Source organism: Bactrocera tryoni, chromosome 5 (genome assembly GCF_016617805.1).
Source record: "Bactrocera tryoni isolate S06 chromosome 5, CSIRO_BtryS06_freeze2, whole genome shotgun sequence".
Classification (NCBI taxonomy): domain Eukaryota; kingdom Metazoa; phylum Arthropoda; class Insecta; order Diptera; family Tephritidae; genus Bactrocera; species Bactrocera tryoni.
Window position 1 is genome coordinate 34,259,900 of NC_052503.1, and position 72,089 is coordinate 34,331,988.

Genomic DNA, 72,089 nt, shown 5'->3' on the forward strand with positions numbered 1-72,089 from the left:
CACTGAGCTAATCAGGCAAATACGGAGGTTGCGGCACGATATTGGTCGAAAATTTGGCGAAAAACTCACGTACAATCAGTACAGTATGCGGCGGTACATTATCGTAATGCAAAAACCAAGAATTGGAGGCCCATAATTTCGTTCCCTTTTTACGAATAGCTTTGCTCAAACGACACATAACACTCAAATACTACTCTTTGTTGACAACTTGGCCGGTCGGAAGGAATTCGGAGTGAATCACATCTCGATAAACGCAGAAAACTACTAACATAACCTTGATTTTCGACCTGCTTTGACGTGGTTTTTTCGGCTTCGGCTCACCTTTGCCACGGTATTCGGGCGATTGATCATCTGGTTCCGGGTCGTAAGCATAGATCCCAAACTCATCGTGCTTTCACTTCTATTCAATCCAAATGATCTTTCGAAATGATTTTCACTGATCCTTCCGATATTCCAACTATTCTATTCTAATTCACTAGCGATGAAAAAGTATCACTTGCGACAATATCGAGCGAAAACGGTTATTGTCAAATCACGGTTAGCCGACGAAATATTTTGTATTATGTGCTTGCTGGTGGAAAAGTCGCCTCAAGAGAAGCTTCTAAAATGCTCAGTGTTTTCGACTAATACCCCGATGTTGTGCAAGTTTATGTTAAAATTTTCAGAAAACAACATGATTTTGGAAGACAGTGAAATTAAGTTTTTCGAAACATATGACATCCTTAAGATACTAAAAGAAAATATATTTATATTTATATGAAAAATATAATCGATGCTTCGCCCTTAGTGGCATAGCAACAAACAAATCGAATTTTAATAAAATGATACGAACTCTCCAGCCGTCCATGTGATAACATTTATGGCAAGAATATAAATTTTCTTTGAAAAACCTTTATTTCACTCAAAATCAAAAAAGATAATTTTTTTCTTCTTACCCACAAGCCAAAAGTGATATTTTCAGCTTTTAAATTGGTCTTCATCTGAAATAATGAAAGCTGTGCTCAAAGACAGGTGATCTTACCTTCTATTTGGTCCTTAAAACACTCGCGTCTCTTTCAAATGGTTTCGACCGAATTATCGCAATATTTTGACCAAGGAAAGTAAGTATCTCAATATTTTAGTAAACTGGTATCCAAAGGATGCGTATTTTACTAAGCATGAAAGAAAAAGTTTAAGCGTAGTAGAAACTGAAAATTTCTCCTTTCAGAAAGTCATATTTAGCACTTGAAACTAAGGGGTTAACCAAATAGAGGTACTTTTTCCAATAGCCTTTTTTTGATATATTACGGGTGATTGTGTCAAGCTGTAAAGTTATTTCAGTAGTTCAGTATTGTTTGTCATGGAACGACTTACGCCTGTACAACGTTTACAAACGAAAATTCACGTTCTGTAAAAAATGTATTTCGCTCGCTTCGCTTAAGTCATGGTCAACATAATGTACATAATCTAAGTCTACTGAGCGTACTATCCGCAACACCATCACTTATCTTGAGACCCAGCATTTATTACTAGATAATACTCGACTGAATGGAGCATGTCCAGCACGCACTGAAGAAGAAGTGGATATAGTAGCCATAGCTAAAAGTGTACACAAAGAGCTTGGAGAGTCGATTCGGGGCCGGTCGCAGCAGCTCGGAACTCGAAAATTTAATTTGAAAGTGTACAAAATAAAGTCTAAGGAAGAACTGAAGCCGCTAGGCTTTCCCAAGCGACATCGCTTCGCTCAATTGTTTAAAGTTCCAAGAAGATCTGACAAGTTCGATCCAAACTTTATTCAGTGATGAGGCGCATTTCTGGCTCAGTGGGTATGTAAAAATGCAAAATTTAAGCATTTGATGCGGAGAGTAACCTGAAGAGATTCAAGAATTGCCTTTTGGTGTGGTTAGTAGGCCAGTGGAATCATCGGTCTATAATATATTTATTCAAAAATTATGCTGGTGAGAACATAACCGACCGATAAACCGATGGCGACCGTTATCGCGCCTTGATAACTCACTGTTTAATGCCTAAAATTGAAGTTCTTAATTTCGGTGACATTTGGTTTCAACAAGACGGCGCCACTTCCCACATATCGTATCAATCAATGGATTTATTGAGAGAACACTTCGGTAAACAGATGAATTCACGTTTTGGGCCGGTCAATTGGCGAGCAAAATCGTATGATATCACATCGTTAAAGTTTTTTGTATGAGGATATGTAAAGTCTAAAGTCAATGCGAACAATACCGTTTCGATTCAGGCTTTGAAGTAAAACATCACGCTTTTCATTCGCTAGTTACCAGTCGAAATGCTTCAACGAGTCATCAAAAATGTCAACGGATGGAACATATGTGACGTAGCCGCGGCCAACATTTGAGTGAGGTTATGTTCAAAAAATAAAATCCAGACAATATTCTTTCGAATGATAATAGAGAGTCCCATTGAATTTGAAGCTTCTGTGTTCTTTTCACAAAAGTAGGGAACCTCGAAAAGGTTCATTATTATAATGTTAACTCTTGGAATTTTACCTCATCCACCATAGCATGCAAACAAAAAAGCCTGAATGTTGTATATGATTTCTTTATTTAAATTTGAATTATAAGTGTACTTAGAAGTTAATTACTTTTAATCAGTTATGCGAATCAACAAGATTTAAATTTACGATATAGTTTTGCGATATATATTATATTATTTATATTATACTTGTGTTTTTTTTTTCTCTTATCTTATGTTCATTTTATTTACATTCAATTGCAACCTAAGTATTTAGGAATTTTATGGGTTTCTTTACATTTCAATAGTAATATTTATCACAGATTTAAATTTTCACTTAAACGTATTGCATTTATGTAGGTATGTGTTAATGCATGTATATATGTGTATATGCCCATATAACGCCAGTATATACATGAAACAAACTATTTTAGAATAGAATATGCTTAATTAATACTAATTTATATATTACTGAATTTCGACTTGCAATTAGGTGTGTGTGTGTTTTTTCACTTTAAATAATTTACCGCATTAATTTATTTACAGTTTATATGTTTATATGTTTGTTTACAATGGTTGTAATATTTATATTGATTATAGTACTTGTATTTGTTGTAATTGTTATTGCAAATTGTTATTATTACACACAAGTAAAACTACAAATTAATTGGCAAGTGTCTTAATTAATAAATTTGCTTTTGTTGTGTGCCATAAATGTAGTACCGTTATGCACTTATTTAAGTACACTTGCATATATGCATAGCTGTGTAGTTATATGTGTGTATGCAGTCGTTTGCAATTACTGTTGTTGCTGCAAAACAAATTTTAACTATTATGTACATATGTATGTAAGTATGTACAAATTATATTATTATATACACAACTCGGCTACGCACACGCAAAAGTAGTTGCTCTGGCATTATATGTACGTGTGCATTTAGTTCAAAAGTTTTCTGTTACATTTTTATTGCTGTTATTAAAAATGTTATGAGCAATAATTATTTGTTTTATATTTTTTTCGGTGCGAATAATGAAAATTTGCTGTAAACGTGTTAATAATTTGCTATAATTTGTTTTTGGTTTTGATGATTTTTATACGCTGCTCATACATATCTACATACATAAGTGGTACTTACGAACTATTGTGTATATTTAGAGCACATCGCTGGCGCACTGGGTGGTTCAAAAACATGTTTTTTGATGATCTTTATGGTCAAGAATATTTTAAAAATTTCATAAACATATTTTTTGATACTCTACATGTTTTAGAATATTTTCTTTTACTCTTTTAATTTAAAATTTTTTTTGTTTGTTTTTTTTATTTTTTAATTTAAAGCTATTTAGGCATTGAAAGGAGTTATGAAATCGTTAACGCACAAAAATTAAAAAAGATAGGTAAAATAAAAAAAATTATAGGAATCGATACGTTAAAATAAATAATAGAAAAAAAATAAAATAAAATAAAATAAAATAAACTAAAATAAAATAAAATGAAATAAAATAAAATAAAATAAAATAAAATAAAATAAAATAAAATAAAATAAAATAAAATAAAATAAAAAAAATAAAATAAAATAAAAATAAAATAAAATAAAATAAAAACTATAGGAATCGATACGTTAAAATAAATAATAGAAAAAAAAATAAAATAAAAAAATAAACTAAAATAAAATAAAATAAAATAAAATAAAATAAACTAAAATAAAATAAAATAAAATAAAATAAAATAAAATAAAATAAAATAAAATAAAAAATAATAAAATAAAATAAAATAAATAAAATAAAATAAAATAAAAATAAAATAAAATGAAATAAAAATAGTAATAAAATAAAATATTGTAAAGTAACATAAAATAAAATAATAATAAGGAAATTAAAAAAAACCAAATTTATATACCTATTAAAATTACAAGTCGGAAAGGCAAACTTACTTACATAAAACCATATTTTCACACTTTTGTATAGCTCCATTAAGGCTACCTTTTTCCAAATTTAAATGCTACTGAAATGGTGTTTTGGCTTTTTGAAATTTTAAAGCTTAATTTATAAGCTAAAAGTATAAAAACATTTAAGAAACCGATAAAAAAAATAAAACAAATCTAAGCGAACTAATCCTCCAGTTTTTGAGATATCAATCTGAAATTGTGTACACATTCTTTTCTCGCCAAGAGGCTGCTTATCGATCGGAACCGCCGATATCGGATAAGGATAGCATATAGCTGTTATAAAAACTGAACGTTTAAAATCTAGTTTATGTCTGGAAAACTTTTTTTTTGACGAAATATCTTCACGAAATTTCACAAAAATTATTTTCTAAGATAACGCCACAATATCTGAAGAAATATTTTAGCTCGGATCAATATATCATTTAGCTGCCATACAAACTGAGCGATTAAAACCAATTTTTTGTATGAAAACTTGTTTATTTGATGAGATACCTTCACGAAATTTGACAAGAATTATTTCTAAAAGCAGAGATACAGTTTCCGAGAAATGTGTTCAAATTGGGGCACTATAGCGTATAGCTGCCATACAAACTAAACGTTCCAAATCAAGATTTTGCATGGAAAACTTTTTTATTTGATAAGATATATTCATGAAACTTATCATGGATTAGTTCCTGAGACAACACCATAATATTTGAAAAAAGGTTTTAAATCGGACCATTATATCATATAGCTGACATACAAACTGAACATGCAAAATAAAATTTATATATGGCAAACTATATTATTTGATATGAAGATATCTGCACCAAGTTTGACGTGAATTATTTTTCAAAGCAGAGATATAAGCTCCGAAAAAATTGTTCAGATCGAGTCACTATATCGTATAGCTACCATAGAAACTGAACCTTCAAAATCAACTGCTTGTAAGGAAACCTTTTCATTTTTGTGGCGTATCATCCGTGCAACCAAAGTCAACGTTTTTCTATTTTTCTCTATTTTTCTTATAGCTTTAATATTATTTTTTTCTAGTTTGCAAACATGTTTACGAACCACCCCTATTTGCGCCAACAGCAAAATAATGCCGCATGCGTTATTTTTTAGCACTTTTTAATTGCCATTTTTTAATGTGCTTTTAATCTTAATTTATAAGTTTTACAAGCAATTTTATCAAGGCTTAATTGCTATTTTTACAACACCTTCGCGCTTGTTACCGATAGTGTTATTGTTGCAGCTGCTAGCTAGCTTGCTGCCTAGTTGTGGCTGCTACTGTGTGCGCAGAGTCGTTAACCTGCCGTTGGTGTGACTAATGGGATGTGCGTATGCCTTAACTCGCATTTATTGTTGTTTTAATAAAGCGCTTTTAATTGTACAATAACAACTGCAACAGCACAGGCAATTTGCGGCGACCACCCTCTCCATATTTTCACGTATTTGCTGCGGCGAGTTCGTGCCTTAAGTCTTCAGTTATTACTTTTGCTGTTTTCAACTACTTTTTGCCTTACTTTTTTTTTGTTTCGCTTTTTTTTTTGGATAACTGCGCATGCGCGCGTGTTGAATTACGCAGCCGGCAGGCGACCTTTTTTCCACGCACGCGTATTGCTATAAATACTTTTTATTGCCGCTTACTCAAATTACGTTTTTATTGCAAAATAATTAGCGCGTTTAAATTGTGACGGCAGAGACTGCCCCGATTAGCGGTTTTGTGGTGTATAGACACATGTATGTAAATACGACGCAGATGTACAAGGAAAAGTATTTAAAAACACTAGCGTGACTTACTTCCGCTGTCCGCTGTCCGAAAGCGCTGAGCGTTTTGCTACAAAAAATTTAATTCAATTATATTTTTACAATTTATTGCCTGCTTTTGTTGTTGCACATAACCCACGGATGACACGAGTTGCGTGAGCTAATTGTTTTCGATATTAACTTCAGCGACTGATTGACTCATGGCCTCCATCTGCGCCCACTCAGCCCTCAGCACGTGCCGCTGCCAACGCGTAATTGATACCCACACTGGAACCCATCGCCGCGCCGTACCCCCCATGCGACACACCGATACCATTACCACCGTTGTAACACATGCCAGCCGCGGCGCTCGTGGGTGTCGCCATTAAACCGCTGCGCGCCAGCTGATTCAAGGCAATGCCACCGCTGCCGCCGCTCACTAACTTCATGTTGGGTGGCGTTTGTGGCGGCGTATCCGGCTGAATTTCATTGAAACCCAAGCGCTGTTGCTGCTGTTGTTGCTGTTGCAGTTGGTGGTATTGTTGCGCTGTTAGCAGCGGTGGCCCTTGCGTCATGGCAGGTGGCGTCGAAGCGCTACTGTTGCTGCTGCCACTGCCAATACTGCCGTTGTGGTGGCTGCTGCCGTTGCCATTGCTGCTGTTGTTGCTGCTGGAGCTCAAATTGAGAAATTGACCATTGCTGCTGTTGTTGCTGTTGCTGCTGCCAGTTGCTGCTGCGTACGCCGTAGGTATGCGCGAATAAGGCAATGCGCCGACGTAGCCGTTCATCATACTCAGCGATGTCGAATTGTTGCTGTTGCTGTTGTTGTGTGCCGGCTGTATGTTGCTGCTGCTGTGTGTATTGAGTTGGCTGAGCTGTTGTAAGTGCGTCGGCATTTGTTGGTAGTATTGCGACCGGCTCTGCAGCAATGATTGCTGCTGCTGCTGTTGTTGTTGCTGTAGCTGCTGCTGCTGCTGATATGTGTTCATTTGTATAGGTGGTGGCAGTGAGGCCAGCGTCGGCGGCGGCGGAGGTGGCGGTGTCTTGCAAGCGACCGTGTCTGCCAAACTCCAGATCTTGGGTTTGCTCGCTGGGAGCGGTATACCACAGTCCGCCGCACGCAGCAGGTTTTTTGACACATTATACTCATCCGCTGCGTTGATTTGGCTTGCTGTGCCATATGTCATACTAACTGCATGCTGCTGTTGTTGCTGTTGTTGGTAGTAAGCCGTTGCTTGTTGTTGTTGGTAGGGATGATAGCTGGGGTGTTGTCCATATGGTGAATTGTAGATGCCACTCATGTTGCGTAGGGTGGGTATATCGCCGAATTTCGGTTCATCCACTGTGCAACCATCCATTTTGTCCTCCTTTCCCAATAACTCAGATTTCACTACAGGGTCATCTGCAAAAGAGAGAGGGGAGGGTGATATGCAAATTAATTTAATTTCAATTTGTTTGCGAATTGAATGCGGAAATCTCTGCTAAGACGCACAATTACAACAAAGAATTGTACACAACGGTTAAGTTAAAACAACAACAGAAACAAAAGTTTTGTCAATTCTTCCTTCGTTTTCTGCTACCATTTGTGGGCGTTGAAGCGCTCAACCCTCGCAATGCCACAACTTTCAACTACAAAATATTTCATCTTCCGTTACTTTGAAGCCACCCCCCTCCTACCGTCCTTTATGCAGTAAGTTCACAAGCCGTACACTCGTGTTTACTCTACTCGCTGTTGTCTTGTCTTGTCTTGAAGTTAACTTAATTTGGTAAAAGTCGCAGAATTCAGTCAGCGAGGCCACTTAAAGGCGTTGTTGCACAGCCCACCGAGCAGCCCTTAAGTTAATGGCAGCCATATGCCAGCCATTTCCGGCCGACGTCGACCAGCCGTCGAGCAGTTGGGGCAGCTCAGTTGTATCATAGTCAATGTCAGTGGTAAAGCAACCAATAACAACAACATAAGTATGTTTGAATGCTTGGAAAACAACAACAGCCCACAAGTGGCAGTTAGCGAGTGTAAGAGGTAGTGGCAGTAGACAAAAGGAGGAATGTGTAATGTCGCGCCACATAAATATCACTTAAAGTGAATGAGCCGCCAGCCAAAAGCCAACCCCAATGCTGGCAATGTTTGCACTCGTAAACGCTTTGTTGCGCTTTGTTGGAGCAAGCAGTGATTTTGGCAAGCAAAATTTGGTAGGGTTTCGTTACAATGTGTCTTTTATGAGGGTGGTTCGGAGTATATGAAAACGGATATATGACAAATTTAAAAGCTTTCTCAGAAAAAGTTTTGAAAATTTGCTTTTTTCGGCCTTGTAAGTGTACAAGATGTTTTCCAAAGTAAACATGACCTTTTAATCTTGCGCGGAGAACATAAGTGGAGATCAACATGTGGGCCAATCAAAATTCGTGATCACCGGATTTACCGCATTTTGACCGAACATTTGGGCTTACAAAAGGTGTGTGTAGGGTTTCTTCCGCACAAATTGACTGACGCCGTCTCATCGATCGACGCTTGTGACCGATTATTTGACCAAAAATCACATTTTAATCAATAACCCTTCCCCGTATTCACCTGATATGGCACCATGCGACTTCTTTCTTTTCAGAAAAATGCATTTGCCCATGAAAGGAAAGCGTTATGCAGGCGTAGAGGCCATTCAAAAGGCTTGTACCGGCATACTGGCGGCCATACCGGCCAACGAGCTTAAACACTCGTTCGACATGCTTTTGGACCTTGCAAAAAGTGTATTGAAGCAGAAGGAGACTATTTTGAATAAAATAAATTGATTTTTCCAAAAAAACTATTTTTTCTGTTTTTTTTTCAGTCCTTAGGAAAGAACCATAAGACGGACTTATATTTTAAATTACTGTTTTAGAGTTTACTACCAATTAGGGATAGGGTTTTATAATGGAATGCACGATTTAGAAATATAAATTAGGATGAAATATGAGTTTCTGGTCTTACTGAACCTTTACAGAGTAAAGCAATGAACGGTACCTTAGATTTAAGTCTTTCATACATCATTCTGACAAGCATACAATCCTTAGAAGACTTTATGCTTTAACTCCACCAGGAATAATCATTCAAAATGGCTTTGAGAAAGAGCTAAAACTACAAGTCCTTTGTTATGTAAGATTAAAACTGAATAACACGATAGAATGTGATTAAAAAAGAATTGTAAATTATATCTTCAGCTATTTTTCTTCGTTAAATATATAACCAAGATTGCTTAAGGGGTTACATGGGATTGAGGGTTTCAAAAAATCGATTTTTTTAGTGTCTTATTAAATTCTACAACACCTCTAGAATATTGTTCAATATTTTCAAGTTGATCTGGGTGAAACTTTCGGAGTTACAGCGCTCAGAACTTGTGCGCTCCGGCTAGTCAGACTAAGTGCGCCGTCTTTAAACGCGTTTTATAATTTATTATAACTTTTTAAGAAAAAAAATGTCACGAAATTTCCACTTAAAATTTCAATTTTTTTTTTTTTTTAATGTCTGCCAAAAATCCAATTTTCAGTTTTTTTCTTAATGGACTTATCTTGTCAACGCGGGCGCATTTTTTTCCTAGGAGCCACCGGAAATGGCGTCGCAATGGCCGAGTTTAAAATATTTCCAAAAATTTCAGAATTTCTTTATTAATAGTGCATATTCTTTCCAATAAAAAATTTTAGTAAAATATTTCATTTTTTACATGAGAAAACATTTTTGAAAAAATACTGTTTTTTACTCGAGGAAGCCCATGTAACCCCTTAATGAATATATATGCTTATGCCTTTATGCGGTATTATTATTATTTCTCTTAAAGGAATCTCTAAATTATTCTCATCAAATATTTTTCGTATCACCCTCATTTTCAGTACAACTGAAGGCCAACAACCCTCACGCGATGGACCAAAAGTAAAACGGTCATCGCTTTGTGCTGCTTAAGTGCTTAAGACAAAAGGGAACGAGCTTAAGAAGCAGAGTGTAACCATAAGCGATGCCAAAGTGCCAAACAACGAATTAGAGCTCTCTCAAAGAAAAGCAATAACAATAGCCAAATAGCGTGCGTGTAGTTGACACAGAGCAGTATGGCACTTAACAGGAAACTCACACTGTCAACTTGTGAAGGCTTAAATGAAATTAAGTTAATTTTAACAACTTAAGATTAGAGGATAGTGATGTTGCTGAACTACCAAAACTATAACTAACACTTCAGTTTAAAATATACCTTACAACATTTAATAATTTAGTTGTCTAACTCACCTTTTCGCAAGTCACTGCCACTCATAGCTGCACCACCGTAAACGCCCCCAACGACGTCGCCAGCGCCTACACCGCCGCTGTTCAGCTTATCAACCTCATCGGCAACATCTTTTTCCTTCTCATCGTCCGACAACATTGCTTCATCATCATCGTCGGTCTTATTCTTTGGTTCCCAAGTCATTTTATTCTCCTTCTTCAGACGTCGGCGCGCATTCGCGAACCATGTAGAGACCTGTGTCAGCGTCATTTTCGTAATGATGGCCAACATTATCTTCTCACCTTTGGTGGGGTACGGATTCTTCTTGTGCTCACTGAGCCAAGCCTTGAGTGTGGCTGTGGACTCGCGTGTGGCGTTCTTGCGGCGCGCCGCCAAGTCGTAACTGGAACCGTAGCTGAAAAAAAAAATATTTTTTGTTAAATATTTCAATATATGTGATAATAGAAAGATTTTCATTTTCATATTCAGAAAATTTTTTTTTAGTTATTTTAAAATAAACCATTAAAATATATGTACATATGTACATATATATTATCAGGATGACGTGATGAGTGGATTTAGCTATATATCTACGTCTGTCTGTATGTGTATATCAGTAAACTACTCTCTCAGTTTTTGAGATATCCATTTAAAATTCTCCACATATCCAGTTCTCTTCAGGAAACTGTTCATTTGTCAGAATTGCCGATATCGGAGCCACATAGCATTTAGCTGCCATACAAACTGATCGATCAAAATCTAGTTCTTCATGGAAAACTTTTTTGTTTAGCGACATATCTTAATGAAATTCACCGTGGCTTACTTTTCAAGGCAACGCTATAATCTCTAAACATATTGTTCGGATCGGAATACTATAGCATATAGCTGCCATACAAACTGACCGCTGTAAATCAATTTAAAGATCTTTATATAACCTTTTATGCCATACGAAATACACATGTGAAGGGTATTTAAGTTGTTGTACAACCGAAGCTAACGTTTTTTTTTCCTTTTGTTGTTGTTATTGCTTTTTTCTTTAATAAAAAACTCAAGCTCAATCAGATTACAATCTGCTTAATGTCTTTCCCACCAACCTTCATCGCCTTCAAAGCGGATATTTAAATGAATTGGCAAAGCCGAGTGTTAACTTACTAACTTATAACGGTCAATTATAGCAAATTGAAATATATATAAAGGTAGATACATATATGCACATGTAAATAACTAATCATACGTAAATAAATACTCGCTTGATTTACTCAAGTCGAGTGGCGGCAATTAAGTGTCGGCTGCGCCTCAAAGCGCTATCGAGTGTGCAATTTGTAAATATTGCCAAAGCGTCAACCGTACAACAAAACAACAATAATAAAAACAACAACCACCTTAACAGCAATACTAACAAAAACAACAACAACCTCAACAATCGCCACGATAACGTCAATGCTGTAAACAACGCTCCACTAGACAGCCCCACACAAACACACATTGCAAACTTAGAAATTTAGAAGACAAGCAACAACAACAACTATATGAAATATGAGCAACTAATTGTCAGTTGGAATGTTGATTGAGCCAGCAATACTATCATTGCAGACATAGCCTTCGCCACTGCCTCAATAACACCACTTCCTCCCAATAGCAACGCCACCGCCATGGCAGCGCATGAGCGCGGTACGCTAACTTTAGCTTTTAGTTGAGTAATTTCGTTATCTGCACCGGAGACACCTTGGTACAGTAATTGACTTGACTTCAATATGGTTTCGGAATGGAGTTGCAGTTTAGCTTACCTAATCAACGTTGATATGTATTAGTGTTATTGGCGGTATTATCTAAGTAAGCGCTTTGATGCCATATCTGTAAGCGCATTTAATCGATAAGCAATAGTTTTTACTTAATAATACGTGGGGACTATGTGCAAAATGAAGATATTGCCATTATTGGACTTATATAATAATACATATTTTGTATGCTACAGTATAGCCATGTTTCGGTTTGCTTGTGTCCAGACTCATTATCTCATTAGCGTTTGAAATAATGTGCAGATTCATTGAAGTTAGCAATCGATCCATTAAACTGTAAATGGATTTTCTTAAGATGGATTATCGTTCACATTAATCAAAAGTTTACTACATACAAGTATATGCATACTGATGAGATCGATCAGTGGATCGTGCGGTCACGTAATGATTTTCTAGCAAACTGTGTCTAGCATAGTACTTCGTTTATAACAAACGCAATCACGGCGAAAGAGGAGAGAATTTACAATTTATATTATATAGGACAGCAGAAAGTTCTGAAGTTGTTCGGTTTCATATGTAATTATGATCAAAAAATATCTTCTGCTTAATCCTCATGGACATGACATCTCTAGCAGCTTCAGATCATTGTATGGGCCATACCGAGATAATAGTTAATTCATATGTGAAGAAACTTTTGTCATAGGGTGGCATGCCAGCATATTTTTATAGCATCAATGCTTAAAGCCTGGGTTTTGCAACTTCATAGCTCCTGACTTTGAAAAATTATATTATTTTTAATATAATATGACACGAATTTAGTCAAGTGAAGACCCCGATCCAGTTTGGTTCAAGTCGCCAAATATTTTGAAATAAATTTCCACTTTTTACATACTATCCGGTTTCCGCTCCCACTACGGCTCTTAACGCCATTTTGAACATAATTCCCGTAGTGAGAAATTGGATTCCTTAAAAAACGCGTATCTGAGCACTCGGATATACTCAAATACCTTGACTGCATACGGGATCATCTAGATCTTGGAGTCACCAAACCGAACTCCTTCTATGCGCATATTACGACGAGGGAACTATGGGTGGGAAGAAGGCGTTGGAAGAAAGAGGCAGTGAGCTTCTTTACAGATGGCTGACTTTACCCTCAGTAAGCTTAGCCTCTCCCTAGTTGTGGGGCTTTTAACAGGCCATTGAACTATTAGCGTCCATGCTGTAAGGTTGGGAATCTTACCAGACGCCATTTGCAGAAGATGTTTGGAAGAAGGTGAGGTGGAAACAACTAATTACTTAATTCTCATAACAGATATTGTAGAAATAATTAGATATTATTTTTAAAATATATATATGTATGTATATCGTGGTTGGAATCATGAAATGAGAATCATGTGTGAATCGGTAAAGTTAAGTACTGGCACTCGATCGCAGGTACCATACATGTTTCGAGTACCAGCTGGTCACAGCTTGATGGCGGCACAACGTTCCAGTATGAGGCTGACATTATCACAAGGTCTTGACTGTAAAAAGTGTCAAGACCAAGGCAGGGAAACATTAGAGCATCTCTTGGGCAGCCACACGATATAATATGCTAAAACAGGTATCTTTAGTGAAACCACAGATTCTATTGAAATTCGCGTTCGTAGGCTCATTCGCCTACAAGACTAACCTCACAGTTAAACTAAAAGTTCAGTACAATCTACGAAATACTCAAGTTCGATCTTCCAATAGTCGGGTCTACGTAACCAGACCCTGCTCGAACTTTAAAAAGAAGTCCACTTTTTTGCAATAGATGGATATAGAAATCTGCATCTCAGGTTGTATAAGTGCTAGGGTCACGCAGTATAGAGTTAGCGAAAACACAAGATAAGAGGTTAGAAATTGTGTTTAAAATCTGATATCGTAAAAATAATTTAAATAGTTGAGTTTGACCATTATGTGAGCACTGTATCGATCGCCCAGAAGCTAAACTTGGCAAAAACAAAAACAGTTTGGAAAGTGAATGTTAAACAAAAAGCATTGGCTTCCAAGCCAAGATGTTTTTCTGTGTTTTTGGTACGATTTGCAAGGAATCGATTCCTATTAAATCTTCTCAATTCAAAATTTGGAGCGTCAGAAGGAAACAATCGTAATAGAAGTCGTCAGCTTTGGGCAATAGAAGAGGAATTGTGTTTCATCAGGATAACCCTAGGCTACACACAACGATAGTAATTAGCTAGGCGCTCCGAAAATTTAGTTGGGTATGCAACCATCTTATAATCTGGACCAGTCAGCGTGTGATTACTATATGTGTGCGCCGGTCTATGATGAATGACTTTGCTGGTAAAAAATTTGCCTCGAGATAAGCTTATAAAAATAGACTATGCTAGTTTTCTTTAGTAAGGACGGATCGGATAATTCCAACAATGCTAAATAAAACCTACAATTTAATTTGAAAAGTGAATTTCTCTATTTACTAAACCAAACTAAAGCAAAGCTTAAGCTCTGAAAAAGCTGATTTAATTGGCATTTCTCCATAACAAAATTCAAAATTGCTTGCTTCCCAATACAAATCCGCTAAATCTTTAAACCAACGAATTAATTTTTTTAGACAACAAAACCGAAATGCGGCAAAAGTTTCCAAAACGTCTAAGCTTTAGCAGCTTCAGCGTGAAAATTCACAGCGAAAATCCTTGAAAGTGACAGCTGGCCACAGTAAAAGCTTTTCAGCCACGGGTGAACGCACAACGAATTTAAATCTTTCGATGATTTTAAGTGTCGCATTTGAAAAACAACAGCAACTACAAACACAAATAATCAATAGCCAAACAAGCGTAATAAAAATAGAAGTAACTGTAATAGCCAGAACGTAAAATGAAAACATATTGCTGATACCAACGAAAGGAGACGAAAACGGGCGACAGGACAATTGAAGCGACGTAAGCGACAAACACTGCTGTACCACTTGTTGAACTGCCACAGACTACAAATGTACGCCAGGGACTTAGTTGGGTTCATACTCGTAGATAAAGTTGCTGTTCTTGTTGTTGTTACTGTTTCTATAGTATGCGCGTGTATTCTTCGCAATTTTTGTGACACACAACCGCAGACAAGCTCGTCGCACTCTCAGAGTGGACGCAGCAGCCGACTGCGGCTTGCGGGCAAATAGCAAATCTCCAGCGTCGTGATCGGCTGAGTTATGTCTTTAATTTTATCAGCAGTTAAGCGTTTAAAGTGTATATAATGAAATTCGTTTAATTTAGAAAAATAAATCCTCGCAGCAATTTAATTTAATATATTTGCATTAAATACTTGCATTAAATTGAACAGAAGTTGGTAATCTCGCTCATTTAACGCTTGGCTGCATTGACGCTAACAAAAACCGAAATTTATTTTTGGGCAGCAAGTAAGTAATAAATCACGTGCATAGCGTGTCCCACTTACAGCAACCGTTAGCTGACACACGCCACAGCCAGAGCCAGGGCCAGAGCGAGTGAGGTCATGAGAAGAAAGTCGCCTACTCACTGATAAGCCACTTAGGAGCATAAAGACCAGGCAACATATTGTCAACACCTCATAAGTCATCGCGCTTACGTTGAAGTGCTTAAGATTTATTTCTTTTTTCTGTTGTTATACTTACATACACACATACATATATACATATTTATAAATAAGTAGCGGCTGATAATATTTTTTTGTTGTTGTTTTTTGTAGAAACTTAATAATTGCAGATAAATGTCTTTGATTACTTACCCATAAGCAGCAATGGGATCGTATGAATAATAACCAGTGGTGGGCTGCAGGCTAGCTGAGGTCCACGCAGACATGTCAGAGCCAGCGTTGCCCTCTTTAAGTGCATAGGGGTTACTCTGTAAGAAGACGAGTGGAAATAGATATTACAGCAAAGAAAAATTTGATTAAATATAAATGCTTGAAAATGGGTTTCTGGGTTTCAAACAAATAGATTTTTTATTGTCTTCTTAAATTCTACAACACCTCTAAAATATTGTTCTAAATTCAAGTTGATCCGAGTAAAATTCAAAGATACGGCCTTGACGGTCTTGTGCGCTTGAGGCTAGGTAGGCTAAGTGCGCCGTCTTTAAACGCGTTTTTATCGAAACTGTGTTTTTGAAATCGGTTGTCAAGATTTCTCGAGAACTACTCAACCGATCTTCATGAAATTTTACTTAGGTCTTTGAGATACAATTCTTACAATTAGTCCCCATTTCAAAAAGGAAATGTCGGGAAATTTTCATTGAAATTTTCATTTTTTTGTAAAGATGTCCGCCAAAAATCCAATTTTCAATTTTATTTTTCCCTCCTTCAACTCCTAAGTTCCAGACTAACCTGTAAGGAGTTATTCTGCCAACGCAGGCGCATCTTTTTCGAGGGGTCACCAGAAATGGCGTCGCAATTGCCGAGATATTATATTTATTTTCAAAAATTTCAGAACTTCTTTGTTAATAGTGTATGTTTGTAACAATAAGTAATTCTAATAAAATATTTAATTTTATATGAAAAACATTTTTGAAAAATTATGTCTTTAACTTAACAAGGAAACCCATGTAACCCCTTAAACAGCGGTAACTTAATTGTGCACCTAATATTATGTACTTATGTATTATACAAACCCCATAAAATATATCAACCTACTGTCATTAAACTGAGCCTCAATCTGGCATTACTAAAGACCAGTTAGTCTGTGTGTATGGCGTCACAGCCCGCCGGTAAAACTTTATCTAAGTTAAGCTATATCAACCAAAAATTCATAATATTTTTTGAAAAAGGGCGGATGACAACGGATTATAATCACGCCCATTCTCCATACAAAAGATGTGCTGAAAATCTCTATAAGTGCATTAAATTATAAAATTCATAAGAAAACAAAAAAGAACCATTTGCATCGTAAAATAATAATATCAGCACTCATACTTCGAGAGAATTAAGCACAGCGGTGTCTAAGAACGTATTTTTCAAAGTGTCAAGTGAGAAGAAAAGATATTCGTTTTTTGACTCATCGTACTATACATATATACATCTTAGCAATAAATCTATTTGCTATTATTGGGAAATGACGAATTCGAAATTCTACCGACATTAGCTCTTATTATATCCAAAAGTGTTTATTTTGAACCAGACATAATTTTAAGAGCCTTGAAAAGCATTAAAAATTTGTTCCGAAAATAAGCCTCAACATCATTTGTATTGTCGTAATATTTAATAATATTCATTTAAACAATTTCTAGAAGACATTCTCCTTCAAATTGCATTGAAAACTTTGATGATTCAACACTGCCTCATCTTCAATAGAAATTTAATTGGAACGACGGGTTTTCTGGTCCTGATTTCAATAGATGGTATTTTGATTGCGAAGGTTCAAATTTCAATTCATTTTATCGTAATTAGGGCCGTTTTCTCAATGACTGGTTAGTAGTAACCTGTCAGTTATGTTCTAGTTAAAAATAAAAATTATTTTCCGAAAAAAGGAGTCTAGGTTAAGTTAACCAGAACTTAACTGACAGATGTCTGTTAACCTGGTGTTGAGAAAACGGCTTTTGATTTACTAAGATCATTATTTAGTACGAAAGATGTGACGGAGACGTATATATGTATGTACATATGTACTTGTATGTTAACTGGTCACTGTCTGGTGGTAACATACGCCCTCAGAATGGGGCTGACAAATCGAGAAGACTGCAGGTATCTAGAGCGAGGCCCAAGGGAAACAATGGAGCATCTCTTGTGCACTTTTCCCGAATTGGCAAGACTGCGCTGTAAGCATCTGGGATCCGCACGGTATGAGACACTGTAGAAAGTATCGATAGTGAGGCCACAGAGTCTGTTCAAATTCGCGTCAAGCGTGGGCATAAATATTTTATATATAGTGTCTTAAGCCGAAGAATATTCATATAAATAAATTTTCATATGAGTTCATTAAGCCTCTTCCGATTTGATATCACGCCATTCTGCTGATTTTTTTAATAAATATATAAAAGTATATGTACATACAAAAAGTCTCTGCGTCTGGCAAATATACCATTTATTTATATATATGTATACATTTCTGGCTTCTATGCTGGTGTGTGCCCTTGCATTTGTTATTATTACCATTATAAATGAGTCTGTTCGCATTTATGTATTTGTAATTGTTGTTGTTTTAGCAATGCTTGTTGCTCGTGTTTTACACTTGCATTTATGTTAACTAAACTAAAACATGACAACAACAGGAATTGCAGCAATGTATTGCTTTGCCGGTGAGACACCTTTATTTTGAGTAGACGCGCGCACACACAGGTACATGCATATACATATATACAAATATCATATCTGTGTATTACCACTGCCGACGTCCGTTTCCCTTTTAGCCAATTTGAACTTAGTTGAATTTCGGTTTTGTTTTTGCATTTATTGTTGTTGTTGTGGTTTTTTGTGTTTTGCGTTTGCCAACAATGCTTGTGTAAATAAATTCATTCATCTACTCATTCATTGAGTTTTGCCGCCATCATCGCGTGGGATCGCTTTGACGTCCATACTTGCCATTTTGTTGTTGCCTCACTTGTCAGCGCTGTCAATGCGAGTTTACTTTTATTCGGTTTTATTTAGTATTTAATTATAAGCCATTGTCACTTTTATTCAGTGCTGAAATTATTATTGTTTTGCTGCTTTTAAATTGTTAATATTCAGCAAAAAAATTCATTCTATTTTTCCATTTTATTTGAAAGCTTCGATTTATTTGGGTTTAGTTTCCCTTTGCTTTGTCATTGTTTTAGTGTGCTTTTGTGTGTATTGATTGGTTTTCATAAGCTAATCGAATTTATTAAATAAGAGAAGCAGAAAATGAAATAAAGTAAATATTAATAGAAATATTTCGTTCACCCAAGTCCTTTTAACAGCGTGTTCTACTAAATTTTTTTCATTAATTGTGCTATTAAAGCGATTTTTCAAAAGTTGGCCAAAGTGTTGTTTATTTCCATACCCAGAACATAGTGTAGAGAGACGTATTTTCAACAAAAAGAAGAGAGAGGCAGAAAGGCGTGAGTATGAGGAGCATTTGATGCTGGCTAGCAGGTGCTCGGTGCGAAATTTTAACAGAACTCAAGGCAGAAAACCAAACGTTTCAAGATCGGGTTCGGCTTCTGTAAAGACAGGAAAGGTAAGCTGATAACAGATACACAGAGTACACTCGAAATGTGCAGAGAACATTTCTCGAACTAAAATGCTAATTGACAGAAGCAGTGTTATGACGGACGAAGACGAACTTGTACCAACAAACTACCGCGACAAAACTACGTACCACCACTTGACCATAAAAAAAAAATTTAAGGCGACTTAAGGGCTACTTGGCTTTCCTCGGGCAAAAAACAGCCATTTTCCACAATATCTTTCTCATATAAAAAATGAAATATTTTATTAGATTTTCTTATTATTACAAACTTACACTAATAACGAAGAAATTCTGATATGTTTGCAAAAAAATATTTTAAACTCGGCTATTGCGACGCCATTTCCGGTGACCCCTCGGAAAAAAGCTGCTCCCGCGTTGGCAGAATAACTACTTACAGGGTTATCTAAAGTGAAAAAATAAGAGTTTTGGACAAAATAAACTTCGAAGAAGTAAAAAAATCAGAAAATTGTATTTTTGGCAAACACTTTTACAAAACAATGAAAATTTCGGGAAAAATTTTAGCGATCTTTTTTTTAAATAGTTATAGTCGAAAAACAATCTTTCGTCCAAGTCTTTAAGTATTGTATTTAAAAGACATATGTACATGAAGATCGGTAGAGTAGTTCGCAAGAAATCTTGCCAACCGACTTTAAATACACAGGCTTGAGAAAAACGCGTTTAAAGACGGCACACTTAGCCAAGCTAAGCGCACAAGTACTGAAGGCTGTACCTCCGAAATTATTACTCGGATCAACTTGAAAATTTCTTGAAATATTGTAGAATTTTATAAAATAATAAAAAATTTGTTTAATTAAAGATTTTTTGAAACCCGTAACCCCATGTAACCCCATATATGAAATATAGTTTTGGTTGAGCGAATAACTCCGATTTTTTGCTAAATAATAATCAGTGTTGGGGTAGTGTTGATAATCTTCATTCAGTCAGAAAAAAAACCGCCGGCAGAAGCGCATCGTGAAAAGTAAAAAGTTTTCGTAGTTGCTTCTCCAAGTTAAAAAAAACGTGGCGGGATTCGTTTCGTCGCTTCGGAGACGATGATTTCAATATTAATATCGACGGTCCGCGTAGAGGAAAGCCAGAAACCTTCGAAGACGATGAATCGGAGACGTTGCTCGGTGAGGATCCATGTCAAATGCAAGAGGAGGTTCCTTCAGCATAGTGGGTCACCCGCCAAGCTATTTCAAAGTGACAACATGAGCAGAAAATGTTTCAGCAACAAGGAAATTTTGGCCCCATAACCTCAATAAAGGGAGCTGCACGAAAGAGTGATTCTGCTACATTACAACACTTGGCAACACGTTGCTAAACCCACTAAAAACTAACTATAAACGCTTAAATGGGAAGTCCTAACCTACTTGCCATATACGCCAGATATTGTACCGTCAAGGCACAAGGTCTGGCTCACAAGGCGACAATGAAGAATGGCTTGATTCTTGGGTAGCATCACAAAATAACTTTAATAGAATTCGAGATTTCCCAGTAAGATGGGAAAAATTTGTGACTAGCGATGGGAAATATTTCGAAGCACTACCTGTTAAGGGCCTAGATTACATATACTTTTCAAAATATGCTTAACCACAGATAACAATTTACAATTTTTGTTTTTTTTTTTTAATTTCTGGCCTAGTGTAGCGTTTTATTCTATTTTATTTAAAGGCATTTTGTGAGAATTCCAATTATGCGATTTTTCCTGCGTGCAACCTTCTAAGAGTGCCAAGAAGCATGTCTATCAAATTATATAACAATACGAAAATTTTTCTTTAAGCTGGCGCTTAGAAGAGTTTATATTAGGTTAGGTTATGATTCGATCCTAATAGGGATCTCAATTGGACAGCTAAGAACGCCAGTCCCTTGTGACACCTCTTATAATATAGATCCTAAGACCTCCACATCGCAAATTTGTTGAAAAGAGTAAGTTGCCGCTTGCAGAGGGATACACAGAAATCAGGAATTCAACTAGCCTCGTCATCGTGAATAAACTATATCGTACTTAAACATAATGTGCAATTCAATATCTATCTCAACTAGTTCAAGGTGTTCCGAAAAAAACATTAGATGCACAAAATCATTTTAATCCGGGCAACTTGTTGCAAGCTCATTGTAAAATATTGCTAGCAGAGATTCTCCAGAACTTTTCAGTGCGATGGGGTTCTTAAGAAACATTCTGAATGATTTTTTTTTTCGTTCAAAGAAAGCTCCTTTAAGAACCTTAACCTGTACTAAAATATGTTCCTACAGATAACAATGATTGGATGACTGCTTGTGTTACATACACAGAGTACAACATCAAAATGAATACACACGTCTTCCAAGTCCCCTAAATACAGGTCATTTACTAAGACTGACTCTGACACATTAGATTTTCAGTATAAATTTAGTTACGGCGCACAATAACTCAATTGAGTACAAACGGTTCGACAATTTCCAAAACCAAATAATCCGCACTTCAATGTCAAAGCGCTCAATTCAATTATCTTGTCAGTGGAGACGCGGCTGCAGGCAGTGACGGCGCACGCGCGAACCAAATGCCGCCTGCTGACCGCTGTCTATTTGCATAACGAAAGGATCGGGCTTTCAGCGTGCCTGTGGCGTGCCACAAACCACAAAAGCGAACAAATGATAATCCAATTAAATGTTAACGATTCACGTAACACACACACACGCACGCATATATGCGCGTATTTACAACGTATAATAACGTAATAAAAAACAACAACAACTACTTACCAGCGGCGAATAGAACGCCGAACTATCCACGCCAATGCTGGGATAGGGATTTTGCTCGCTTGATGGATAGGGCGTGCCATAAACACCAACACCAACGCCGGCTGTGGCACCCGCGCCCGGCATGCGTGTGTAGCCGGAGAGCGCCAAGCGCGCCGAATCGTATTGGCACGAGCAGACCGTCTGCCCGGTGACGGGATCTGTGATGATGGCGCGGCCATTCTCACAGCAGGGCGTAGTGCCATCATTGATAGCGGCAGCATTGGCGGCGGCGGCGCCTGCACCATCTATACCCATGCCGACATCACCCTCGCTACCGCTGACATCTGCATTTAGGCTCAAACTCAAGCCGATTGCATTGGCGGTGCTGCTATGCAGTATGCTGAGACCGGCTGTGCTAGCGCCGCTGTTGTTATTGTTGTTGGTATTATTTGATGTTTGCGAAATTGCACCTGGACTAAGCGGTCCAGTGGTTGTGACACCGCCAGTTGTGGTGGCCGACGAGCCGCCAGATGGGCTGAGCGATGCATCATTGCCGCCAGAGAGCGGTGACGGTGCGCTGCCGCCAACGAGGCCCATGCTGCTGTTGGCCGACATGCCGTTGGAAATGGCAGCGGCGGCAGCTGCTGACTGTGCAACACCGTTGAGTAACTGTAAGTAGGAAGCAAAGTGAGTTAGGAAATTGAAATTTCATCGAAACTAAATGGCGCATAAAGCAAATGAGTAAGTGTATTGAAGAAATATGGCAAGAGCAGGTGATTTGTGTAACGGCATTGCGAGGCAATAGTGCACAGTGCAAACAACATTTTGTAGCGCCGATCGAAAACCGCTAACAAGACATTCATAGAAGACGAAGCACGCACTTTCGATAAAAGAAAATACACTGCCGACAAACCAGCCACATCAAGCAACAGCATTGGCGCGGTCAGCGCGAGTCAGCCAAGCAGATTAAGACGATAACTCCAAATGTCAAAATATTTTATTGGCTCGGCGCAATTTGCGATCCGTTCCATCTATTTTCACTTCATTAATTTTCAATTTATCACAGTCAGATTTCAGATACGCCAGCGTGCAACGGACAGCAAAAACAACAATCTATGTATGTACATATGTATATGTAGGACCTACTCGGCTAGTGGTGGGTAGGGTCGTGTGAGATGGTCGAGTGAAGTCGTTGGAGCACAACAACAACAGCCGAAAACAAATCATGGGGTTTGCCTACAAGAAAATAAAATAAAATTCGTTGCGGTTGCTGATGCGCAGCGTGCAGCGGTAACGGTGTAACAATCAATAAAGCAATGAAATAAAAAAGGCCACTGTGAAATGGACAGTGAGAACAACCACAGAAGGGAATAAGAAAGCCGAACAGCGCCACAAACCGTTTGAGGCACGATCGCACACACAAATACACATGCAAATGGCAAATCAACAATGTTGAAGTGACTGGTGGCGCATGCGCGCAGGTATGCCGCGGCTGCCCGCACTCGATAACCGCAGCGAATCGCAATGTGTCTGCAAGATTGAGGCTACAGAGCAGCTAAAGTCAACTATAAAGCCGAAAAATTAAACAACAAAAACACTAAATTACACCAAACACAACACAATGCAAAGAATTGAGAAAAAAAATTGAAAAAAAGAAATTAAAAAAATCAACGAAATTCAAATAACGCTCGTTGCCGACTGAGGCCGGTCGGCTGCCACATACATACATCTGTACATTTCGGTTTGCCTCCGCTGCACGCCGCGCTGTCACTGCGCCGATTCATTAGCTGCGGCTGTCACATTTTATTAGCCAGCATTTTGATGTCCTCCACGAAACGAAAGCCAAACCAAAACGACTGCGAGGAAGACAGCGCAAGCCACGAACGTGTAAAAAACGAAGAAAAACCATAGCGTACATAGAAATTGTAGCAACAGCAGAAGGGATTAAGCAACAAACTAAGCGGCCTACAAATTTGGCTGCCAGCAAAAGACGGCTCTTATAAACAAAGTTGAAGAAATTGAAGAATAAAAAAACGAGGCCAAGATCAAAACTCAACTGGACACAAGCTCCACATAATGACGCCATGTGTATTAAGCAAAAACAAAAAAAAATATTGTTTAGTAGGAAGCATAAAAGAAACAAAACACTGAAATATCGAGCAAGTCTAGCTGCTAGCGGTTGACACGAAAACCGTGGACGCGTCACAGGCGGCAGCTAGCAGTGAACTCGTCGCTTTTTTTCTTCATAATAATACTTTAACCTCGCTTTTTTTAAGAAACTACCTTGAAAGAATGTTTCAGTGCTTCCTTCTTTTTTTGGTTGTGAACTCTTTGCCATGGCTCTGGCAGACGAGTCAGCAACGATCCCACAGCACCAGCACTGGCCACATTTTATCAGATGCTAAAGACTCGCTGCAAAGTAGAGACATTCAAAGCGAAAATAAGGTACGACTAGGATCGGCTAAATGGCAGCTGATAGTTGATGACAAATTTCGTACGCCATTTGGAATGTGGCGGCACTGAGTGGTCGCAACCATTAAACGGCGGCGTCGGTAGTGGCGACGACGAACGTCAAGAGGCGCTCTGGCAGCAGCCTCAGGTCAGCCATGCAAATGAGCGCGGATCGCGTCTAAATACATATACATATATACTCGGGTTCAACCGCTAACTTAGTCATTATGGCCACTCCACCAAGTGGAGTCTGCAATAAAGTCAACTTAAAGTTTCGCACAACTGTGTCTTCCCGAATTCTGCTGTGTGCAACCTACACTCACGCTCACGTTAATGTGTTCTCAACGCGCGATCACTGCCAACTGATTGCGAATTATTGTTTTATATGTGAGATGTGGCAAAATATGCAAATTGTCCCATGACAAGTGTTGCTATTTATTTAAGCGCTGCGTAAGTTCGTTTGTCTGTCCGACTGTCTGCGTTGCGTTTCTTTGTTTCATTCATCTGATTGTCAGTTTTGTGTTGTTATTGTTATTTAACTGTATAATTTTCACGCATTTAGCGGGCATATCAAATTTCTTTATGATTCCTGCCGTAGATTATAAATACGTCTACAGATACATACATACTTATGTATATAACATATTGTATGTAAACAAAGGCGACTGAGTGGGTTCGTACATCATTTTCTTTAGCGTTTGTGTGATTTAAAGACCAGAAGGGCGTTAACTTATTAACAACGTTTACAATTAGCGAAAGAAATGTCCATATTTCTTCAAATTATGTTAAATAATGGCAAATTTCTGATGTTCCTTTTCGCTTTTCGGAGGCTGAGGTCTTCGATCTGTTGATAAGGTGTAATACCTAGTACTTATTCTTGATAAAAAGCTTTCATGTAGGCCAAATATTGAGAAGAAAGTAATGAAGGCATCAGTTGTCTTATATTGCTGCAGAGGAGTTTTAGAGAAAAGGTGGGACTTCTACGAAACCATAATCAAGCCAATAATGTCCAATGATGTGTTCGTCTAGCAGAGGGCCCTGGAAAATACTACACTTACTGAGAAGCTTCAACATGTCCAAAGAGCGGCTCATACGGAATCTCCGGTGCACTGCGGCGCAATAAAACATACGACAATGTCATTTCATACTTGCGAAATGCGCTATAAGGTTGAGGGAAACTGGGTATATGAAGGAATGCAAACATGGACACGCCGTCAATGTCCAATAAGCATCCATGAGATAAGGCTAAGTGTATTATCGGACGCTAATTATCACAGTTGTATGAAGGATGGGAAGGTGGAGGAGTTTTCTCCTAAGGTGGAAACTTCTCGCCAGTCTTACCTTCCGAGGTGCAAGGAACTCATGATCTATTATACATACATATATGAATTTTAGGTACCACAACGAACCGGTGTAATAGGCTGTCCAAGTGAGATCCCTGTTAGGATCGACCTCTATTGTACCAGTATCGCCAACATTATACTAAATTTGTTCCTAGAAAGCGGACCAGTACTTTTCATGCAATGTCTGTCTTTATCAGCCCTTTATACTTTTCTTATATGTCGCCCTATGCGGTATTACTGAAAGAACCAGGGCCTTTGGATTATGTTCTATGAAGATATGGTATGAATGTATGGTATGGTAGAAGGCTCTAGAAAAGACCACACTTGCAAAGAAACTCAAGAAGGTTATCAAAGTTTGGGTAGAAAATTGGTGGAGGGGTTTACTGTGAGGAGCTCTCTATCAAATCCAGCTTCAGATTTCCTGACTATTGCAGTGTCTTCCAGGCCGAGGTTGTAGCCATTAAGGTAGCAGTAGATTTTGTGCTCCGGTGTGCAGTCTCCTTCAGAGAAGTGACCATGCACTCAGATAGCAGAGCGGCGATAATAGCCTAGTGCGTTCAGGACTGAGCAAAGAGTGCCTAACCTGGCTATCAGTAGCATCAAGTATCTTTGTGATAAGACTGGTATGGATGCCAGGCCACAACGGAATCGCAGGAAATTGTAAAGCTGATGAGCTAGCCAGAAAAGGCAACCTAGAACCGCCATAGGTAGAATAAGAGCGTGTCGGTACGCGTGTAGCCTCTTCTGTTCTACTACTAGATAGCTGGGCTTCACGCAAGCTTGGCCAGCGCTGGACCACCATCGGTAAATGCACTGTCGCAAAAGCTTTTTGACCACAAATAGATCGCAAGTGATCTCTTTGCTCTCAGTAAGGCTGACCTCTCTCTAGTGTTGCGGCCATTGCCCTATTGGTGTGCATGCAGTAAAGCTGGAAACCCCACCAGATTCCATCTGCAGATGCTGTATAGAAGAGGATGAGGTTGAAACAACGCAACACTTCTTGCTTGACCGTCCGGCTTTTGGGAGCTCAATGTTAAAATATTTGATAGCGCATACCTTCAGGCATCCCAGCGAGCTGGCTGGAATTGAACTGAAACACCTGTGCAAATTTGTATTAGGTACTAAGTGTTTTGTTCGTCAAGTTCGTGCACAAGATTTCTTCTTTTCTATGGCCCACAAAGGATTACATATAGCAGTCCAAGTACGATCTTCCTAACCTGTGCCGCAGGCAAGTCTATCCTATCGGTCAGAAATGGATATTCACAGTTTTCTTAAATTCGAAAGGTGTGATATAAAGAAATTGGAGCATCGCTGGGTCACTTGTATTGAGTTAAACGGATACTATGTTGAGAAACAAATCTCAATTTTTCCGAATTTTTCTGTTCATTATAAATACTTAAAAAACTGCTCTGTAGATACGCATAATGTACGTTAGATATAGTAAGTAGTCTTTATGGAAACCTCAACATTCTACAACAACATAAAAAATCATCCCAAAAAACCCAAAAAGTGGAAAAATATTGAAAAATTTTAAAGTTCGTTAAAACTATATTCATTACCTTCGACTACTCATGTGTTATACTTCAAGATACGCTATACTAAATTTTATATGGTAAATATATACAAATGTGTAGTTAATGCATGAATTAGAAACTTAAACCATCGATCATCTTACTACTGTAGAGTAAAGTAAGCAACAAAACAATATAAAAAGTTTTCATATACAGCAATTACGCCAGTGTCCTTTAATGTACTATAACGCCCCAAAACTGCTCACATATATTTTAACAATTTTCGGCTAACGCATACCAACTTATTATTAGTGCAGAAATTGCAAATTAGCAACATGATAAACGGTCGCTAAACAAACATTAAGCACAATAACCATAATCATCTAGTAGCAGCAAATCTGCATGCAATTGCAACCAATACGAACGCGCCCCACAAAAAAACACTCTACACATACCTAAACCCAAACAAGCGCTCATAATCTGCATATGCGAACGTGCAACACAATATCGCCAGCCAAAGAAATTGCACGACGAGATTGCCTGAAGGCGCAGCTACTGCGCAACACAACCTGCAACACACATACACGCCCAACCGTGTTGCATGTAAAGGCCTACAAACACAATGCGTTATTTACGTTTATGGTCAAACACAATTGGGAAGTTGAAAACGAAAAAAAAAACTCACACAAAGCCTTAACCATGGCGAGCGGGTGGCGCATTTGTGGCAAGAAGCGCGCCGAAAGGAAAGGTGGTTGGGATGGGGCATAACATGCAAGATCTATAATAATGGTAATTTGGCGCTATGTCCGAACTGCAGCTCAACACCTTCGGATGACTCCATCCAATCGAACGAAATGGACACTCAATTGGACAGCCACTATCTAATCACATTCATAATTCGCAGTTATTGGAGGCCATTAAGCGCAGGCGCACACACACACACAAAACGCGTGGAGTAAGCAGATTAAGGCACAACAGCGCAAATTACAGACGAAAACGTTCTCGCATAATAAAAACATTTTCATGAATGAAATCTAATGAATTCGCAATGAATGTCCACCGCTGGCGGCCACAAGTGCCACAGACGCGCACACAAACGCGCACACGAGCAACGTGAATGCGCTGCTATCAAGTGTAGTTGCTGCTTTTTTGCTTGCTGTGACAGATAAAAAAGACATAAAAGCTGCACGAAGAAAGGTTGCACAAGCCACTTACAAGTGTGTGCGTTGCAGCAAGTCCACTATAAAGCAGGCAACGCGCCACAGCGCCTTCACAAGACCACAAGTCTACACCTTGCCTTCATTTCGTAACTCACAACGTCCAGCCGCATGCGATATACTTACATGTATGTATGTAAGTATGTGTGTACGTGTGTGCGTTTGACTTTTCTTGACTTGGCTATTGTTGCACGCTTATTATCAGCACGCAAGACAGTTTATTTTTAATGATCCTCCACACTTTGTTCGCAATGAACGCTCGCATTTTAACGAGGCAAGCAGCTACAGCGCTCCAAAACCCTTTTTTTCTTGTCGCCCCACACACACAAGGCTCCCTCTCACCGTGCAACCAAAATAAAAATCCTACCAAATGCTCCACATATCGCATTGCTACACACGCTGCCCAAGTGCTTGTATACGTTGCGGCACTGCACCAGCCGTGTCTTACTACATCAGTCGTGTTGCAAGGTGTGTTGCTGGCCCTTGCTTTTGCTTTTATTCCGGTCTCAAAATTTTCCGGAATTTATCGAGAAATTACTGTAGATAGGATATGAGCAGACACTTAGAGATAGTTAAGCGCTGCGCACACTCCACACACTTCCTTTGCTAGCAGTCAGTCGCCAGCATGCTCCTTGTGGCACCGTAACACCACCGCACAATCTCTGCATAGATTTATAAATTATTGTCGGAATGCTCGTCTCGAGGTGTTGGCAGAGTTTTGCACAATTTAGGAGCGTTTAATTTTTATTGCTTGGACTTTGATTGCCAACACTCGAGTACCACAATATCAATTAAATGAAAAAGTATGGACTTTATGTGAGTGAAAAATTGCACAATTGGCGTTGATTGCTGTGTTTACAGATATCCTCACCGCAGGCAAGATAAGTTTGATAAGTGGGCAATTTTTATTTATATAAAAAAATTTCAATAGTTTATTTCCACAATACAGTCCACAATACAGCTGATCCGAGGCTGTTCTGTGCTTCTTCGGCTAGAATCGCGTAAGCGGTGTCTACGCCAATAAAGAAGAAGAAGCATCGCTGCAAGCTTCAATGCTGTCATGGAATGTCTTACTGCTGTTTCTAGTTTTTGTTTCTGTTCTGCTCATTGTGGTTGCCTGCTTTTTGGCAAATTAACGAAACGTAACGGCAGCAGACTTTCTATTGCACGTTGAAACTTTTCCTGGTTTCCTCACTATTTTTTTTGTATTTATTCTCATGCGCATGCTCATCACTCTTTCAATTGTTCTGTTGCATTCGAAATTATTGCTGCTGTTGTTGTCATAAACTAAAGCGCGTATTTGCGATTTGCGTGTCGCCCCATTTTGTTTCGGCTTGTTTTAGTCACGTCTGACTTGGCATTATCTCTTTTTGATTTTTTTTCGGTTATTTGTTTCTCCGCCACAAATGCTGCCTGTTTCTCTGTGTGTGTAGTATTTTTGCATATTTTTATTTTTTGCTTCCACGCCCCACCTTCTTTACACAGCAATCCGTGCTTCAATTGCAATAATTTGCTGTTTTAATATTTGCACATTATTACCTTTTATGGGCGCTACTTTGATCTTCTTTTCGCTTCGCATCTTCGGCCAGCTGCTTGATAATTTTTCGTCGAAAAAGTTGGAGAACAACGCTCGTCATACTCACACAACCGTTCGGCGCTCGCACGCGCATATCCGCTTGATTGGCAAATATGTTAAGTGCGGTGTGGAGTGGGGATGACCCACTAGCAGGAGGTGTATCCATCTGTTTGTATATGTACATTCATATAAGTAAATTTATGTACTACATACATACACACATATATGTATATCAACATCAGTGCGTGAGGGCAAACTTTTGATGTTTTATTTTATTTTTTTTTTGCGTTTTTGGTTTGCATAGCATGAAGTTACAATTTCCGTTTCACTTCCGCTTTCCGCTTCGCTGTGAGCGATTTCTATGTTAGCTAAGCTAGCAACATGCATCCTTTTGAGCGTGTTCTCATTGATCTGACCTTATGTATGTATAAGTACATTGAAAATTTCAGACTCGAAAGTATTGTTGCCACATGTTGGTCTTGAACAATTATGTTGGATTTGGAAAGAAAATTGAGATAGGGGAAGGACAACTTTAAGAGGTCCTAAGTAACCACAGTGTAGCGACTGGCAGTACTGGAGGACTTTTTAGCGCCGTCGGAGACCTCTCAAAAAATAATTTAATTTTTTTTTTAATTTCACTGTATAATCTTGAAACACGTATACTTTGAATATTTAGAACCCTGACCCCAAAAATTTAAAACAATATACAAATATGAAAGTTAAAAAGATAATTCCCGAAAGTCATCTTAATATAAGTGACTTATTAACAATAAAAAACGTTAACTTCGGTTGCATCGAATACTCTTTACAGATCCAACATATTTCATACGCATATCAAATGTATCTCGTAAATGACAAGAGCTACAGAAAAAATGTACATGACAAACTTGTAGGCAATTTTATTTGCTACCAAAAAGGTCCGAGGTCAAAATCGCTAACATTAATACTTCTCGAGATATTCAGCTTTTTAAGTAAGGCTGCATGGAATTTTCATAGATTTTTCCAAAAAAATGCGAATTTCGTGGAAAAATGAGGTTTAGAGCCCCGTACTACCGCGCCGGTGTGAGTTACGACTTTGTTGCACTGAGCACTTTTGTAGAGTGAATAATTCTGAGAAATATGCGTCTAAAGTCAAAGCGATGCCATAAAATACCTCTGATCTGTAGGTATTTAAAAATAAAAAAATCACGATTGTCGTGTATTTTCTATGGAACATTTTTACATGCCTTGGTCCAGTTCTTAATGGTAATACTATTAAGGGTTAAAATTTTCAGGGAATTTTTTTTAGGGTATTTCCAAGGAAATTTCGTGACGGAATTGATAAAAATTAATGGTTCAAAAAACAACCCTAATATATCTAGATATAGATAAAGATATAGATATAGATATAGATTTAGATGTAGATATAGATATAGATATAGATATAGATATAGATATAGATATAGATATAGATATAGATATAGATATAGATATAGATATAGATATAGATATAGATATAGATATAGATATAGATATAGATATAGATATAGATATAGATATAGATATAGATATAGATATAGATATAGATATAGATATAGATATAGATACAGATACAGATATTGATATAGATATTGATATAGGGTCTCCGACGTTTCCTTCGTGACTAACTTAAAGGGCGTATAAAAGCTGCTCGAAGTTATGTAGGCAAAGCTTTCATATTCTCGGTCGTTAAATTAACATTTTCATTGATTGAAGCTCCCAGAGAACGGTATTCGGTTATTCTCCACATATAATTATATTTCTAAAGCTCAAAAAGCTTAGTAACCCGTTATCCGAAAAGGTTGCAACGGTTATTCAATTTGATCCAAGAAATGTGCACAAGGTTGTACATATGTGCAAAAGAAGAAAGTAGAAGAGAACAAATAATAGAGTACACAAAAACATTAGTACACCCACTTATTGGTCTTCTCGAGTCGCTGCCGTCAATTTACGGTTATTAATTTTATGATTTATGTATTTTATACACAACCAGTTGAATTTGCGCAATCTTCGAGCGCATTTTTATTGCATATAAATTTGCTGGTGAACGCCAATGCAACAACTACAAAGAGCGCGGCCAAGCGCCAATGCCGTTATTGTTGCCGAAAAAATTAAAAGCGCTAAAAAAACACAACCGCAAGGTAAAAAGGCTTAACTAATGCTTGTAGGTTTTTATTTTTGCGAAAGCTAACTGGCAAAAACAACAATAACAAAGCCTAAGAATAAAACGCATGACAGTAGCTGTGGTCAAAATGCGAAGGTAAGCCGTTGAACTACTTTGAAAAACCACATTTGGCCAACAGACAGAACAACAACAACGACTTACACAAATATATACATACATATTTACAGTATATGTTGTTATGAGCACTTATTTTTGCACAAAAAACGCCGAGTGGCGCTGCTTTGGCTACCGCCGTTGCTGTTTTGCCCGCTCGGTGTCTGCTGCGCCTGCAACTGGTAATGAAGTTCGCCTCCACAAAGCGAGCCACTCACTTAAATATTCACACAATGAGTTGAAAAGTTGGCCGAAAAAAATTGTTTGCAAAGTAGCAGCAATAATGATTTCGCTCGGCAACGACTGCTGCAGAATGACAATAATTGCGTGAGTTGTTGTTGTTGCTGGTGTTGCTGCTACCGCTGTCTGCTTAACAGAAGTTTTTGCATTGTTCCAAATGCTACACAGCCTCCGTACATACATACGTATGTATGTATATGTGTATTTACGTTTACATATGTATGTGTGCGTGTGTTTGTGTCGCTTAGTTGCTTTTGTGTTTTCAACGCGCATACGCACATTAAAAATTCATAAATCAATTATGGAATGTGGAACTGAAAAATTTCTGCTATGCCTTTTGCCGTCTAGCCCTGTGAGCCAAAGCTTATATGCATGTGTGTGTGTACATTTGTCCTTTCTGCAGCTTCTGTGCTTATTTTGTGCTATTTTTACTGTTTTTGTTGTTGTGCATGTTGTCTGCTTTGTTTTTTGCGCCTGCCACACTCATTCGCTCACTCATTCATGCAATCAATGTGCATTTTTGCAACGCATTGTCTTCGGCATTCGGTTATGGATAATAAGGACACCTCATAAAAATTCATATGCACTGATACAGAGACACGTATGCGTGCAAGTATGTGTAGACATACATTTATGAATAAATATTTATGAATATGAGTTACGTGCAATTATATCGAAAGTAGTCAGGGAACTAGTTCGATTGCGACCAATATTTGGCGGATTTTAGAAATTATTTTCTATAAAGATTTAAAACTTCATAATTCGAGATATTTAAAAATTACACAACCCTACCTTTTATGTTCCAAAGTGGAAAGAGTTATTTTTAGAGTACTTTAAATCGAAAGACTTCTTTTTGAGGCTAGCTAGGCTAAGTGCGCCGTCTTTAAACGCGAAACTGTGCTTTTAAAGTCGGTTAACAAGATGGCAAGATTTCTCGAGAATTACTTAACCTATCTTCATGAAATTTTACACAGATCTGTGAGATACAATTATTTCAAAAAATAATGTCGCGAAATTTTCACAGAAATTTCCATTTTTTTTTTTTTTTTCATAAGTTTCAGTTTTTTTCCTTCGTCCAAGTTCTACGAGGAAACCCATGTAAGTCCTTAAGATTGATTGTTCACTTATATGTATCATTAAAAAGTGGTTATTTGGAGGGCTTTTAGTCACTAAGTAGCACAAAGCTTTAGCAGCAATATACCGTAGTGTTGTTGTAAGTCGATGATAGAATTCAAAAAATGTTTACATATGCGGAACATATTATATTTAATGTAATATTATATAAATTCTTGCATGCACATACAAAAGTCTGTATATAGAGACGTGTAGACATATTGGTGCTGGCATGTTCTATACGACTTCTCTTCTTTCATTGTGAATTTTTTTTTCTTACAATATATGCAATTATTTCGTTTGAGTAGTACCCTACTTTGTTTACGCCAATAAAGAAGAAGAAATACTCTTTTTACAGCAATTAAAAGAAATCTTAACAACCTTTTTTTGAAAATTATATAGAAATTTAATAGAATGGAAATTTGGCATAGATATTACCCAAAGCATCGCTACAATCTCTAAAGCAATTGTATAGATCGAACAACTATAGCATATAGTTGTCATACACACTGACCCATCCAACTCAACGCATGTGAATGGAACACTTTTTTATTTGGCAATGGATGTTCACAAAAATTGGTATAGATTACTATTCAAAGCATCACTAAAATCTTCAAACATATTGTTCAGATCGAACAACTACGCCATATAACTGTCATATATACTAACCTATCAAAATCAAGCTACAGATTTTTATTTACTTTTATGCTGAGAAAAATTCACCTGTGAAGGGTTCGAAATTAACTTTTTTTATCTCTTTATTGTTATTTTCAGTAAAAAGTTACAAAAATTTCAAAAATCCCTGTGTGAGACATGTTGTTATTTTGCAAAGAACCTTCAACCTATTGGTTGGTTGTATAAAAAATTGGGAAAAACTACTGAAAAATCAATATTCTGATATATACTAACAAAAAATCGAGTTTTTTCAGTTATCGATATTTTTCAGTAACAGATATTTTTAAAGAAATTGATATTTCTTAAATAGCCACCATTTACTAAGATTTATTTTGCAAATGTGTTTCGCTCAACTTATGGCCATCATAATGTGCCGGCTGAGCGCACTACTCGCAACCTCGAACTGACGTATAGAATAACTGAGCGCAAGTTGCGCAAGAACTGAAGCCGCTCAACCTTCCCAATTGACATCGCTTCGCTCTTTGGGCTCTTGAAAAGTTCCAAGAAGATCCGACGTTTGCCAGCCAAATTTTGTTCAGCGATGAGGCACTTTCTGCCTCAATGGGTATGTAAGCGGCCAAAATTGCCGCATTTTGGACGAAGAGCAACCTGAAGAAAACACAGCGGTTTGGTGTGGGTTGTGCGCAAGTGAAATCATCGGTCCATATTTCTTTAAAACTAATGCCGGTGGGAACGTAATCGTTAATGGCGACCGTTACTGCGTTTTGATAACCAACTATTTGATGCCTGAAATTGAAGCTCGTGATCTCGGCAACATTCGGTTGCAAGAAGACGGCGCCACTTCTCACTATCGCATCAATCAATGGATTTATTAAGGGAACATTTCTTCTTCTTCTTTACTGGCGTAGAAACCGCTTATGCGGTTATAGCCGAGTTAACAAAAGCGCGATAGTCGCTTCTTCTTTTCGCAAGGTGTCGCCAATTGAAGATTCCAAGTGAAGTCAGGTCTTTCCCCACCTGGTCCCTCCAACTGAGTGGAGGTCTTCCTCTGCTTCTCCCGGCGGGTACTACGTCGAATACTTTCATTTCGGTGAGCAGATAGTTTCACAGGCCCCGATTAGCCACCAAGATCGTGTGCTATCACACCGTTAGACTTTTTCCTGTAGCTACATATAAATATGTATGTAAAGTCTGAAGTCTATGCGTACAATCCCATTTCGATTAAGGCCTTGGAGTAAAACATCACGCGTTTCATTTGCCTGTTACCAGTCGAAATGGTCAAGCGTGTCATTGAAAGCTGGACTCAATGGATGGACCATCTGTGTCGTAGTCGCGGCTAACATTTGAAAGTGGTAATCTTGAAAAAATAAATGCAAAAGAATGTTCTTTCGAATGATAATAAACATTCCCCATTAAATTTGAAGTTTTTGTGTTTTTTCCTTAAAAAAGTAGGGATCCTCGAAATGAATCACCCTTTAGAAAAGAATTTTTTTAGAAATTTCCGGTATTTGCAAAATTCTTATATCAACATTCTTATTCTTATATTTACATGTGCTATATACATATATACTTACATATGTATGTATATAATTTCAAATTTTAATTTAATCAAATTTTCATTAAAACTCAATAACATGACATTACATAATAAACTACAGTTTGATGATACTAGAAATTAATTCAATAACTTAGTTGTTTCATAATAATTTAATTTTACATAATTTCAACTCATTTTAGCCACAATCATCATTACTACAAGGAAATGTGCCACTTTTTGCCATAAAGTGTTAACACAACTGCATATACCATATATAAATAATATATATATGTATGTATATACATATATGTATATTACTACCACACATACATATACATATTTCTATATGTTGTATTTTAATATTTGCAAGGAAGTTGATTATACATATACCTAAAAAGTTTATACAGTTCCAACTAAAATTTCCTCTCCGAGCTCCTTCAATGGGGTGTAATTATAATTGCCGATAATCTTGAACATACATGCATTACTTTAATTATAATAATTTAAGACAAGTTTGCTTATTATAATAAATGGGTAGCCATTCCGACCAATTTATTATGAATATGCAAACATAAGCTTGTATGTGTGTGTGTTTGTGTTTAAATACACTTTGAATGCTTAAACGCATTGCGGTAGCGTTAAGGTCCTGCGTAAGGAGCAAATTTGCAAACAAAACAACATACCAGCAAGTAAACTGCGACACACACACACACACACACACATACATGCACATGCATACACAGAAGCTTGCGATAGCGCTTTGAGTGCAGTGTAAATTATCTTCAAATAAGCAGCAGCGGAAGTCGCAAGGCGAGGGAAGCGCCGAGTGAGTGGAGTGCAAGGCAGATGGGATGCATTATTTAGATATATATGAGATATACTTATACATAACCAATATACATATATGCACCATATAAACATTAAGTTTGTATATATGTACATAAATTTCTGTTTATATGTAGATATGTATATGCATATGTAGTGCTGCCACCGTCGTGTAATTACCGATATGCAAGTTGCAAATAAAGCTGCATGCCCTTTCTCCTTACATATACACAAACGCACATATAGTATACACATACATATATGTATGTATATATTCGCTATTGCCATGCTGGCTATCGTTGTTGTTGTTGTGGCGTTGTCCTAAATTGTTGCAAACATTTCCTTGCATAATTTGCTGAATTAACGCGCGACCAACGCTCGCCAAACGGCAGCACAGTCCACCGGCCACATACAACCTGCCATGCGGCCAATAGTTGCAAAGCCATGGCCCGCCTTCCCTGAATCCCCCTGCCTGACACTGTCTTCCATGGGGCAGCAATTTTCATCTTCTGAATATTCATGCCTGTGGCGCTTTTGTGATTTAAACTTCTACTTTTCAACAAGCTGCACACACACGCACACGCACACATGCTGTCTTTGCATAACAAAATCGTAGTTTTCTTGTTCTAGCCGCTTATAAGCTTTGCTCTAATTATCGAACGTTTTTAAAATTATAATAAAATTATTTTGAATGTTGTGTGGCGCGTTATGCTTGGGTATTTAGCCACACACACACACATAGGGTAGGCACAGTGGTGGCGGCAACCGAAATTAGCGTTGATTTAAAATTTAATCACGTTTCATGAGCGTTGCTCGGGTTCGCCATGCTGCGCCGCAAGGAGTCAAGTGCTGTGCCGGCCAGAGCGGGCGGTGTATGCAGCGGAGGTTAAGTTGCACTCTTGTCTGCTTAGAACATTAAGCTAATTATGGGTTTCAACACGTTTTTAGTGCGAAATAATTTTGTGCGGAATTTGCGTATGAGTCAGGGGTTTGCATGGTGAAATGCCGTGAAAAAAGGATAAATAAATTTATGAGTGAATGTATTTGACTTTGTAGAAATAAAGTTCTGGCAATAAAAACTAGGAAATCATTGCTTTACACTTGAAAGCAAGAGTCTTCATTAAAACAATTAGTTAATGTTATGATAAAGAATCTGTGTTTTGGGTTCAAAATATGGGTATTGGGCTGAAAATTTACAATAATTTAAAAGAGCATGGAAAATTAAAGACATTTATACAGCTATTGGATAAAATATAAACAAAAAATATTAAAAGAGAAAAAATTAAACACAATACACATATTTATGTGGTGAAAACTTTTGGAGACTAATTTACGCTTGTTTAGAAGTTCAAATTGTAAATTCACAAAAAATATTGTATTTTATGTTTTGGTCATTTAAGGGGTTATCTACAGTTAGAATTAAAAAAAAATCAATTTTTTCTTTTTTTAATTTTATTTTCTTAGTGTATATATTTATGTATATTTAACAATACACATAGAAAATTCCGCTGAATAGTTTCGAAGTTGCACGCAAATTTGGAAAGGCGTTTCAGAGCGCTTGGAAGTACAAGGCCAAACTTTAAACACGTTTTTCTCAAAATTGGTGTTTTCAAAGTCGGTGGCCAGCATCACTCGAAAACGGCTAAACCGATTAGCCTCTAATTTTAACATGAGCTTCTTAAAAAATGGCCGAAATTTTGGCCAAAAAAAAATTTTATTTTTGAGAAACCGCCATTTTGTCAAAAAAAAATATTTTGCTTATTCCTTCGCATCGCTTTACTTGATTTAAAATTACTTTAACGACATCTATTTGGTTTCTTTTTTTTTAATTTTTGATAATCCAGTTCAGAGTTATAGTGGTCATCGCAAAACTTTTTTCCTAGATGAGCTCCCGTAGATCAGCTGTAGTTTTATTCCAAATAAATATATTTACTAATGCTAAGTTTTAAAATACAGTTAAAAGACACCATAATATGAGTTCTTGGATCAATAAAGTTTTCTCAGAAAAAATTTGAAAAATTCGCTTTTATTTGGCCTTCTTTTGTTCTCCTGAAATAATTTGTGTTTCGAAAAAAAATATTTATACAATTGTCACATTAATGTTGTCGCCTTCAAAATAGTCCTCTTTTGATATTATGCACTTCTACGAGCTCTTCATTCAATCGCCGAAATACTGCTCAAACTCGATTTTCGGGATAGCCTTTAGCTCTTTCAACGATTTTCACACGGTTGTTTCAGACAAATTTGTCTGGTAATAATCAAAGCAATAAGATTTTTCATAATAATTTAAATTCGTAAGCCACTCTGAAATGTAAAGTTCATCCCATTTCGAGATTAATAAACAATTACACTGGTCAACAAAATTTTTTTTTTTATTTTTTAGCTCTTAAAGTGTGCTTTCTGCCTGATAATATATAATAAATAAACTTGATTTGCCAAAAAAAAACGAAAAAATAATTCTATAAAAGCTAACTTTAATTTAAAAAATTTCCTTTATTTTTGGAGTAATAGAAACTGAAGTTTAGCATGTAAGTCAGTCCCAAAAATCATGTCGACTGCAGTTATTAAAGTACATTAAATTCTTTCAATGCTTATTTTATATATGGAAAAACTGTTATATGAAAAATAAATAGAAGGAAGATGCAACGTTGCCTGAGACTACAATTCCTACCAATAATTTCAAATATCCGGAAAATACTACTGTGGGCAAAAAACAGTAAGACTTTTCGGGCAAAAACGCATTCGTCGAAATAGATATTTTCCAGGTTTGTGACAGTCAGTGACATCAGTGCCAAATGTCACATCAAAATAATCATTATTGTTTAGTAACACTTGTTTTTCTGAAGTACACACGGTACATTTACGTTGAGTGAAATTATTTAACAAAGAAGTTGCATTAAATGTTGTATGTGTAATGATAACTGTTTGTCGCGAGCAAGTGTTTTTGATTGGTACAAATTGTTCAAAGAGGATCGAGAACGTTCAGGACGGCCATCAACATCAAGTGATAATCAACAAGTCAATAAAATAAAGGAATTGGTGCTTGAGTATCGATGACTTACAGTCAAAGATCTCACTTGCATCGTTGGAATATTGGAAGGATCAGTGAAAACCATTTTGAAAGATGATGATTTGGGCCTAAAATAAGTGAAAGCATAAATGGTTCCAAAATCACATGTTAACGACGCGGAAATAGACCAACAGTCGACCGAATATCGTGACAAAGGTGAGTCGATGCCAAAAAACCACGTCAAAGCAGGACAAAAATCAAGGTTATGCTGACATATCTTCAAATGGAAAAGTTGACAATACAAGAACTTGATTTTGATCGGTCAGTTTGTGTGATAAACAAATTCTTGAGAAAAAAAGGAAGCATGCAAAATTTCAGATCGATACCTCAAAATCAGACAGACGGGCAGGGCCAAGTTAACTTAGTTCATCAAGCAATTAGTTTATACTACATACACATACATAAAATTTTAGAAAGACGCTTTAAAAGATTTTCGTACTAAAGCCGAATAACCAAATGCTTCGGGACTACTTACAAAAACCTGCTCCCACGACAGTCGGGTCTAAGTAACCTGCACCGGACCCGGATTTTGATTCGACTGAGGACTGCCAACTTTGAAATTTATTCAGTATTGTTTTCTGCCACTACAACAACAACAACGACAGCACTACACAAATGTACTGCCAATTTAATACAATTTTAGGTACCCTAAATCGTACTTCAAGAAAAAAAATGAGTTTTTTCCTACAATAGATTAATTAGAGTGATAATGAGTGGGAATCTGAGCATAACTTTTACACTATTACTTATAATAGACAATTAGTTGTAATAAACAATACTAAATTGAAAACACAACGTTGAGCCATACAAAAATTGATCAGAACACTTCGAAATGACCCCACTAAATTAAGCATTTAATAAGACACCTTACATATGCGACAAATACATTTTCATTAAAAAAAGTGTCTTAATTCGACTTTAATAGATTTAAAAATCGTATATTAGAAGTCATTGGGTAATATGAACTCTTATTTATTTTCTTAGCAATAATTAAATAATCTTTCACTTAATTTATGAGCATAATTAAATAATTAAATCAAAAGTGTTAATTTTACTTCAAATTTGCCTTACAACTATAAGCAAATCTTCGCTCACCTGATTTGCCGACGGGTAATTATAACCATACTGCGTGTAGGCGGCCATTTCTTAACACTTTTCACACACACTTGTGTTGTTGTAGTAGTCTTACGTTGTTGTTATCGCTCAAAAGCAGCTTTTATTTTGCACACACTGTTAGCAAAGCTACAAGCCAGCTATAGGGCACTATTTTGATCGTTTCACTGTTAATAACAGCAACGACAATTGTCAGCGGCAACACAGTGGTTGCACGAAATGTTCGCAAAAAACCAAATCAAGTAGCCACAGGACATTCACGGGCTATCACACACACATTTAAATGTGTCCCAAGCGACAGTCGGCGCTGCGGCAAGGATACGCGCACGTTGGATGCTGCCTAGTGTTGCAAGCAACGAACGGACCCATACACTCACACCCGCATCCGCGCTTGTGGCCTTAACGTGCCCACCGGATGTTTGGCGTCGACGTCGACGTCACTGTGCTGCTTTTGTATATAAAAGCACTTTTTCGTGCGGCACAGGATGCTGGCTTTAACTCGTGCGCACACACACACACACCGTGCTTGTTGTTGCTGCCTTATATGGCTAGTCAATATAATCGCTTGGTGTGGCTGGAAATTGGTAAAACAAATTGTCAAGCATTTGTGTTAATGTCAGCGGGAAATGTTTTCAGGCCACACTCTTTGGCGACTTTTTCGCAAGCGATTTTTTATTTACATATTTCGCTATTATTACATGCACATACATGCATACGTATGTACATATATATGTATAAGCTTTGTATGTTTGTTTGCTCCGCAACTTGTTTCCTTTTCCGCTGTGGACGCTTTTTTCAGAATTCGTGCTTTACAAATATTTTCTTCTTCTTATTTTGGTATATTTGGTTCACACGCTTTGTGGGTGTTGCGTGCAACGTATATATGTATGTATGTGTGTGTGCTGTGCAGCTGTGGGTGTAGCGCTGATTTTAAGGGATTTGTTTGCTCTGCAGCCCTCGCCTTTATTGTTACAGCTTTATTCTTGTTGCTGTTGGCTTTTCATTGCTGTTTGCTGTTGTTGTTGCATATCCTTTTTGACGGTTTTATGATTATTTGTTTACTGTTGTGTTTTTGTTTTCTTCGTTATTTACTTGGCGTTTGTTCGTCAGTCGCTCACGCGTCTGCAGTGTTGTTGTTGTTGTTTTATTGCCGTTGTTGCTTGTTTAAGCTGTCGCATAAATGTAAAACATGCCGTAATAAACGTTTTACGCGCTTCACAAATGCTTAGCGGCGTATGTTTGCGTATGTCAGTGCAATCGTTAGAATATTAGTGTTGTTATTGTTGTGTAATTTTTTGCATTTCATTATTTTTAAACTGCTAGCAAGCTGTTGTGCTGCTTTCGAATTGCAATAACTTAAATAATTTAGCACCGCTTAGCGTAACTGTTTATTTATATGATTTCCTTTTGATCTGGCATCAATTAACCAATATAATTGCCAAATTTTGCTTTATTTTGTTGTGATATAAAATATTCCGTTGCGTTTTTGGCATTATTCTCATACATAAGCATCTACTTGTACAATCTACGAATTTTTTCAGTATTATACAGTTTTTTTTGCACTTTACTGTCCTCAAAACACTCAAATTTTTTTAGTTTGATCAAAAAATGTTTTCTAAATTTATAATTTTTTTTTAATTTATGCTCTCCACACCTCATAAACAACGTTTTTCACAGTCAATAAATTGTGTTTTTTATTGAGTAATATTTTAGTCTATTTTGCAGACCTGTCTTTAAAAGTAGATATTAGTTCGTGAAATTTATTTTTTTATTTATTTTAATTTTTTTTTATTTATTTTATTTTCTGTTTATTTATTTTTATAATTATATAATTTTTTCATATATTTGCATTTTTACCGATTTCGAACACACAACAACGCTTATAAATTTGTTGTTGCTTTATTTCTCAATTTTGTATTTTTTGCTGTTTCTACTTTTTATCATTTCTGTTTTATTACTGCATTTTCAGCCCTTTTGCACATTCAAAGTTTAGCTTTATTTTGATGTTTTGAGTAAAAACTCGTCTCACAACCTGTTCTTTTGTATATTGCTGTCTGCCACAGTAACAAGTAGATATTTTTTGTTGTTGCAAATTACTGTTTTTATACAATTTGTAAAATCCGAATTTTTTATTTAACGCTTTCTGTCAATAAGTTATCAGCGCATATTTCGCTACAACCAGTTTTCAACACAAATTCACTTTTTTCGAAATTTTCCAATCACGAATTTCTTGCACAAAGGCGCAACCACACGATGTACACCAAATCGCGTTCGAACACAAACTAGTCGCACGCATCCAACGGTTCATACGACATTTTTCCAACCTAACTGCCGCACGACATCACAAGTACAACAACTACAAACTGGTCTGCTAAGTTTTTTTTTTTTTTTTTCTTGCTGCCAGCAAGCTAACTTAAAACACTTAAGCAACGCGTAAAAGCATTAGAGTAACAGAAATGGTTATACCACGCAAACTTGCCTACCCACTCTCACTAACAGTCAGCTAACAGCGCATCAGCGTACAACAACAATTTGGATAAGTGGTGCATTTGCTGATATGGCTACCCAACTGCCGTGCCAACAAGAGCACAACAGCAGCAGCGCTCTCCAAAATACGAAAGGCAACGCCCACTGAGCTGAGCGCACACAACCAGCGAGTAACTGACTGGCAGCGTGTAAAGCAACGAGTGTCGGTGCTGCGAGTACACGTATATGCGTCTGTATGTGTGTGTAGAAAATGCATTGCAAGCAGCCGTTGGCGTTGCTGCAACTCAGGTCTGCACTGTTGCACGGCGCTGGTCAAATGCTCGTAGAGCGATTATGGCCGACTAGCGCAGCCCCACTCACATCCCCTGCGCGCTTTGGCATGCCGGCGACCATTTCGTATGTGGCGTTCGCTGATTTATGCTGCAAAATGCAGTGTTGCCACCAGCAATTGTATTTGAATTTTATGGCGACTACGCCGTTGCACCCCGCACTCTTTACTTGTGTGTATATAAACGCCAGCAACTGAAGCAAAATTAAGGGGCACGAAGCCATAAAAATCCGTAGCTTACGGATATAGCGGCGAGTACATAGAATAGTAAATGTTGGTCACAGACGGTTGGGGGGGGAGGGGCGGTGTACTAGGCGGCCTATATGTGGGATTTGCCTACCTTTGCATGTTCAAATACGCTTTTTTGCGTCTGTTTTGCCATTTTGTTTTACCTATGTTTTCATTAGTACATATGCATACATACATACATATATGTACATATGTATGTATGGTTGTATATATTTTTTATCAATTGTAGGCAAAGTTTCTCTTATTCGATTTTTAATTTTGTTTTCACTTCTTTTGTGTATTTTAAAAATATTTTTAATTGTTGCATGTTTTCTATACGTACACACATACATACATACATTCATATCTGTATACAATTGTAGGTTTGTATGTGTATATTTGCTTTTCGTTGTTGTTGTTTTTCTGCGTGCTAGGTGCGGTTTCATTTTGTTGATTTTAGCGGCGAACATCTTCACATAAGCAGATAGGCATAATAAAAAACTAATCAAAAGCAAATCATAATGAACACTCGTGGCATCAAACTTGCGTTGCAAAAATAGAGAAAATAGCAAACATGTTAGGTACATAAAATCAATAAATAAATTCCATATATTTGATTAATGGCACTTTTATTGTCGTTGTATTTAATTTACGTTTTTAATTGCAATATATGTATGTATGTATGTATGTATAAGGTCTTTTAATGCTTCAACCTTGTACACGAACACATATGTATGTATGTTTCTGAGTGTGAGGTATTGCGAATTCATGGCATTCGCGTTTGAAGTACGGGCGCCAATAATCAAATAGATAAATTTTTTCTAATATATTCATGTTCCCGTGTGCCTTAGATGCTTCAAGCCATTTTGATGCACACATATGTATACATACTGTTATAGACGTGTTATACTAGTATTAGCTAGCATGTCGCCTATTGAATTCCCTTTATACCAGCTATCAGAGCCGTTCACAAGGCAGAAATAGAGGAGGGAACCAAGCGCCTTATAACTTGACAGCAGCGGACGATGGACCCACAAACTGATTCCAAATGTTCATTCGTGGAAAGGCAGATGATATGGGGACCTGAATTCCCCCCTAACACAAATATTGGGTGGCCATGGATATTTTAGAAGCTATCTGTTCCACATTAATCATAAGGTTAGTCCCTACTGTTCGATGTGTACAGATTGCAATACAATAGAAGCGACTTAAAAGTATTTTTCTCTCCAATAAAGTAATACCTAATCCTGTGGTTCCGTGGGAGAGACATAAGTTGGAAATAGGTTAGGTTTGTCAGATTATGCTTTCCCCTACTATAAAGAAAATATATCGGGTGATTTTTTTGAGGTTAGGATTTTCATGCATTAGTATTTGACAGATCACGTGGGATTTCAGACATGGTGTCAAAAAGAAAGATGCTCAGTATGCTTTGACATTTCATCATGAATAGACTTACTAACGAGCAACGCTTGCAAATCATTGAATTTTATTACCAAAATCAGTGTTCGGTTCGAAATGTGTTTCGCGCTTTACGTCCGATTTATGGTCTACATAATCGACCAAGTGAGCAAACAATTAATGCGATTGTGACCAAGTTTCGCACTCAGTTTACTTTATTGGACATTAAACCAACCACACGAATGCGTACAGTGCGTACAGAAGAGAATATTGCGTCTGTTTCTGAGAGTGTGGCTGAAGACCGTGAAATGTCGATTCGTCGCCGTTCGCAGCAATTGGGTTTCGTTACGGTGAATGGCGATCGCTATCGTTCGATGCTAACAAACTTTTGTTGCCAAAAATGGAAGAACTGAACTTGGTTGACATGTGGTTTCAACAAGATGGCGCTACATGCCACACAGCTCGCGATTCTATGGCCATTTTGAGGAAAACTTCGGAGAACAATTCATCTCAAGAAATGGACCCGTAAGTTGGCCACCAAGATCATGCGATTTAACGCCTTTAGACTATTTTTGTGGGGCTACGTCAAGTCTAAAGTCTACAGAAATAAACCAGCAACTATTCCAGCTTTGGAAGACAACATTTCCGAAGAAATTCGGGCTATTACGGCCGAAATGCTCGAAAAAGTTGCCCAAAATTGGACTTTCCGAATGGACCACCTAAGACGCAGCCGCGGTCAACATTTAAATGAAATTATCTTCAAAAAGTAAATGTCATGAACCAATCTAACGTTTCAAATAAAGAACCGATGAGATTTTGCAAATTTTATGCGTTTTTTTTTAAAAAAAGTTATCAAGCTCTTAAAAAATCACCCGATATTTACGAGTATATAGGATGTCGTAAGTTTCGTGTCTAAATAGATAATAAAAAAAGTTCAATAAAAATTAAAAAAATGATTATTTTAATAGTAAAAACCGGATTGTAAATAAAAATAATTAATATCTAGTTTTTAAAAATAATTAAATAATTAAAATTGTGTTTTAGAGATTAAAATTATTTTGCGCCTTTTTACTTCGTGTCTATCATTTTGTTAAGGTTTTGAAAAGCAAAGTTTATTATACCCTGAACAGGGTATATTAAGTTTTTCAAGAAGTTTATAACATCCAGAATTAAATGTCGGAGACGCTATAAAATATATATTAATAAATGATCAGCATGACGAGCTGAGTTGATTTAGCCATGTCTGTATTAACCCGAACTAGCCCCTAAGTTTTTGGGATATCGCATTGTACTTATTTTACACATCGTTTTCCGCCCAAGTAGTTGCTTATTTGTCTGAATCGCCGATATCGGACCACTATAGCATATAGATGTCTTACAAACTAAATTATCGAAATGAAGGGTTTGTATGGACAACTTTTTCATTTGAAGAGAAATCTTAACCAGATTTACCATGAAACTGACGCATCAAAATCATGATCCTGTAAAAAATTGTTTGTATTAACGTAGACGTATATATTAAGTTAACGTTTTTATAGAAATATAAATATATTTTGAACTTTGAATTTCCATGTAAAATTATATTTTTATATTTTAAAATTTTTTACTCTAAAACACTCGCAATCCTGGCTAAAAATCTATAAAGATACATGTATATACATATATGTATATGTATGTATGTATATGTATACCTAAACAATATAATTTCATTTCTAAGGTATATAAAAATTAAATACAGTGCTGGCCGAAATGTGCGGTATAAAGTCATCTGGAAGTTCGAAAATCGTTGTGTAACTGTGATCAAATTGAAAGGTGAATTTTTAATTTATACTTCGCCTGTTTTTCGAATCGGTGATTTTTTTCTGTAAGTTGGTAGTACTGTTAGTGACATCTATGCTAAATTTCACGTCAAAATATTCATTAGTATTTGAGATAGCAGTCGTTATGTGAGGCACTAAAAGTGAATTCTTCGATTTTTACCTTGTATATCTGAATTTATTGAACAAAGAAGTGCGATAATGCACCATCTCATGCTGCATTGGTTATTTGTAATCATTTCGTCACATTTTAACTAATATCGTGCCGCAACCATCGCATTCGCCTGATTTACCTTCTTGTAACTTCTGGCTATTCAGCAAATTCACATGACCACTCCGAGGACACCGTTTCGACTCAATTGAGGATATAAAAGCTGGCGTGATGACCATAACAACGGAGGATTTTTCCAAGTGCTATGATGACTGGAAAATTCGTTGGCATAAGTGTATTGCAGCGAAAGGGGATCACTTTGAAGGAAATGAAATGAATAAAATTCACCTTTCAATTTGATCACAGAGCGATTGTGAGGAAAATATTATTCCTGAATTTCAATTATATATCTCACACATTGACCACTATTTGCGGTAAAAAAGGTGAACTATAGGTACTGGGGTTCACATATTCGGTACCTAGGTTTTTGTTGGATTTAAACAATTTTTGGTCATAAGGTGAATACTCTAAAGTGATTATTCATGCAAAGTTTTATCCCGTTATATTAGCTTCTTCTTGATTTGTATACGGAAAGGTGAAAGAATCAAATGAAATTTAAAACTGTATTATATGAAAGGAGGCGTGGTGGTAATCAGATTTCGCCCATATTCGCACTGTGAAATAAATTGTAAATAAATAATTATGTAGAATCATATTATATATCATATTGAAATCGGTCGAGCAGTTCCTGAGATATGTCATTTTGCCTAAAAGGAGGCGACACCACGCCCACTGTCCGCTTTTTACAACGGCTCATTATTTATTTATTTATTGCGCTTTAAGTAGTTTTTAACAGTATCCTCACATATACAGGCGGGCGGAGTTATCATTAGATTTCATTCATTTTCACACTTTTGGTAACAATTTTTATAAGAATTGTCCTAACCAAATTTGCCTATTTTATTAGCTTTCGAGGTCAAACAAGGCGAGGCCACACCCACTTTTTCAAAATTTTCAGCTCGCAGTAGCCGCTTGCTACTTTGAGCTTGTCTGCGCTAAATTACAGTTCTACATCTTGAGAATGCTTAGTTATGGCACTTTATAGGGTTTCCTTTAATGGCGTTTTGTAGGCATGGTAGTGGTCCGATTGCGCCAACCAATGAACTCCGCCTCACTTTTTTGCCAAGGAACATGTGTACCAACTTTCATCAAGATATATAAATTTTACTGAAGTTATAGCTTCCACGGATGGGCAAACTGACAGACAGTCCCACGGATTTCAACAATTCTCGTCATCCTGATCATTTATATACATACATATATATATAACCCTTTATCTAACTCGATTGATACATACAACCATTAGGTGAGCGAATATATTATACTATTTAGCAACATGTTGCAAGTATATAAAAATTAATTCATTGATATGCCTATAAGTACATACATATGTAACACTTTGTATTTGTATTCAACATATTTCTAGCAACAGAAATTAAAATTACCGTATGAAGATGCAACTAATTTCCAATTTCATACACAAACCCAGAAGTCCTTAACATAATAAGCAACAAGGTGTGTGGGAGTGACTACATACATACATATGTATGTACATACAAATATACAATATTAATATACACATATACATACATATAAGTACCCATATCTAATGCGAGTGCTAATTGTGCGCGCAGCCAGAGTTTAGAGAATCTGTGTGCCAAGTGCACTTCCTAAAGGCAGATCACACACAAAACGAAAGAATCGCCACGCAGATTCTTGCATACAAATAGCTCCAATTTCCAACTGTTGAATTTCCCTAGCCTCACCACAATGTACCGTTTTGTAGCATCTGGTTTGTGCGCCGTGATTTATTGGAATTTGAGCTCGACTAAAGCAGCATTTCTTTTTTAGTCAGAATTTGGTGTAAAGTGAGATTTTATAAAACACCAAATATTTAACGACTACATTGCTATTGTTGTTGCTTATGATGAGCATTTAAAAAGTGGGTGTTAACTTGTAGTAATTTATTATGTTTCCTCTAAGTTGGTGCATAATTTTGAGAGCGTAGCACTTCCAATAGCGGCTACTCACTTGAGAATTGGAGGGTACTAATAGAGTGCGGCACTTGATGGCGCCAGCGAAGTGAAGACGCGCAAAGCATTGGATATATGTAAGTACTTATCGTGTAGGCACAGGACATGCCAGGATATTTAAATATTTATGAATATTTGTAGCAGGCACTATTGAGATTAGTGAGCACGCATGTTTGAAATTAATTTTTGATTTTATCTTATTGGCACAAGTTGCTTCTACAGATATTGTTTGAAATTTTTTGATGGAGATGATTTCAAAGGTTTTATATTTTGATGTTATTAAAGCCAGATACATTGGAAAACACTTTAGTAGATTATCTGATGTTTTTTTTTTTTGAGTTGGTTGGAAGGAAATTGGTTCATGAGTTAATATAACCTCACTTTTTATATCTATCTATATGTATATGTATATAATCCGAATATGAAATTTCGTAATGAAGAAATGACGTCGAAAATATTTTGGCACATAGAACCCGAGTTAGGCCATAAAAGACATGAGTTCGATTTACGTTCCAACATAAATAAGGAAGAAACAGAGTTATAAATATTGCAGGAATGGTTTTGTTATGCCATTTAATATGAAATATAAACTTTTAATATTCGCAAAAATGAATTGGTTGTGGCAACAGATCGACATCCATCAACTTTTTGTAGTTTCCTAAAGTCGGTTTCGACAACACTGATATTGCCTATTCTATGCAATGTATAAATCTAGTGTCCTTGAAAAACGGATACGGTTATGTACAAAGTTATTGGGGAACGCAGATGATATTGATATATAACAGAGCCGTCAGCGCATCCTTTTCCAACATAGAAAAAAACAGCTAAAGTGATTGGTCCTGTGGTGAACGAGGGCAAAACAAAGAACTTGGAGGAGTTGGCAGCTATAAATTTAAAAAGTTTAAGGATTTTCTATATCTCGAAGCCAGAAGATCAAACGTCATTACTCTCTATATATGAGTCATGATTGCTTTTTATAAGTCTCTCATCATTCACTTCCTATTATGCATGAAGGCTCAAAGTCATGATTTGCTCTCTCAAAATAAGTGATCGTAGAGGTATTTTTTTCAGTAGCCTTTTTTGACAGATCACGCGTGTGTCATGTCAAGCTGTCATGTTATTTTTGGCGATTCGGCGCTGTTCGAAGCAACTCGGACTGATCAATGGAACGACTTGGCGCATCTTATGTGGAGATCTTAAATTGAAAGCGCACAAAATACAGCTTGTGCAAGAACTGAAGCCGCTCGACCTTCCCAAGCGACACTGCTTTGTTCTAAGAAGATCCAACGTTTTCAAGCCAAATCTTCTTCAGCGATGAGGTCCATTTCTGGCTCAGTGGGTATGTAAGCAAGCAAAATTGTCGCATCTGTAACGAAGAGCAACCTGAAGATATTTAAGAACTGGCATTTTATCCAGAAAAAAAAGGTTTGATGTGGCTTCAGAGCCGGTGGAAAATCGGTCCATATTTCTTAAATAACTTATGTCGTTGAGAACGTAACCGTAAATGGTGACCGCGATCACGCCATGATAATAACCGACTATTTGATGTCTAAAATTTGTCAGTTGGTTTAAACAAAACGGCGCCACTTCCCATACATTCCATCAATCAATGGATTCATATGAGAAAACTTGGTCGAGCAGATATCGTGTGATATCACATCGTTAGACTTTTTTCTATAGAAATATGTAAAGTCTAAAGTCTATGCGGACAATCCCGCTTCTTTTCAGGCCTTTGAGCAAAACATCACGCATGCCATTCGCCAGTTACCAAACGAAATGATCGAAAAAGTCTTCGAAAACTGGACTCAACGAATGGACCATCTGAAACATAGCCGCGGACAACATTTGAAAGAAATAAGCTTGAAAAAATAAATGCCAAAGAATGTACTTTCGAATGATAATTAACATTCCCCATAAAACTTGAAGTTTCAGTGTTTTTTTCGAAGTGGATCACTTTTTATATACATAAAATATTATTGAATCAATTTTCGCAAATCACGTTTTGACATGGCGACAATCTGGCAATCCGTATGGATGGGAACTTAAAGCAACTTTTGCGAAATGTTCAAAACAAATTGGCCTTTTGGCTCATTATACAAATTGTCTGCAATTAGCTATCTCGCCAAAATCACGTCATTGAGCTTTAAATAATTTATACTCAGTTCACACTGGTAGAAAATAGATTTTGAAACATACATTTCCAAATAAATAATGGAACAAGGCTTCTGTGACTAACATATACCAAGCGCGAGAATGCAAGATCAATACTTTTCTTGCCAATGAATGGACAACAACTGCACATTTTCCAAATTGTGGAAAAAATAGTTCTAAAGTTCTAATAGTGATACACATATACATATGTACGTCCATACATAAGCATATATGTCATCAATATAGTGCCTCCTTGACCTAAATTCGCTGATGAACCTTCAAAAAAAAAAAACAACAAAACAACTCCAAATTATTTAAATAAAGTGACGCAAAAAGTTTCGATTTCTCCAAAAAAAAAAACTAATTTTTCGACCGCTTCAAAATTGTCATTGCAGTAATTTTATTTTCTGGCTACCAAATGTCTAGCTGCTTTCATATTCTATATGCACACACATATGTTTGTACATATGTATATATTTTTTTATGTATGTACATATGTATGTGTTAGTGAGTTTCTAACCGAAGCACTTGTTGTGAAATATATTTTTTCCAATACTTCCAGCAGGGTATAAGTGAGCTCATATGCACACATACAAGAATGAAGCAGCATGTCATACATACGCTTGCACACATGTGGGCAAGAGCGTTTGTGCCACATTGGCAACTGTATCTAGTGGCAGCACTTACGCCACACTGCCTAAGTGTTGTTTCATGTCACCTGGAAAGCATTTGGACATGAAATTGTCTATTTTTAAACGTTCGCTTGCACACACAAACACACATACATGCAAAGATACACACTTGTGCTCATACACATGCAAATACGCAGGTGGCTGTTGGTAGTTATGTATATGTGTGCATGTGTTTGATAGTAGAAGATGGAGCGACTGACGGCTGGCGGCTGCCAACTTCAAATTCGAGTCTTGTGAATTTCGTGCATCGATTCACTTCAATGTAATAAAATCCTTGAACCGAACGAAAGGCAAAATTGCCACTTGCAAGCATGTGTGTGTGTGTGTGTGTGAGTGTCTGTATAGCAAGAGAGAAAGTATAAATGCATATGGGAGCCACTAAAAGGCAGACGGAAGGAAGAATTTAATGCAAATTGTTTTAAATAAATTTGTAAAGACACTATTAATCCCCGGTGTGCGACGCAAGTGGTGCTTACCTTTAATACTATAGTTGGAGCTATACTACATACTAACATTTTTCAGTTTCCAATTAAGATGCTTATGTAGATTAGAGCAAATTTGGCAAGTCGCCTGAGAGCTTTACGAAAAATATAACTTTATTAGAATTTTTCGAAAGCTAAAATATTTTTTTAATGAAAATTTACAACAAAAATATGTATGCATTTGTAACATTTACTAATTTTTTGTTAAATTCATTAAGGTTAGACACTTTGAGGTCTGGCTGACTTATCAGCAACAAATGTGTTGATAAATAAAAATATTTCTAATAAATAGCAGTTAGTCATCATCAAAGGAATCTTATCTGTCGCCACTTGAAAATTGGTATTTTTGTGCAAACAAAAGTGCAACACTTTTCCAAACAAAACTAAATGGAAACTTATTTGCTGACACTTTTACAGACGCACACAGCAACAAACATACAAATGCATAGAAAAACACACAAGCACACATTTAAACGTAAATATTAGATACACACATACAAATATACATATGTATATGATTATTTGGTATCTTTTGCTAGCATTGTTATTGTTATTGTTTTTGTTTATTTACGAAAATCAACAAATCGGCTCACTTTGTATTTTCAAGTGGCTGACCCATCGCCCACCCGCCTGTTGCTATATGTGTGCGCTCGCATGGCGGTATATTACTTTGTATTGCTATTGTTTTTGTAGTTATCACAATGACATTTAATGTGGCTTGACATTTGCTCTTATTGTTGCAACAAAATGTTGTTTTTAGCACAAAAATTAATTTTCATATGTTTAATTGGCCTTTGTCATTGCTTTTCCAGGTATAAATTGTTGTTGTATATGACAGTTGTTTGTTAACCGTCATTCGTTGTGGGAGTGCAAACACATTTTCTTCATTTTCTTTCGAGTAAAGCGAATTTTGGGTTAAAAAATATTAAGATAATACAAAATTTTATATAAACCGAATTCATGGTTAGCGAAAATCCGTTCACTTTTAATATCAGAATCTCTCCTACATTCGTGACTACAGGCAGGGCGGAGGTTCTTGACCTCACCCTGACCTCGAACGGAATTGCTACACTGAGAGCAAACTAAAGGGGCATTGACTGATCATAGGTATATCGAGTTCAGTCTAGTCGGAGAACGTCCACCTGGAATGTATTTTAGAAATCCTTGAATTGCAAACTGGTAAAGGTACCGCAAGAAGCTTCGACTAACTCTCCCAAGTGGGGTAGATTCATTGGTCACCACCGAACGTCAGAGGGAAACCTCTCTGGTAGACTATAGATTTCTCTGAAATTAGAGCGTCTAGCAGAGGTTTATTCAACAAGGCCTGTAGGAGTAGGTTAGTTGACGAATGGGCCTTTTATAAAACGGAACTTGCAACATATAAGCCCGATTTAAGAAAGGCAAAGAAGACTTCTTGGAAAAGCTTCTGCGAAAAAGTGGACGATTGTCATAAGTCCTCTAGGTTGAGGGGTATTTTCGCAAAGAACCCCCGGTCCTCCCGGGTTATCTTAATAACACAAACGGAAAGTGGGCCCTAAGCAGTGAAGATACACTTCAAATGCTCCTTGATGCTCACTCCCCGAGCAATATGTCCTCATATCAGCGCAGCTGCAGCAAGCTGTTAACGTGTCATGCAACTGGTTGGCAGCTATCTATGCGAACTGCATAAGATTGGGCTACAATCCGGGGGCCTAGAGACGATTCAGTTACATCGGCCTCTCCTCCTTCTTGCTAAAAACTCTTGAGAGGCTGATGAACTGGTACATAAAGAGATGCATTCCGAGGGACTATTTGGCCTTAAGGATCGTGGCTAACGGGTTGATTGCTTATGCAGACGATGTAGCACTAATGATCAAAGAAAAATTCCTCAGTATCGTGTACGAGTTTACGCAGTGGTATCTCAGCATCGTAACAAATTGCAGTGGTATCTCAGCATCGTAACAAATTGCAGTGGTATCTCAGCATCGTAACAAATTGGGCAGTCGAAAGTGGTCTCGCCATCAACCCAAGTAAAACCGAGATTGATTTATTTACTAGAAGATATAATATCCTGGCGGCACCGTTGCAGCAAATGAGAGACATCCATCTGCCACTAGCGAGTACAGTGAAATATCTAGGGCTCATCCTGAATAGAAAACTTTCATGAAACCCGAATATCGAAGAGAGAGCAAAAAAGACATCGGCTGCCTTATACTGCTGAAGAGAAGCCATTGGAGGGTGGGGTCTCTCACCGATAGTGATCTTCTGTCTCTGTAACACCTTAGTCAAGCCTATTATGTTCTATTGAGTCCTTATGTTGTGGAGGGCTCTAGAAAAGACCACACTGGAGTCAAAGCTTGGGGAAAAGGTTGGTTGAGCGGTTTACTGTCTGAAGCTCTGTATCAACTCCAGCTTCAGATTTCCTGACTATTGCCTGTATTGACTGTCTGCCAAGCCGAGGTTGCAGCCAACAACGTTGCAAGGTTGGGGATATTACCAGACGCCATACGCAGAAGCTGTATGGAAGCGGATTAGGTGGAACGAACTCAACACTTCCTTCTTGACTGTCCCGTATGTAGGAGGTCAAGGCTTAAACACTTCTGTGCGCACACGTTTAGACATCCCACCGAACTAGTGGGAGTGCAAATTAAACGCCTGTGCAAATTTTTATTTGTCAGTAAGCGCTTTGCTAACTTATAAGATCGAACAGAGGAGTTCTTCTTTTCTATGACTTCACAAAAGACTGCATATAGCAATCCAAGTGCTATCTCTCTTGATCAGCCATCTAATCTAACCTATCGTGTGCATCGTCCACTTAAAGGAAACAAGTGTCAGAAAATACTTTTTAAAAATTATACAAAAAGTAGTCTATTGTTTTTGCATTAAAATGCAAAGATACAAATTAACATACATATATTTATATGTTGAGAAAAAGAAGTAGGGTTCCTACTGCACTACTTATCTGCACTTTCTTTTAGTTCAAAATGCATATTGCTATATATTATGTACATACTTATTTTCAAATCTACCCTACTCTTTTATATGCATCCATACGTATTTATGTGTATACATTTTTTTTGAAATATTGAAACTCCATAACAGTTGTTCGAATTCTCAAAATATATTTGTAGTTTACTATGTGTGAGTACATTAATCTTTTAAGTAAATTTTAAGTTAAGAACACTCCACCCTCAATTTGTTCCAATGAGCACACATAGCAAATGCGCACTTGTCCAGCTTGAAGTTATATGTATGTATTCAAATTCTAGCCTATCATGCAAACTGTCAGCGTAACGAGAGAAATCAATTTTCGTCTGTCAAATGAAACTTTTCATGTTTACATTTTACTTTATCGAAAATACCAGCTTCACAAATAATTCTGTTCGAAATTATTTCCAAGAGTGTTTTGCATATTGAAATACATTTAGATATTTTATATTTTATATTTTGTATAATATAGACGGTAGAATCTTCTAAAAGAGTGTACCGCTACTGGCGTACGCCGATGATATTCATATCAAATGTAAGAATGCTTCCAACATCCTTAAAAAATGTCAAGCTTAGCCAGGTCCTTCTCTACCTGGTCTTTGCAGCGGAATGGAGGAAATCCGTATACCAAATTTCATTAAGATATCTGAATTTTTAATCAAAGGTTGCAAGAGTATAAAAATAAGCTCTACTTTTAAATATATAGTGTATAATTAGGTGCAGTGAGTTGTATTCATTTTCCTCTTTCTTTCGCAATATTCTTTTTATTCAAAACTCAATTGTCTAAAACAATAAGAGAAACAAGGTAGTCTGTTGGATGCATTTTAACTACCAAAAAATATTTAATTTAAAATAAAAATAGTTACAAGTTTTTCGTTATGGAATAATTACTATATGGTATATAAACATATTTATTTTTATACAACGAATAATGTGAAAACGCATTTGATTTGAGCCAATCAAAAATTTTCAAAATTATCGATATCCAACAAGGAAATTTCTTCCCAGTGAGCATTCTTTTGAGAACTGCGAACAGGAAATAGCAATTCGAAACTCAATTCAAGGATTTCTGCCAACATTTTAACTGATTGGCGGTACAGTGCCTTGTCTTGACACACTTTCTTTTTCTCCAAATGCGGCCGTTTTTCGGCGATTTCGTCCAATAATGCTATGTAATTTTTCCTGTTTCAAGGTAGTCAATAAAAATTAGTACATGCGCATTCCAAAATACAGACACCATAACCTTAACAGCCGACTGTTGCGTTTTCCGCGCTTTGAAGCGGGTTCATCGTGCGCAGTCCATTTGGATGACTGTTCTTTGGACTTCGGTGTGTGACAAACCGACGCAAAAGCTCGTGTTCATTATGCTTAAACATCTCCAAACACAGAGAGAGAGGGTGAGCTCTTTACACAGAGCTTTTTTATACCCAAAAATTCATGAATTATGCCCACAAAACGCTATTAACCGAAAACTTATAAACTACCATAACTAAGCAATAAATTATGATACAAAACTGTAATTTGGCAATAGCTAGCAAAAAATGTGTGCAAAAAACTTTGAAAAGTTGGCGTGGTCCCGCCCTCTAGTAAGCTTTATATACATAACTCCTAAACTACTAAAGTTACAACAAACGAATTCGCCGACAGTGTGAAAATGGATGAAAACGAAAGGTAACCCCGCTGACATCCCATATAACGGTACTATTTAAAACTACTAAAAGTGCAATAAATCAATAACTAAATCTGCCAGTGGCATTAAACTTTACCTCAGAGATGGCATTAGAAGACTTCAGGGAAGCCTGTGTAAAAACTGGACAATGGGTGTGGCACCACTTACATTTTGATGAAACCACTTAGTTTGAGACCCAACCGGCCGATTTTAAATAAATTTAGCGCGTGATAAGCTTCTTATGTTTCTATATCACACTATAAAAATGGGCGAAATCGGACTACAACCACGCCTACTTCCAATATAGCACAATTTAAATTACATTTGATTCTTTCACACTCCAGTACACCAATAAAGAAGCAATTAGTATAACTGGATAAAATTTGCACTAATAATTCTTTTGAAGTGTGCCAGCTGATGACTAAAAATTGTTTAAATGCAATAAAAACTGTTCAAGCCTTTAGGTACCGAATATTTGGATCCCAGTACCTATAGTTGACTTTTGATCCAAAATGTCGGTCAATGTGTGATACATCTAACTAAAATTAAGGGATAATTCTTCTCTTATAATTTTGTATTTCTCAAAAATAGTTTTAATCGGACCAATACTTTCTTTAGCCCCCATACACCTAATATAAGGATTTTCGAGCTTCTGGGTGACTTTGTATCGCATATATCGGCCAATATGTGAATTATCCAAATGAAAATAAGAGAGCGTGTTTTATTCATAACAGTGTCTCTTGTGCTTAAAATAGATAAATTTCAGCGAAACTTGGTCTAGACCTTATATAACTAATATCAGGATTTTCGAACTTCCGGCTGACTTATTTCATATGATTGGTTTTACAAATTAAAGCATTTCCGAGGCTTTGATTCTTGCCAGTTGCAAGAGTATAAAATGTGCCATTCTTTACTTGTTTATTTCTGATTTCGCCTTAAGATTAAAAGAAACTCAAATATTCTATGAAAAATTCTAATGACAAAATAACAGAGTTTTTAAAAGTAATTTTAATTCATCTTCTTATGTTTACTTAAATCTCTAATTACTTTTGTAAATTTTCTCAGAAAATGTAAAAAATACTGAAATATCTAAATTTTAGGGATTCGTCCAACCGATCATACATTTCTTTATCTTTTTATACCCTGAACAGGGTATATTAAGTTTGTCACGAAGTTTGTAACACCAAGAAGGAAACGTCGGAGATCCTATAAAGTACATATATATAGAAATGATCAGTATGTTGAGCTGAGTCGATTTAGCCATGTCCGTCTGTCTGTCCGTCTGTCTGTCTGTCTGTATATATACGAACTAGTCCCTCAGTTTTTAAGATATCGTTTCGAAATTTTGCAACCTTCATTTTCTTTTCAAGAAGCTTCTCATTTCGTCGGAACTGCCGATATCGGACCACTATAACATATAGCTGCCATACAAACTGAACGATTGGAATCAAGTTCATGTATGGAAAACTTTCACATTTTACAATGTATTTTCACAAAAGTTGGCACAGGTTATTTCCTAAAGCAACAATGTAATCTCCGAAGAAATTGTTCAGATCGGCTCACTATAACATATAGCTGCCATATAAACCGAACGATCGGAATCAAGAGCTTGTATGGAAAACTTTCGCAGTTGACGTGGTATCTTCACGAAATTTGGCATGGATTACCACTTAAGGTAACGATATAATCTCCAAAAAAATTTTCACATCGGATTGCTATAACATATAGCTTTCATACAAACTGAACGCATAGTTACTTACATAAATGCACCTGTGAAGGGTATTTAGCTACGGTGCAACCGAAGTTATCGGTTTTTCTTGTTACTCTCTTAAGACAGTTGTTTTTTTCAAAGTTATTAATTTGCTGTATATATTAATACAAATGTACATACATAAGTGTATGTATATTTATAGGTATATAGGCATCCACATGTAATTATTTTAAATTTTTAATTAAACTCATTTGGCAGCGAAGTTCAATAAAAACACCGTAAATGGTCAGCATATTTACGCCATCTATCGCACGGTTCGCGTGTCGAGGACCTCATTTTCTGCACACCAGTTGTTTGAGGTGTCAAAATTGAATTATCACCGCGGCATTACGACTGCCGATGTTGCAGTGCCGTTGCAGCAATTGCTGCGGTGTTGATGTCATTTGCAGCTTCATTTACGCACTCACTTACACACATACACTATGTGTGTGTCGTTGTTGTTGGCAGTTTACGCATTCATGCAGCGGCCGGCACTTCAGTTCACTAGTATATTGAATGGCACATTGCTTTCGCAATTGCAACATCTGCTGTGCGGTTTTCATATAATTTCCCAACAACTACAGCGGAGGGTTGAATGGGCTGCCGTTGTTGTTGGGCGACTTTTTAAAGCAAAAACACATACACATATGTGAGAATATACATACATATGCAGCGAGATAAACACATGCGTAGCGTGTAATCATTCATTCATCTTTGCCAGCGATTCGTCGTTGGTCCTTATACGGTGGTGCATGTAATTACGGTGACATTTTTATGGTTGGCAACCCCTCGAAATGCTGCATAATTTATCGCAGTTAAATGATACGGCCGCTATCCTTTTTGCTTTACGCTCCTGTTTCAACGCACGACTCATTTCGAAATTGAAATGTCAAAATAGTAATAAAAAGTAATTTCCATATATGAAAAATTGACGGCAGTAATGCGTACAAACCGAAATATTATACCCAAACTATAAACACTTAGCCGCCGCTGGCGAACAATAGCGCTCATAATTGTGTGTCTAATTTATTAAAATCACAATATACTCTCTTTTTTTGTTGTTGTTTGACTCTAACTTGAAAAGAAAAATTACATTAGAAAACCAGAGCTATTAATTAGCGAAATGAAAAAAGTATTTTTCCCAACAAAAAAACGAAAAATTCCCAACCAACAACTCGCTTCTGCTGCAAGCGCTCGAGTTCAAAGTTTGCATGCGGCTGCAGCCTCCAGAGAATCCACTGCGTACAAGCATGTTTATTAACTTTAATTGGGTCCAAGTACAGGCGTACATAAACGCACACCTCACATGGGGATAACGAGCCAACCGACAGCCACAACACCTGCAGGCAGACAGTCGGTCGCGTGGTGAAGCGCAACAGTCACCTGCCCAACCCCAAACACCCACATCTACTACTCTATGCGGTTGTGTGTGTATGGGTGTGTGACAGCTGGCTCACTGCGGCTAATGAAGCTGTGTCTTTTGCCGAATTTGCTGCTGGCACTTTAGCGGCGAACACAGGTAACAAGTCTCCCACAACCAAGGCACTAGACGAAAGTAAAGTATAACTGTACACACTTACTTATATGCATGTTGATATCCATGTATACATGTATGTATATATGTACTACTTACCACAGTACTAACTTTAAACATTTATATTTTCCTCTTCATATTTTTTGACGCATTTATTGTGATCCTTACTGGTTTTACTATAACCATAAAGTTCTTGATGAAACGCATTTGGCTGTTTCACCAACTCCTAATTATTTTGCTCTGTTCTCTCATTGAAAGTATATACGAGGGTGGTACAATAAGTAATTAGTATAGGTTAGGTTTGATTTCTGAACCAGAGATCGGATTAGACTATATACTTGTACAGTCCTTTGTGAATCCATAATAATAGAATACATCTTGTGCGAGCTTGTAAATCTGAAAAACACCTTGTGTCCAAAAAAAAAAAATAAAAAATTCTCAGACGTTTATTTCTATTCCCACAGTTCGCTGGGATATCTGAAAGTGTGAGTGAAGAAAGAAAAGCTGTGAAGTTTCCACTTCATCTTCTTCCATACAGCTGCCGCAGCTGGCATCCGGTAAGATTCTCAACCTTACAGCGTAGACGCTGATAAGGAGAGGCTAGCCTCACTGAGGACAAAGAGCTTACTGGACTCCCACGACAGTCGTTTCTATGTAACCGGACCGAATCCTGATATTCATCCGTCCAAGTACTGTCCATTCGGCAGAATTGTGGCGCTACAACAACAACAAAGGCTACTAGATCTTTACGATCTACCAAGGGTCAAAAGCATCTTACGACAATACGTGAACCGATGGTAGCCCAGTGTTGGCCAAGTTTCCGCTGCTGTGATCTGGCACCCACAATAAGACTCTTAAAATGACTTAATATGATTGATATCGAGTTTCCTCAACCAGCTCTGAATGCACAGTTAGTGAGCTCAAGGGTTCTTAGTTTTGCCGCCCTGCTATCAGAGTAGATAGTCACTCTCTGAAGAAGGCTGCTCTAAAAATAAATGTTCTGCTATATTCAAGGCCCGCAAACTTGGCTTGAAATAACACTGCAATAGTCAGGAAGTCTGAAACTGAAGTTGATAAAGAGTTTCTGACACTATACCACCTGCACCAACCTTCCCACCAAGCTTTGCCCGTTTAGTAAAGAAGCTCTCCTCCAACGGCTTCTACTCACCCACAAATCCCTCGAAGGATGGGCTCGACTATAGTGTCATAGAGCTAACCACTTCCGATAACAGACCCCACCATTTGCCAATTGCTTCTCGCAGCGGCACAGGGCAATCGATGTCTTTTTGCTCTGCTCTAGATATTAGGCTTCCAGGAGGTGTGAACTGGTGCATTATCATGTTGAAATAAACTCGAACAACCAATATTGCTCCTTTTAATTTTTCAGAGATTTTCGGACATTTCTGACGTGACCGAAAGAAAACTACTTTTCTAATCTACGAGTATATACGAGCGAGTACTACACGCTCCTCATTTTTTCTTTCGATATTGTACTAAATCGGTTGTAAGCCTAAGTCATTATCGAACCGCCTTGGTACATACATTTTTCATAAGTCAAGAAAAATATGCTTATATATAATATGTAAAATATATGTATATATGCAAATAAGTCAAAATATATAAAACAGCAAATTTACAAATAAAAGTTGAAGGACGTTAGAAAGGCTTCATTGTGCAAGTCAGTTGATTTTTTGTTGTCTCATTCCGTGTTTATGGTCACAACGCACGCCAGTAATTGGTGCAAAAGCACAATTCATCCACCAGAGTTGCGCCAAGTTAGCCCCTCTGGCTTTGTTGTTCTCGAAAAGGTTTATGTACAATGTCGTGTTTTACACGGTTCCGAGTTAATGGCGGTTCATGTAAACAAAATACATGTCCGTGCATCTCGTAACGTATGTAAGTTGAGAGAGAAAGTCTCGTGTGAGCAGCAAATGAAGTACGAAATATGGAAATTTATATTCAATTTATTTCTTTCTGTGCGCAAAGCAGTTAGATAACGAAAAATTAGATAACGAGAGACATGTTCTAAAAGGAAGAACATACATTAAGGATAGAAAATATTTAAACATATTTATAACATCTATTTTTCATACTCGGCTATTCTGCATTGAGGTTAAGGTTGATGATAACAGAAGTCCGCGGAGAAAACACCTTTCATCTTTACTTTTACGGCGAAACGAATAGGAGCTAGACAACGATGGCTTGAAAGAAAACTGTAACTAAAGCTACTTTAAGGCTCCATGCTGAGCACCCTTTTGCATTATGCTAGTATTTGAAATACATACGAGTAATTGTATGATGTGTTGAAGAAAAGAAACCCTTAAGCAAGCTGTTTTATCATGCGCCGATCGACACTTAGTCACGAGATTTAAGCTGTATAATAGATTCAGCAAGATTTCGACTTACAAAAATGGCATTTGTTAATCTCGTCGCCAAGGAGATTTGAAGCTAATCTACTCGAAATCTCTTTATGCAACTCTGATTTAGCGCCATATAATACTTCTTCTTGGAAGATGGAACCATGTGCAGAAGTTCACGAAAGTGAAAACAGTTTCTTGGTTGCCATTCACTTGGCAGTGGCCAGAAACGATTCTGGCACAAGCAGCTCATGTCTACCGGTCTTAGACCAAGTATGTTCTGGGTAACCAAAAAATATTCTTTTTAAGGTGAGAGCACGAACGCGCACCCAGTAAAAGTAAGAAAACAATCTCGAATGAGAAAGTAAGAAAACAATCTCTAAGGAGAGAGCAAAATAAGACAATAGACGTGGCACAACCACTCTTTGGATAAAATTCCATATCTCAAAAACTACTCAATCGATTTGAACCAAATATTGCACATAATATTGCTTTAACATTCTTAGTTTTAGTTGAAAATCAATGCCATTATCGAAATAAAGCTTTGCATACAAAATGTATTTAAGGAAACCAATTTGACGTCCTAAGATAGTCAAAATCGGAACATAAATTTTATGGTTTCCAGATGTCTAATGTGTGAAACACTATGACTTTTTACCGAAAATGTTGAACTACATATCTACGAGACAACAATGAAAGTCAAAGAGAGCCATTTTCTGGAAATATTATGTATTAATGTCTAAAAAAAATAAAATCTGGTTAATACTTCCCTAGTCCAAATACAAATAAACATAAATTTTGTTTAAAGAATGCATTAGTTTTTGAAATGTTATTTAACTTACCCGCCTGTTATCGAAAAACATGCCTTCATCTTCATAGTCATTTATTTCTGGCAAATATATCGGCAATGGCTGATGCCAGTCTTCACTCTGAGAATTCATTTTCAAAAACAGTACATTAATCACACTTTTACTTTTATTGACATAATGTATTATTGGCTACTATTATGTAATATTTGCATTTTTCATTTAATTATTTCGTGTTCAAAAAAATCTCGAAAAGTTAAGTCATTAACTAAATAAATTTCCAAAAAATCATTGTAAAATTACCACACATTTTCCTTCAAAACAAATAATATTCACAAACACACGCACAGCTTGTTTGACACATGAAAAAACTACCATCTAACGGTAGCTATGCATTTGCATTGTTTATTTTTCTTTGCTACGAAGTGCACTTCTGTTGCTTTTAATGAACCGAACACGAATGACAATTGTCCTACTGTGATAGGTTGCCAGGAAGTGAGTTAATGTCGGTTTGTGTTTTATTAGCGTAAAAACAAAAGCAACAATATGCGTGCCAGGCAAAAGCTTATCATGTATGTATAGCTTATGCTAAAAGTGTGTCAATTGAAATCAAAAGAAATCAAAAATATAAAAATTAATTTTTTATAGACTTTTAAATAAATTTTTCGAAAAAATTACGTTGGCTTTTCGCATAAAAATCAGCATTATTTGTCAACGTTTATTTCAACAGATATCCGCTTCCTTTGGCTTGTGTTGCAAGCGTGTGCAAAGCTTTTATGCTCTTGCATGCAACGTGCTCAAGCACATTTAAGAGAATACTGTGAGAATTTCCAAGAGCGCACAAGTGTGGTGAATTTCTGTACAGAGTTGTGCAATTTGCTCATTTGGCTGTATTATCCTTCAGCAGTATAACAAAGAATGTTGCATGTGGAAATGTGGAAATGTGATAGTTTATTTGAGAATTTATATGAATGTAAATACTGTAACAAATAGCAAATAACTTCGCTATTGCCATAATTGATAGGTACGAACTATAAGCTCAGAAAATTCTTCGTCTCACTATAAAATCTCACATATTCACAGCCACAAAATACTAGAAAATATACCAACTTCAATGAAAATAGAAGCCATTAGCACCATTCCTTTTGGTGTACTTAGAAATAATCCTTTGATTTAAAGCCTTTCACGCAACGTTTAACATTTTGTTACGCTGCCAATCAAATGGTACAATTAACAGTCCATTATTACCGTTTAAAAGCAAAGCAATTGTGAGATTAGTTTTATGCGTTCGTGGTTAATAACAAAGCAAGTATATTGCCGTCTTTTATGTCGGTTCATAAACGTTCAATAATTTGACATTTTCTGCTGACGCTTTGCAAGGCAAATACCCTCTGGCAGGCTCAACAAAGACTTGTGGATTATCTTCACCCCAAATGCCACTAAAAGTGAGCTTCATCGCTGAACAAAACTCATTTTAAACTAAACTATTATTTTAGTTTGGCTTGCAAACGTTGTTCTGGAGTAAGTTTAATTATTATGAAATGGCAAACCAAACTGAGTATAAAAGAAGTAACAGCTGTCAGAAAGAGCTACTCCGTGCTAGTAATGTCTTATTGAAAAGTATACGTCTAAAAATTCCCTAAAAGTTAAAGAAACGTAAACGCCTCACCGAAAAATTATTAGATGAATTCAGCCATACATGTTTCACCAAAAAGAAAAAGTAGATACAAATCGAGGCGTTTACTCCATATGTCGATCCATTAATATGCGGAGATGGTCTTGGAGGGTACTGATTTCAACCAGACGCTTTACGTCGCAAGTATTCCATGAATGTTTGATGTCAAGCAGCTGACATTGACTGACTAGCCAGCTCCACAGCCATCGTTGGTCGATAATTTGGAAATTAAAAACGTTTTCCATACATGAACTGGATTTTTATCGATCAAGTTGTATATTCTAAAGTGATCCCATTTGAACCATTTGCTCGGAGTTCATAACACAACTTTGGGTAATAATCTTAGCCAAATTTTGTGAAGATATCTTGTCAAATAAAAACGGTTTCCCCGGAGCGGTTGTTTGATTTTGCTGAATAGCCAAAAGTCACGCGGTGATGGCACCACAATATTGGTTGGAAATTTGGCGAAAACGATTTCTTTTTGTGCATGATCGTGGTGGGAATATCAAGAGATGTCGGCGCATAATTCCAGCCTCTTTTTGCAAAAAGTATTGCACAACACCTCAATAATCGAAGAAGACTTTCAACATAACCTTGATTTTTGACGTGTTTTTTTGGCTTCGCCTCACATATGTGATATAGAAATAGAGAGACCAATTTTCGGAATACATTTTACTCTAAACTCAGACATGTCCAGATTGCCGATGTTGTGTTGAATACTAGTAACAGATTCTGCAATTCTTGACACTTCTTCAAGCAATAGTCATCCCTTTGTGAGCAAATTTTCTGTTGAAGATTAATATCGGAACACTTTGAAGAAAATTCTCTTCAAAACTTATGGCTGATTAATCAAAATGGAAAAAGAACAAGAACGGGTGATTCTTTTGTTTTAATGAAAATCGTGGAATAAAGTCACCGTGACCCACGTCCACTTCTGATCAGCCGCTGGCACAATCCGATATAGTTTCAGTCTCATTTCGTGACTGTCGACGTAATAGGAATCCAAGGGTATACACCAGTTCACCTATCTACCTGAACCTGCTTCGAAGAAGGCGATTTATTATCCTTCGGCTGGGAAACCACCGTTTTCGGAGATTCTGAGGGTATCACCTTGATAGACTACTAAGAGAACGGACACAAGGTTTTATTTCTCGAATAAAAAAATGATGCCAAGTTTCTAAAAAAACGCTCCAAAAAGCTCTTCCAAACATAACAAAGCAACGGCTCCACCTACTTTGTAGGCCTCCACAAAACGAATATTTCAGACCATTTAAAAATGTTTATGAGTATTGGGTCAAGTCTAACGATCTGGGCTGTCGGAAGTGGTCTCGCCCACAACCCAAGTAAAACCGCGGAGATATCTAGGGCTCATCTTGGATAGGAAGCTTTAATGAAAGCCGAATATCGAAAAGAGAGCAAAAAAGGCATCGATTGCACTATACTGCTGTAGAGGAGCCATTGGCAAGAAGTGGGGTCTCCCACCGAAAGTGGTCCTCTGGCTCTATGATATCATAGTCAAGCCTATTATGTTCTGGGAGTCTTTATATAGTGGAGGCCTCTAGAAATGACAACACTTGCAAAGAAACTCGAGAGCGTTCAACGGGCGCGGCTCATAAGCATGTGTGATGCACTAAAGTCCATTCCAACCATGGCACTTAACGCCATTTTGAACATATTGCCCGTAGACATCGCCGGGAGGTGTATGGCCGCGAAAATGGCTATTAGACTCAGAGAATTTGAGTTCTTAAAAGAACCGAACTCTAACGGCTCCTTCTTTAGCCATATACCGGCGAGGTGTTGTGGGTGGGAAGAAGGCTTCGGAGGAACGTGAGCTTCTTTACGGATGGGTCAAGGGTTGGGGGAAGATTGGTGTAAGGGTTTACTGTCGGGAGCTCATCTAAGCCGAGGTTGTCAATAAGGTAGCAGTAGATCTACTGCTCCGGAGTGCAGCCTCCTTCAGAGAAGTGACCATTCACTCAGATAGGGTATGGGTGCCGGGCCATTGCGGAATCGCAGGAAATTGTAAAGTTGATGAGCTAGCAAGGAAAGGCACCCTAGAACCGCTATCGGTAAAATGAGAGCGGGTCAATACTCCCGTATCCTCTTGTGTTCAGCTACTGGATAGCTTCGCAGAAGCTTATCCAGTGCTGGGCCACCGTCGGTACTTGTGCAGTCACAAATGCTTTTTGGCTCAAGATTGATCGCAGAAGACCTAGTGACCTCTTTGCCCTTAGTAAGGCTGGCCTCTACCTAGTTGTGGGATTTTGACAGGCCATTGCTCTATTGACGTCCATGCTGTAAGGTTGACGCCATTTGCAGAAGCTGTTTGGAAGAAGATGAGGTGGAAACAACTCAAAACTTTCTTCTTGACTGTCCCTGTCTATGTATAAAAACAATTTATGTGTGGTTTCAATACCAATTTTGAGAAGGTCTATACCGTCACATTACATAGGTTTATCATATGTAATTTTAGAAACTTCAAATATCAAATATACCTCCACACCCACACGAATACGCCTATGCGTTTAAAATAATCACTGTTATGCAACTGCCAACTGAAAGTCAATGAATCATAATCTGAGGCTAAATTTACGACGAGCAGCGGCAATCCGCGAAATTATGCGGCGACTATTAATTTGCGATGGAATTAGCGGTGTTTAACAGTAGATGATTTGGTGATGCACGTGCAACATCTTCAGCGGCAGCGACAGCATTAATGCCAACAACAACAACACCGCGCCAACATTAATGCCACAGCCTACAAATACAATGAGCGCACACTTTTTCCACCGACGAACACCAAATGCTCACTAATCACCATGTTGCACAAATGCACCAACAACACAGAACACAACAAACTGCAGTAGGCGCAGTCATGAATAAATGTTTACACATACACATACATACCATAGATGCGCCGCGTACCAGCTCGAATGGTGGCAGTGTGGCAAACAAACTAATCTGCAATTTATCATCTGCAAAGCTAGCGCGGCGACAGGTAACGCTGATGATGCTGCCACACCGCTGCCCACCGCCTCGTATTACACCATTTTAGGCTGTTCGTACGCGCATTGAATTCGTTTTCATTGCATTGCCTTGTGCTAAACCGAAAATGTGGCATGCAACTTGCTGCTTGCAACTCGTCAAAATGATTTATTTTTGATAAATCGCTAAATGCGGACCCGGACCCGGACGCGATGATGACGATGTTGTTCTATAATTTTGCTGCTATTATCATCATGTTTGTTGTTGTTGTTGTTGTTGTTGCACTCTGCTTACTGTGCAACGTGGCAATGATTTACGCGCAACGCAATGACACAAAATTTAATTTCAAAATTCGAAAATGTTGTTCAATTTGGGTGGCAAATGTGTTGGCTACAACAACAACAACATCAACAAACCGCCAAAAGAAAAGCACAGCAATATAAGTGAATGCAGGCAGCAGGAACATGGCAGCAATTGCAATTGCCGGAGATGTCCCATGCTGCAACGCCGCAATTGCGTTTGCGGCCAACACCGCCCTGCCACCCCTCGCTCAGTGCACTCGTCTAGTGGCAGCAGCGTGAAGTGGGGTGCGCTGTTATTGCTGTAGGTTGCTCTTGCACCGGTGTGGCGTGCCATGTCAACTGTCCCAAGCGTATGTACGTGCGTCCGTTAATGCGTGCCACAAGCGAAAACGGCACTCACACATACCCATACATGCACATGGTGGAGTGTGGCTGCAGTAGCTGGGGGACTATCTCAGCACATTCAACCATGCCACATGTACAGCTGTATGGCGATAAAAACAAAAGCTGAGACATGTGGACAGACGGGCAACAACAATCCAAACGGTTGCTACTACAAGCAATTGCAAGTGCAATATTCATGTCTACAGCATATTGTTTGTCGTCGTCCATCTTGGTGCTCCGCTGTGCTGAACTGTGTCTTCTTATTGTTGGCTTTACTGTTACTGCAGCCAACTTGCACCGTTGTGGCAAGCGTCAACCAGCAGTGCCACCAGCAGCAATGTCACTGTTTTTCATACGCAAATGCACACACATACTCAAATACAATGCCGACTATTTGTGTGTTGCTGCTGTTGTTGTTGTTGTTGTTGGTGTTGTTGTTGTTGTTGCCTGAAAAACTTTACATACCCATAAACGCGCTGTTCTCGTTGGGAAATTATTAATTACGCTCTCGCGCACTAGTGGCGAAAGTGACACGGCGGAAAACGCTTGTAAAACTGTAAATGGAAATGTTCAAATGTGCTTAAGAAGTTGTCACATTAATTTGATTCTTAAATTATCGCTAACTAGAGTTTGCTGGTGTGCCCCTTGCCTTCGACTTGTAATGGTTTTTGATAAACTGTCTCTTCAAGCGAAACGGAAGGTACATACGAGTACAACGAAGTTTTTGTGGCAAGAAATGCCAAGGATGCATGTTCTTAAATATTAAAAATAAAAAAACAAACGTATTATGAACTCTTTCTTTAGAGTTGCATAGTATGAAATTCTTCGTAGACTCAAAAGCTAAGGAAATTATAGTAATTATCTATGAACTTCGGAGTAATATATGAAGATGATTTATAGTAGTAATTAAAATAGTTAAATGGAATCATTAAATACGCATGTGAAAAGGATCCCCAGGCTTAGTTTTTCTTCTTTTTTATTGGCGTAGATACCGCCATCGCGGTTATAGCCGAGTTTACAACAGCGCGCCAGTGAACGACTTCCTTTTCACTGTTTTCACTGTTTGACGTCAAATGGAGATTCCAAGTATAGACAGATCCTTCTTCACCTGGTCTTTCCAAAGGAGGAGAGGCGTTCCTCTTGCTCTGCTTCCCCAAACAGATACTGCGTCGAATACTCTCAGAGTTGGAGTGTTTTCATTCATACGAAGGACTTGATCCAGCTAGCGTAGCCGCTGTCGACAGCGTTATTCGCCGCTGCCAATGGACAAAGAACCATAGAGCTTACGCAGAACCTTTCTCTCGAAAACTCGTAACGCCGACTCATCAGATGTTGTCATCGTCTATGTCTGTGCGCCATTTGGCAGGATGGAGACGATGAGTGACTACTTAGTAGAATTTGGTCTTTGTTTTGTCGAGAGAGCACTTTTCTTCTCAATTGCCTACTCAGTTCGAAGTAGCACCTGTTGGCAAAAGTTATTCTGCGTTCCATTTCGAAGCTGACGTTGTTGTTGGTGTGAATGAATGCAAGATGGATGAAATTATCTACGAACGAACTTCGAATCAGTACTTTATGGTCTGGAAACAGCCCGAGTAAAGCTCACCATCATAACATAAATTAAATATCTACTAATATGCGGGAAGATTAACTGAGAATCGAGCCAAGCCAGGTTGATCCGATTAAGGCGAAGAACAATAATTCTAAGGGGAGTAAATCGTCTCTCCCGTGGTGTAGCAAATGAGCTTCAGGAAAAATTAGAATGCAAAGCCCACAAGCTGACGGGCAAGTTACTAGATACAATTAGTAATGTGATGGATACAGCTCTAAGAATCATACACCAATAAACGATATCTAAACTAGAGACAAATGCAGATAAGATGTATATGGTACTCTTCACAAAGAGGTATGGTTATGGAAATCTCAGAGGCTCGTTGATTTAACAACTAAAAATCATATCAAATAGTCTGGGAATAATTTTGTACAGCAAGTTGAGGTGAAAACTCAATATGGAAGAGAGAGTGAAAAAGGCTATTGGTGTACTCTAAGCATGTATAAAGATGCTAGGGTCGACACGGGACCTATCACCTGTGCTCATGCATTAGGGTTACACAGCGGTAGTCAAGACGAGCCTGCTCTACTTTGGGCTTTGAAGAGGTGGATCGCTGCCAGCAAAATCTCGCGAGTGGCGGACGTAGTTAAATATATACTTCAATAACCAGTTGGCAATTAAAGATACGAGTATAATCTCACATAGAATTGTGTCAGAGAATTGCCTTAGAGCAGGAAATCAGTAGATGTGGTGGATGTCAGAAAGCGGCTTCATATACACTGGATTCCAACCCGTGAGGGCATTCCGGGAAACGAAATAGCCGATGATATTGTCAAAAGTGTCATTAACATGACCACCGAACCAGCTTAAGAAATACGCAAGTCGATGCAAAACATACGCAATGAAATTTCCGGAAGGGCTAACAGACAGATCAGGATGAGATATAATGCCTAGGATCCTCAAGATCATGTGCAAGGCAACGAGAAGAGCACACGCAGGCTTTTTACTCACACGGTCTCGAAAAGACGAACCCAAGAAAGTCAAGGATCCAAATACCACTTCACGAAAAAATTGGAGAAACTATATACTTATAACGCATCGTGAATTTAACAGTACAGAAATTGACCTAAAAAGCATTTTGTCGACTTTCTTTGTTCTATATTTAGATTCTATTTCCATACAAATATTCATATACTACTATAATACAAAAGACAACATAACAAATAATTACCTACACACGCTTTGCATCTATTAATATATAAAAACAAACAAAAAAGAATTTATAAATTAATTAGACTGAAGTTTAACAAATTGAAACACTTTTCATACAACGAAAAAATAGAAACAATTGTCTTACAACTAAAAGTATCAGACTAC

General features: G+C 37.4%; 1 protein-coding gene across 1 annotated transcript; it reads right to left on the reverse strand.

Moving 5' to 3' along the window:
- Window positions 1–5,386: 5,386 nt before the first annotated feature.
- Window positions 5,387–40,937, reverse strand: LOC120777122 (homeobox protein caupolican-like). The gene is made up of 5 exons (XM_040108265.1): window positions 40,890–40,937; window positions 22,001–22,648; window positions 15,844–15,959; window positions 10,393–10,784; window positions 5,387–7,548 (listed from the first exon to the last, which is right to left on the reverse strand). The coding sequence occupies exons 1-5, from the start codon at window positions 40,935–40,937 to the stop codon at window positions 6,389–6,391; spliced, it is 2,364 nt and encodes a 787-aa protein (XP_039964199.1). The 3' UTR covers window positions 5,387–6,388.
- Between the last annotated feature and the right edge of the window lie 31,152 nt (window positions 40,938–72,089).

Excerpts from the sequence above, each read along its gene's own strand:
- LOC120777122 (XM_040108265.1), bottom strand. The coding sequence starts at position 40,937 with ATGGCCGCCTACACGCAGTATGGTTATAATTACCCGTCGGCAAATCAG. Across the intron at positions 10,785-15,843 it reads GATCCCATTGCTGCTTATGG|CTACGGTTCCAGTTACGACT; the intron begins GTAAGTAATCAA and ends TTTTTTTTTCAG. Across the intron at positions 7,549-10,392 it reads TGGCAGTGACTTGCGAAAAG|ATGACCCTGTAGTGAAATCT; the intron begins GTGAGTTAGACA and ends TCTCTTTTGCAG.